General features: G+C 37.7%; 1 protein-coding gene across 1 annotated transcript; it reads left to right on the plus strand.

Annotated features, from left to right (window-relative positions):
• Nucleotides 1–1,374: 1,374 nt before the first annotated feature.
• Nucleotides 1,375–60,045, plus strand: LOC104689211 (mannose receptor C-type 1). Its single transcript, XM_010399247.4, has 30 exons — nt 1,375–1,937; nt 5,648–6,049; nt 7,909–8,082; nt 11,906–12,067; nt 15,126–15,239; nt 17,659–17,805; nt 22,201–22,383; nt 26,105–26,262; nt 29,966–30,076; nt 31,447–31,562; nt 32,932–33,080; nt 34,521–34,720; nt 35,294–35,418; nt 37,249–37,336; nt 38,256–38,400; nt 39,916–39,957; nt 40,077–40,240; nt 41,148–41,215; nt 42,196–42,296; nt 42,801–42,943; nt 43,634–43,748; nt 45,592–45,761; nt 47,817–47,919; nt 48,787–49,016; nt 50,094–50,259; nt 50,594–50,746; nt 51,607–51,723; nt 53,576–53,743; nt 56,284–56,343; nt 56,726–60,045. Exons 1-30 carry the CDS (start codon nt 1,877–1,879, stop codon nt 56,974–56,976), a joined length of 4,386 nt encoding a protein of 1,461 aa, XP_010397549.3. The 5' UTR covers nt 1,375–1,876; the 3' UTR covers nt 56,977–60,045.
• Nucleotides 60,046–61,684: the final 1,639 nt, after the last annotated feature.

Consider the following 61,684-nt stretch of genomic DNA (forward strand, 5'->3'; position numbering starts at 1 on the left):
TGTGGTTATACAGATGTTGAGAGAAATTATGAACCACTTCCTCTTTACTCCCCTTATGTAGCCCCCAAGAGGACCCAACACAGCTGAAGTGCCTGTCTGGAATCCTTTCCAGTATTTAAAGGAATTTCGTTGACTTCAAATGAGCTTGGTTTTCATCTCCATTGTTTCTTCTCCTCTTACAATAGTGTCAAAGTACCTTCATACTCTGCTCCGCCTCTTTCCATACTAATCTCATATTGGTGTTTCCCTGCATGTGCTGTACTTTTCCACCCAGAACTTCCATCAAGGAGGCTTTTGAAGATTTTTTAATACTTATCAGAGATTTCCAAGTGCATGACAGCACAGGGACAGCTGCTGCATGACAGTTCTTCATACACATGGTAGGTTTGTTGCTTTGCAGATTCATAGAATTATAGAATCTTAAAGTTGGAAAAGACTCTTAGATCATTGAGTCCAACCATTAATCCAGCACTTCCAAGCCTACCAATAAATCATGCCTCTAAGCACCACATCTCCACATCTTTAAATGCTTCCAGGGATGGTTATTCAACCATTTCCATGGGCAGCCTGTTGCAGTGCTTGACTACTCTTTCAGGAAAGAAATTTTTCCTAATATCCAGTCTAAACCTTCCCTGGTGCAACTTCAGACCACTTCCTCTTGTCCTGTCACTTGTCACCTGGGAGAAGAGATTGACCCCCACCTCACCACGACCTCCTTTCAGGGTGTTGTAGAGAGCAATAAGGTGCCCCCTGATCCTCATGTATGCCCCATCAAAATACCCAGTAAGTCCTAGATGTTCTAAAGGCCTCTCTATGTAAAACAACAGTAAGACTGATGTTTTCAATCCATTTGGGACTCTTCAGACTGTATATGGATAGTGATCTCGAAGAAATAATATGCTGCTCTCCACAAAAATCACATGGGGAAGGTCTTGTATCCAGCATAGCAAGAAGCTGTAATAACCTGAAGGCAGACTGTACTCTAAAAACACCTTTTCAGAAAGACCATTTAATTCCAGGCAGGTGCTTCATCTTGTGAAACCCAGCTAGCAGGCAAGGTTCTGTCTTACACTGATTCACGAGCAAGATTTGAGTCCTGTTAATAGCAGATAGAGCTATCACTGTCAGTAGAATATACAAACAAACAAATCGGCTGAAGTTCATTTATTGGAGCTCAGCAATGCCTCTTAGGGCATTAAGCTCCCTCGTCCTCTCGGGCTCCTCCTTGGCAGCCCCGAGCCCCGGCCGCGCCCCGCTCCCGGCGGAGCGACCTGCTCGCGCCTGGGGGAGGAGTGATGGGGACGGGGGCGCAACCCAGATCCCGGGTTCCCAAAAGTAGGTCTCTGCTCCTTCTGCAGTCCTTGCTCTGGGGAGCAACCTGCTCGTTCGAGCAGGGGTTTTCTCTGAGACTTGGGTTTCTTACCCCTCATCCTTCGCCTTTCCTTATCCTAGAAGGAAAGGAGAGGGATGTCCTCCTCCCTCGCAGCGGGTTTGGTTAATTTTCTTGGAAGACAAACCACTGACCCAGATGCAACGCTGACAGAGTCGCTTGGGGGATAAAAGAAAAAAACAAACACCACGCACAACGGCAACAACAAAAAAAGCAGCGCTCCTCTCAGCTATCACCGCTTTATCACCTGCACATGCCTGAAGGAGGCTCTTTCCTCCGCTACGGGAAAAAAAATCAGCTTAGGAAAGCAAAGTTTGAACAGCGAATTCCTGTTATTTCAAAACGCCCCATGTGACAGGATATTTCCTTATCATTTGGAGCGCAGAGTTTTCCCCTGATCCACCAGCCCTTCACAAGTGCGGAGGACCTGCCCGGCGGGACGCCCTCTCCTCTGAGCCGCGGGGCGCCACGGGCGGAGCCGCGGCCATGGCTCCCTCCCTGCTCCTGCTTCTCCTCGGGCTTCTCCCCCGGGTTTTTCCGCTGCTGGGTAAGTGCCCGCAGGGGCTGTGCGGGGTGAGGCGAGCCGAAAAATGAGGGATCACGGCAGGCACAGAGCCGAGTCTGACCTGGGGCTTACGGGGGGCGTGGGGAAAGAGCGCAGGTGAAGCCCAGGACCATTTTAACCCTCACTGCGGCGGGCGCGCTGATGGAGGCGGCTTCCCGCATCCAGAGGTGCCCGGTGGGCAAAGCTGCCCGGCAGGGCGGACTTTTGGGTACCCATGGCGCTGTGGGTGCCGAACAGGGCTGTCACTGGCGCTGCCTCAGTTTCCCCCACTGCTCTGCTAGGTCCCCGATTGATTTAATACCATCACCTAGCTTTCCCTCAGAGACCTGCTCACGCAGAGGTTTGCGGACGTGCCTGGTACTGGGGCTCTGCCTGCCCTCCTCTTTGATGGGCCCTGCTTTTGGCAGATGGCTTTCATGGGGGGATTTCAAGGTAGCTGAGGTGCTGGTATGGATAGAGGTGTGGAAATGGGGAAGTTGTGTTGCTCGGTGATACCTGGAGTTTGTACCCACTTGCTCTGAGACTTACCATGATTTCCAGCTCACAACTGTTTTTCAGTGAAAGTTTTTCACCTGACCTTCCTGAAAACCTCTCAGCATCCTCTGCTCTCTAGATTAAGATCTACTGATGCAAAACTTCACAACACTGCCTTGTAACCTTTCTTCATTTATGTAATTAGCAACAATAAGTTTAGGCTGACTGGTAAGCAAGAGTCTGTAGAGAAGACAGTCATCCTACCTGCTTGCTGCCTCCTTGCTCCCTCCTCTTTTGCTCCTGACTTTTGGGGTGCTCTTCTGGTGCTCTCCGTTAGTGTTTAACACTGGCAGCACTTCACTGGCTTCACGGGTTACTTCTTTATTTACACTCACATAATCTGTAATGGTTTGCAAGTGCTGCAGACTGTGGAGCCAGTTTGGCACACTGGAAATCTCTACTGTGGAAATGACACTGTCTGGTGAGATTCTGAAGTGCTTGGCACAATTCTTAAGATACAACTTGGGGCCAGAGATGGATAAGCAAATAGTCACAGAGTGGCGGGTAAAGAAAAATGAAAACCTGTGAGAAAAATTCTACTGGGATCTACTTGGGACGTTTGAGGGAAAAGATGCTGGATCTCCCTGAATGGCTGGTTGTGGTAATGGTGAAGTTGTTTCCCAAGCCTGGCATGTTCTTATGCATTTTAAAGAACTTCCTTCCAGCTGTAACTTTCAAAATATGAATTACTGTTAGAAATAGGCTTAATTCAAAGTACTAACACTGTGGTACTCATGAGCACACTGTGGTGGACCTTAAAGTGTTCCACCCACGGTTCATCTGTAGTGAAGAGCAGCACCTGTTACAGAGCTCTGTAACAAGTGTTGCTACAGAACAGTGAAACACAGCTAATGGTGATACGTGTAATTCTCAGCCCATTTTACAGATATGGCTCATCATGTTGGCAAGAGTGTTATCAAGTGTTTACAGAGAGGAGTTGGCAGGGCAGAGGAAGTGCTGCACAAATACCTGGCTTGTTTCTCCTAGACTATCTAAATACTCACATGGATACTGTTGTATGGGAATCCCCTTTCGGTGACCAAGAAAGCAGAACAAACAAATAAAACTGTAAACTGGAGCAATACAGGACTAAGTTACAAGTCTGCTCGATGGCCATGGACTAGAGAGGAGCAATACTGAGGGAAATGAAATCCTGCAATCACAGCCTCAGCCACACTTGCTCCAGCATCCTGCTACCTCCTGTTCTCCTGGTTTGGTGTTGACTTCTTTTCTATGCCTGCTTGGCTGTGTTGGCCTTTAGCTGCTTACATACGTACTACACCCTGCACTGGGAATGTGCAGTGGGGCCCTTGTATAAGCAGGTGTGTTGGGTGTACACACTTCTAAAGCTTTGTAAAAGGCACTGTCAGAATAGTAGAGAGCCTAAGTTTTGTCCCCCTCTCCATCCCCACTGGCCAGACCTCTTTGTTCAGATTTTTAATTTTGTTTCTGAAGTCGGAACTCTGCACCCTTTCATTGCTGGATGCAGCAATCCAGTATCTTAGGGATACCTTTTTCATGTGCATAGCATCTTCTCTTTAACACCACAAGAACCAGAAAATAAGCAATGTTATTTTAGGTCACAAATACAATTTTAGCAGTTTGAAAAATCTGGTAGTGTTTTCTACACATGTGAAATTGTCTGGCATCTCTTTTATCCAGAAGCTTTAAACACTATTTCAGGAAAAGAGGAGTTGCAAGCACTGCATATATCAGTTTACAATAACATTGTGCTAAATGCTAGTAGAAAAGCAGAATAAAAAGAAGTTGTCACCAGCAGTGATAATTATACATTTCCTTGTATTGTCTGTGAGTAAAACAGATTGGCAAAAGACAACAATTTCTGCCTCCAGTGCTCATCAGTTTTACATTACTTCCCAGTGAGTTGGAAGCCAAAGGACAAGAGAAGGAAGCTGAACTATAGATGAGATAAGTCTAGGTCAGCTCTTTTTCTGAGAGAGAGGTTATTTGTTCCCAGGTTGTTCTTCTGCAGAAAAGTATGATAATTTCCACATTAGAGACTCAGCAGAGAAGGGAAATTTTTCTGTGGTTAACCTGTTTTCCCCTTAAATATTTCTCCTTTATAGAATTTGTTTAGTTTGGTAATAATACACTAAAATAAATAGTGTTTTAATTAGCTTCAATCCCCAGAGTCAGATAAATTAATGTTTCTCCTTCCTAGCTCATAGCCCAGTTAAAATATAGTTTTAAAATGTTGTGCATCCCGTTACCTTATACGAAAGAACATGATTAAGTTACTGTGCTAAAATGCATCTCAGGTGGATCAGAGAGGAGAATTTTCAGTCTTTCAGCAAGATCAGCTCAGAAACATTACACTTCATAGCACATCCAAGTGTAAAAACACTAAAAACTTTTCAAGTGGCTACAATTTTGAAATCAACCTTGAATACGTAAAAATGCATGCTGAGAATCACTGTTTACTAAGAGGGAAAAATAACTTGGGAAGCTATGAAGAGCTTTGTATATTTTCATAAGTCATGAAGAGGCGTACCTTGTGATGGCAAATCCCACTGCTGTTAGTATTTCATTCATATTGAAGAGATGTAAGAAAAAGTCACCGATGACTGAAGTGAAAAATAAATATGCTCTACAAGTAGCTTGTGTATAAAGCTTAAAAACATATCCTTCCCCTCAGTTAATACTTTAAAGATTTTAACAGGGCTTTTGAGAGCAGAGCTCCCCACTGCAAGGAAATGGAGCCTGAAGCCCTTAGTGACTATTGTCATCTCCCCATGCCCGGGAGCCAGTGCTGCTGAACAGTTCAGTGTCAGGATCTGCTCTCTACGGTGTCCGTTCTCCCTCTTTTCAGTAACTCCCATGGGTGCAGCTTGGATTAATACCATGAGTGTGTTTTCTCTCTTCAGTTTAACCTGTGCTTTAAACCTAAAGGAGACACTAATCTACACCTCTGCTGCCTTGGGCTTTTGTGTATAGATGCTTTCACTGACACAAAATAGTTGAAGTGTCCTCACATCTGAACTAGTTGCATTGTAGAGCCACTTTAACAGGTGTACTCCACATCTTCTTTTGCTGAACAGATGATGAGATTTTAAGGGGAGGGTCCAGATTCATATTTCATTTAGATAGTAGGTAAGATTACTTCAACCCAAATGATTCCAGTGTTATTTTTCTTACAGATACTAGCATCTTCTTAATATATAATGAAGATCACAAACGCTGTGTACTGGCTCAAAGTTCTAATTCAGTGACTATGGCTCCTTGCATTCAAGAAAATGAGTCACAAAAATTCAGGTGGGTCTCAGATCACCAGCTTATGAGCATAGCATTCAAATTGTGCTTGGGAGTGCCTTCGAAGAAAGACTGGGTTCCGATCACTCTGTATCCTTGTGACAAGGCTAGTGAACTTCAGCGATGGGAATGCAGAAATGAGACTCTCTTTGCAATCCAAGGGGAAGATTTGTTTTTCAACTATGGAAACAAACAGGAAAGGAATATTATGCTGTACAAGGGATCTGGTTTATGGAGTAGGTGGAAAGTCTACGGAACCACAGACGATCTGTGTTCTCGAGGCTATGAAGGTAAAGTTCTGTAAATTCACTTCTGTATTTAAAACTCATTTTTATGTGTAGTTAATGAAAATATTTTTATGTGTAGGAGAATTTCCTTAATCTTATTAATGATCAGTGGGTGTGAATTCAGGTGAAATCAACAATACTCGATTGAGTGTGTGCTTTTTGTTTTTTGAGGGGTTAATTTAGTTTTTTGTCAAACTTGTCAAAGTGCTGATAGATGATTAACCATGCATGGTAGTGATTCATTTGGAGAGAATAGAAAATTCTATGGTTATTCAAAACATGTGTATAACTATTACACAACAGTTGATTATAGCTTTTACTATTTACTATGTGTGTACAGAAAGATGTAGTGTAAATGTATAGTCTGTTGGTTATATTTTTTTTCCTTTGGGTGCAAATATTAACTATCTGTAAGATATTAGTTAGCTCTTGATATATTCACTTCCAATATATGTCTTCCTAGGTGTTTGAAGGGAGCCTCAGAGTTGGTGCTAAAATGTTAGATAAAGAAATAAGATATTTTAAATAGTTAAATTTGAAAAAGTTGTGTATAATACATCTCTATATATATTCATGATGGGTATCTGGGAATACATTTGACTTCCCATTTAGTATTCTTTGATAAACAGAAATGGTCACAGAGGGAGGTATGGGTGCAGTTTCTGTGGTTTACACCTTGGCTGATTACAGTACTAGTCCTTGGCCAGAAGCCAGAATAGAAGAACCCTAGCAAAGCAAATTATGTGAAAGAAGGCAGGAGGGAGATGTAATAATGTCCTGCTATTTCCTCCTCCTCTGTTTTCTAGCAGCTCTGAGACAGTGACCATAGCATGTCACCTCTCCAAAAGTCCTTCTCAAGTACAATTCCCCCGTATGTCCTTCCGTCAATGCATGTACAGTACATGTGCACACACAAAAAGCTGCTTTAGCTGATGCCATGATGATTTTTTGCCTTTTCTGTATTCTTTGTGCTTTCTGCCTACATTCTTGGACTTGTTTGTTCTGCTAAGAGACTAAACATTCTAGAAGCTTCGTAGGTAGGGGTTAGTGTGCCCCAGACCCCAAGGTCCTCTCCAGAACACATTCTGTAAACTAAGATAGAACCATCCAGGGGAAGGTTCCTTGGGGAGGGGGGCTCACTTGAGCCTCTCATTGGGGAATCTTTGATAGATATGCTAATTAATAAAACCTATAATGTTATACCAGATCTTTTGGGGGGTGTGCATTGCGGTGTGCCTTGGGGTGCATTCGACCTGAACGTAGTGCACCTAAGGATCCTTAAAATAAATACCAAGGTAAAATCCCTTTTTCCCTTCTAACCGTGTTTGAGTCTTGATTTTAAGACCAATAAAAGGCATCATAGCCACTTTGTTAAGTTTCATTTAGTCGGGTTTCTGATAAAACAAGAATTATCTTTAGATACAAATATAAAATTTATTTGGGCATAATATATTGGAGTCACTCCATGGTATATATCTTTCAAGTTTACGTGTACATGTTCTTCCACGTCTAAAATGATCAGCAGTTGACTGAGTTATTGATGGAACACTCAACAGTTTTTTGTGCTTTAAAAAATTGCTTAATTGTGTGGATTTTGTACTTTTGATTGTTATGCATGGGAAATTTAGCACAGGAATGTACTTATTTTGGCTCAGTCAGTTGTGGTCACTTGTCTCCCTTAGCAACAAAAATTTGTCTCATTGTGAACAGGGATATTAGCTTAGACCTAGAGTAAGATGATCAATGTCCCATTTCTAGTACAGTTGCTACAGTTGCTTTTGTAATAGGATCATAAAGATGAACCCTTATATATCCCATGCTTATTAATGTTTGTACATTTTTGAATTGTTGTGTCTCCTTAGATACCTACACAGTGAAAGGAAATGACAATGGAGCCCCTTGTGTATTTCCTTTTAAGTTTGGTGGTAAATGGTATGCTGACTGCACAGATGCTGGCAGGTCAGATGGATGGTTCTGGTGTGGAACCACTTCCGACTATGATGTCGACAAGAAGTATGGATTTTGCCCAACAAAATGTAAGCTTTTTCCGTTCATGATTCTGCTGTGCTGTTACTCAGCTGCCTGAAAATATGTCCATAACATGCTTTACAGTTTGAAATGGTTCAGTTTCTGTCTCTGTTTAGCTGGCTTTCCACTTAAGAGCTACCTAAATATCCAAATATAGCACCCAGCATAAAAAACATTGCCCAGTTATTTCTGGGTGAAAGTACGTTAATCATGTGCCGGAATCTCTACCTACACCATTTACTTAAAGAGAAGGTAAATTCAATGCAAAGATGTTACATTAGCATAAATAGTACATGCAGAAGGCCAAAAAATAGAAACCTGGAAGCTAGAATACAGTTTAATTGAACATTAAAGTTACTTTGGAGAATGAGTTGCCTTCTAGACACAAAAGAGCTTTCATAAACTCTTTACTACATCCCAGTGTTTCCCAAATCTGTGTACTGTATTTTAGTTCTGTCTTTTAACTCAGTTAGAAGCATTTGTATTCTAAATTTCCTGGTTTGAGTATACTTGGAGTTTAAAATGCAGTATTATGAATATGCAGAGCTTTATTTAGAAATGTTGATCTTACGTTAAGTAAATGGGAGTCATTTATGCCTGCATGTATTTGAATTCTTCTAAATTTGAATGAATTTACTCTGGGCCTCTGTAAAATACGTACTTAACATTTGGTCTGCAAGCTGCTTCTTCTGTCATGCTGAGAAGGGTAGCACTTCTTCCTCCCTTCTTCTTTATTATTGTGTTTTTGTGTAAAGCTCCAGCTGGCTGCAATCAGAGCTAAGGAGAAAAATATGCCTTTCCTTTGATGTTAAGAAAAGTGTTTGGGTTGATCTTAACTGGTTTGATGACAAAATACTGATGTCCTTGCCTGATTTTCATGAATGTTGCATTCAGTATTTCAGACGAATAAAAACAGCACTTTTTTTTCTCCTATGCCAGTATCATTTTCAAGACAATAAAAACATGTTGGGAATGTCAATCCCATTAATAAAGCACAAGCAAAGTTGACTTAAGAATGCTCTCTGCCTAGTAGTATTTGAGTACAAAAAATAGGAGGCATCATTAAAATTTTGTTTAATTCTTCGGCATAATTCAAGGAAATCCATTCAGATGGCAGTGATTGTGTTTGGAAAAAGCTGCTTTATGCTGATTGCCTGCATGTTTCCTTCCTGATTCTTCAGTACTGGCTATAAAATATTCAAGTTTGGGTCATATATTTTCCATGGTGGAAGAAGTTTTAGTCATCCCTATGAAAAAAAAAGAGTGAGATATGAGAGAGTGATAAGTTAATAAACTTCAGCAACACCTTTAAAAATAGAATGTTTAAGTCTGTGTGTGTAAAAGTTTACTTACTAAGAATAAAGTGTTTGCTGTTTCTTAAACTGTCTGGGGGACCAAGAATGCCAGCATGAAAATATGTGATGCAAACTATTAAAGCTGCTCATACGGGGGCCAGGACCTTCAGTGAAATGGCTGTGGCTGACCCAGTCCCTTTTCATTGTGACCAAATCCACCTCAAGTGTTCTCCAAAATGAAGAGGGCATGAAACCATACTTGGAACAGTTATTATAATCAACAGAGGTGGAGAAATTTTATCAGTGGTGGCGCCATAATTGTGATTATGACCCTTTATTTGGTGATTTAGAAAGAGATGCTGACACAGTAACAGCAGAAGCTTAAATCTGAGGTTAAATCTTAAGCTTAAATCTCCTTTAGGAAAGGAGCTAAGAAGTGCTGCTGCTACAACAAACAATTTTTAGTAGCCTAGAAAATTCTGCTTCTTTATAGGTTACACCATGACTTTTTGAACTGTGTGCTGCACTTCAGAGAAGGTGCTGGGGAAGCAAACAGGTTGCACAGTGTACGACCATCAGGAGGGTGACTCAGTGTGTACCTATAGCTCTATTCCAGTGGGAAGAAGTCCATGGAGGCCTCTTTCTTGACAGATGAAAGAGCCATAGTTTTAACGAAGGATTCAGAAAGCCTTCTAAGCCATGCATAAAAATGCAGGTGACTAGAACAGAAACAAAAACTGCAGAGAATAAATGCATGGTGAATTCATCTGTGTAGGGATGGAGTTCAGATTTTTATTAATTTTCTACTTCTGTACTAAGGACAGTTGTGATTGAACATGAATTTAGCTTAGATACTAAAATATATTATTCCAGAAAAGTGATTCATCTTTTTCTTTCCCTGGGGAACTAAGCTTTAAACAACAGCATATAGATTTTCCAAGATCCTGCTCTGAAAAGACATGTGATCTCTTAAAACTCAAGTGTTGTAAAAGCAGATTTTCTGAGATTTAGAAATGAGTTTTATTTTTATGAAAGGCCAAAATTCCACCGGCGAGCACCATATGGAATTCAGCTATAAATTATGAGACTGGGGAACTGAGGTGGAAGGTTGGACGAATGCCCAAGACTTTTTACCTCTTCTTTGCAATAACTGCATGAGATTTATAAACCACTTACTATCAAGTCAGAGCCAATTTTCTTTATTGAATTATAGATTTTACTACTTTTGCAATATTCATTTTACCCCAGCCTTGTGCACAGGGATTTATGGTCTTTTAGAACATAGTATAGCAAAGAAGTTTTGATTCTGACAGTTACAAAATATTTTTGACAGAAATTGATTTGTGGATAAAGATAATCCGATGAAAGTCCCCATTTTTATTGAAATGTCATTATTTTACAGTAGGTTATATTTGATTTCTTTAAAAAAATAAAGATAATTTGAAAAGAAACACTTCCTATTACCTACAGATAATCAGATTTAATACAGGAAAAAGTGGAACTGTTAAGTGACCTCCTGATATTTTACAGGTACCATGCTTTGTCTTGAGTTTTGCTTATTGTACTGTTTCCCTCTGTTTGCACACTGAGGTTTTCTGAGCGCTCTGAATTCAAAAGAAACCTCTTTCTCTCAATTTTTTCCGAGATGACAACTTGACAAGCTGATAAAGGCTTCAGGAATTTCAGTTGTTTTCTCATTGCTGGCAGACATGCAGCGATTTCTGCTGTGTTCTGCTTTTGTCACGCAACTTTATTCCCTTTATGTGATATTTAGCTCAGTGTTGGGACGTCATGTAGGTTCCATTTTTGGCAGATCAAGATCACACTGTTTTCTGTTGCTTGTTGGTGGAGATACAATTGAGATGAGCCAGAAGAGACTGCAGCAGTGTAAAGAGTGTGGTACCTTCTGGGGTAACTTCTAGTGTTGGGTCCTTTTGGATGATGCTTTCACCAACATTGCCTAAAACTGCCAAGTTCAGGTATTTAGGGAGTTCAGTCAGGCTGTGTGGTGGAGGAGAAAGTCATGCTATGTCAGACACATGCTTAAGAAATCAGGAATTGCAGGGAAGTGTGATCTGGATGGTGATGATGTCAGCTTTTCATTCAGCACTTGGGTCTGATTACCACCACCACAGTAAGGTAATACATAGCCACTTTACATAGTAACCCAAATTAGTAAGAAAATTTGGGGTTTATCTCAGAAAAAAGGTCAACTTGATATACACCTTAGCTAGCATCACCCTGGAAGTTTTTAGTCTTTTTCTCCACATTCACAAATCAACTATTTTGGCATGTTTTTATCCACTCATTGTTTACCTTAAACAGAAGATTTGTTGTACCAGAGAAAACGGTGACCTTGTTTCATTCCCTGTCTGCTGCCCTGGATCTACTATTACATTAGAGAACCTCAGGATTCCTTTCAAGCCATTTGTCTATAGCAGTGTTCAGGCATTTTGTTGCTTTTGCTATGCAATTTTTTTTTCTATATTTTATCTGGTTTCATGATGAGTTACAGCATTTTCTTTTCTCTCTACAGTTACTGCTAATGATTTCTGGAACACAGATCCTTTTACAAATGTCCAGTACCAGATAAACTCTGAGACAGCTTTGAAATGGCATCAGGCAAGAAAAAGCTGTCAACAGCAGAGGGCAGAGTTATTAAGCATCACAGAATTACATGAACAAACATACCTGACAGGTAGGTTAATATTATCCATCATGTTTTTAAAAAAGCATATTATTGCAACAGTGACACTAATATGGCATGTTCCATCTTAAAGATTTATATTTGTTCAATTCTGGTAGTTAGTAAATTGAAATAGTTATATTGAATGATTCAGCTGCAAGTATAGGACAGATAATATTTATTTTATCGTGATTAAATATTGCCATAAGTTAAGAGTAACATAAAATATACAATTAAGTAGTGCAGGCAACAAAGAATGAATATTGGAATGCAGAAAAATGCAACGTAGTTTGTAAACTGAAGATGTAGATACCAAGATTGCATCCTTTTTGCACTCTTTTTGTAGTGTGTATTAGTCAGCAGTTTTGCCTATTTCACTAAAGCCATTGAATCTTCAGTATATCCTACAATATGAGAAGAAAAAGAACTAATAAACAAAATGACTCACAAATGGTCTCAGTTTCAATCTCCTTCAATGTTTTTGGAAGGAGTTTCCAAACTTCTCCTATGAGAAAATTCTTAAATTTGTACTTGAATATATTTACATTCTGCATTGAGAAAGTCCTCTTTATTACCTTCTCAGCCTGTGTACACACATGAAATAGTCCACTAATTCATCTATTAAGTAGATGAGAAAATATTTTGAATATGTTACATCAGCTGAATGATAAAATATTCTATGCTATAAGCTATATGTTGTACTCTCTAAATTCATAGAATCAGAGAATTAGAGAATAGTTTGGGTTGGAAGGAGCATTTAAAAAATCATCTAGTCCAACCTCTCTGCCATGGTATAGGTTATCATGGATTAGACTAGGTTGCTCAAAGTCCCATCAACCTTACCTTGAACACTTCAATGATGAGGATCAACAGTTTCTCGGGACAACCTGTTCCAGGGCCTCACCATCAACATTGTAAGAAATGTCTTCATTGTATCCAATCTAAATCTACCCTCTTTCATTTTTAAACTGTTGTCCCTTGTCCTGTCACTACAAGCCCTGGTAAAAAGGCTTCTCCAAATTTCTTAGAAGTCCTTTTTATTTATTGAAAAGCCATGACAAGGTCTCCCCAGAGCCTTCTCCTCTCCAGGCTGAGCAACCCCAGCTCTCTGAGCCATTCTTCACAAGAGGGATGTTCCAGCCCTCTGATGATTTTTCTTTCCTCCTCTGGACTTGATCTATGGCTTTCTTGTACTGGGGACCCCAGAGCTGAATGCAGAACTCCAAGTGGGTCTCACTAGAGCAGGGTTTTGAGGGTCAGAATCCCCTCCCTTGCCCTGCTGGCCACACTGCTTTGAATGCAGCCCAGGACATATTTGGCTTTCTGGGCTGCGAGTGCATGTGACTGGGTCATGTCCAGCTTTTCATTCATGAGCACCCCAAACTCCTTCTCTGCAGGGCTGCTCTCAATCCATTCATCCCCTAGTCCATATTGATACGGTGAATTTCCATGATCCAGGGGCACGACCTGGTGCTTGGCCTTGTTGGACTTCATGTGGCTGATACGGGCTTACTCCTCAAGCCTGTCAGAGGCCCTCTGGTTGCCATTGTTTCCCTCAAGTGAGTCAAACACACCATTCAGCTGAGTGTCATCTGTAGACTTGCTGAGGGTGCACCCAATCCCACTGTCTATGTGACTGACGTAGATGTTAAGAATACTGGTCTCAATATAGACCCTAGAGAAACGCCACTTGTTACTGGTTTCCATTTGGCTTCTAAGCCACTGACTGTAACTCTTTGGATGCAGACACCCAGCCAATTCCTTATCCATCTGGTAGTCTATCAATCAAATCCATATTTCTCCACTTAAGAGAAATGAGAAATGTATTTTTAATGCTATGAACAATTTGTTCTGTCTAGATTTCTGTTTTCAATTTTAAGATGTGGTCAAAACATAGGTTGTTTTTTTAATGACTGTGACAAAATTATTGTTGAAATTAGCGCTCAAGGGAGCAAACTGTCACTGACACAGAAGTTAGTTATCACTTGATGTGTTTTAATTGCAAACTAATAGATATGGTTGCTAAATGCATGTGAAGATCAGTTTTTCATTATACAACTGTACTGGCAGTACCAGGATTTCCTGTCAGGCTCAGTTCTCAGAACCTCAACGTGTTTGTCCAGAAGAAGTAATAGAACATGTTAACATGTTGGTGCAAAACCAGGTATGAGGGTCCAGTCCTTTCCAGTAGTTAACTACCTTTCCTTTTAACTTTGCCATGCTTCAAGTGCTGCCCATCCTTGTGGTGTCAAAGACAACTACAAATTGCAACATCTTGGCATGATGCCTTCAGTAGAAGCAGAAACAAATGTTACACATTGCACAATGATTGTCTGTGAACTATGCAGAAATGCGCTTAAATTTAAAAAATCAGTCATCCAGCTGTGATTCCTTATGCTAATGGCACAGATAGACAATTGATTAGTAGTGACTATGAATAATGTTCAGTAGGACCATATTTCTGATTGCTTTTCAGATCTAGAGGAATAAATTTGAATTGTTTTTTAGAAGCCTGACTTATCATTGGCTAAAGAACTGAAATCAGATCAGTCTGAAAAATGCACAAGTAATTCTGTTAAAAAGATGATGTTTGCAATGATTGAATTTTCGTGTATTTTGATAAATGAGAACAGGTTTTTTACACTGCGAAATTAACACTTGTTAATTTTATGGAAGAGAAAATACACACTGGAAAACTATATCTTTCATTTTAGAAAACTGATTTTTGGTTTCGTGACCTTTTCTGCAACTTTATCCATTTAATATTTTATAGTTCTGAAAAAAGAGTTTCATGTTTGTGATCAATGGTAGCAGAGTCATTTTGTTCCCTGTTGTAATAAAATTCTCCAAACCTAAAACTAAACTGACCAATGTAACTGTATGTAACTAACCAATGACCTGTTTTGCAGGTTTAGCTTAACCACCTTAACTAGAACATTAAAAATTGTTAAAACTTTTACTAGGAAAAAGGAGAAGGAGACTGCTCCACTAGAATTCAACCCTCAAGTCTTTAGGAGGTTCTTGCTCTTGCTGTGGGCTTCCAATATCTCTCTGTGTCTCTGTTACCTAGGTCTGACTCGCACACTGAGTTCAGCTCTCTGGTTTGGTCTTAACAGTTTGAATTTCAACAGTGGATGGCAATGGGTTGGTGGTGCTCCTCTTCGGTACTTAAACTGGGTTCCAGGTAAGGTTACATACATTGCTACTCAGTTCAGAAGGCAAAAATTTGGTCATTGTGTAACAGATATCTTTTCTGGCAGTCTATTCTCCTGCAATTATTGAGCTTGTTTTGATGTTGAAAGATTCTGATAGAGATTATAAACACTGTGAGTAATGGCCCTTATGCTAGGGATATACATGGGGCTTAATTTGTTATTCATAATGGAAAAGGTAGCCTCAAAATCCATAGGAAAGTTTTAAGTCATCTGTTGACACTTCATTTGCATATCTTCTTAGTTTATTTTATTTCTGAGTACAGAAGAAATCAGGTATTGTAGATGTCTTCATTTGTGAGATTAGACTGATCAGTGTTTTTTTGTGGGGGGTGGATTTGTTTGTCTGTTTTGTTTTTTAAAATTTTATTTTATTTTTCTTTTTCCTTTTTTTAAAATTCCTTTCCAATTTGTTTTTTGTTCAATTTTTTTTATTTGTTTAAAGAATAGATTTTCTTTTTCGTTTGGGATTAACCTACTTACAACAGTAACACGTATGAAACCAAACATTTGAGGCTAGTCTATTTTGATGGAAGCCCAGCTACTTGACAGCTGTAGCTGCAGTGTTGAGCTCTGGTACCATCATTAAAAAGCCTGTTTCTATGCCATCTGTGCACATGGTGACGGGCTGTATCTCTGGTTGACTATACAGAGTGCCTGTGTAAAGGTCTCTTTTCTCAGGATCCTTGCCTTGTTCCTTTGCACTGGCTATTCAGGAAGCTTTTGGAGACTGATTTAAAGTAGATGTCTGCAGTGTAAATGCTCTTTATCTTCACTGAGAATTTCAGATGTATTTAATGACCAGTAACCACACCTGCATGCTCCAGCGTATCACCCAGGGCCTCCCTTGTGTAGATAAGCCCAAAAGCATGTTTTAGGTGGACAAACTTCTTAAGTAGTAAACCCTGAAGAGTGAATTGAACTACTTTATGAACAGCTCTCCAGTGGAGTGAGCACACAGGCAAACAGATGAACTGCAAGTTGCTGTGAAGGTATTTATAGATCTGTCATCCGAGTGCACTGATGAGAATCTGGATGCAAGAAGGAGTGGGGGAAACACAGTTGTGAGATGGAGCCAAAGCAGCCAGAGGAGCTGTTCGTGGTTGTTAAAACTGCAGACAACTCTCAGTTGTACTGTAAAGAATTATATGGGTTTTGATCTAACAAAAATGGGCTCCATTTATCTTTAACTCATTATGTTCCTTAATTTCATTCAAAGGTACTCTTACTCTACTCTTATGTCCATATAACATATTTTATATTTGTGCTATCTCCTTCATGACTTTATGTTGGTCAGCCTACCTCTGTCTCATCTCCATTACACTGGATGTTCAAGAACTGGCTGCTTTTCTACTGGTACATTTGAAGGGAATTTGTGGAAACTTCGTATTTTTCCATTTCACTAGCCCTAAATAAATGACAGAAAAAAATTGGAACTGTTATCAATGTTTAAAAAAAATTATTTTGCTTAGAAATTTTTGAGTTCTAGCTGCCAACAGCTGAACTTCTTTGTGCATTAAAACAATTTAAGATTATATTTTTGAAGTTAGCATATCTATTTCTCCTATGGGAATAAGAGAGAACGTGACTGAAAATATAAGACTGTATTTAATCTAAAGTAATGAAATCATAATGATATAAGAAAATTTCAGTGAACAATCTTGGACACTAAAAATATTCTTTTGTTATGTTTATTCTGTGTAGTACCAATGCTTATATGTAATATAGTGACATATGGTCAGAAATTACAGAAAAAACATGCTAAGTTTAATAACAGTAGGTCAGATCTTGAGAAGTTCACCTGGTTTATTGCAGAAATTTCTTCTGTTCTATAGGTTCTATTTTTCTTCTAGGTGTTTTTGTTAGTGCTAATGCTAATCAACTATATCCAAGAATATCCAAATATCCTGATATCATCGTATTGTTTAGACAAATAGGCAAGAAGTTCACATCAGCAAAATAATTACTTATTATTTTTCTTACACCAAGTATGGAATTTGACTAGCTTACTGAACAGTTTTTTTACCTGAAGATTGTCCTCTGGAGCTTAGACATTCTCTGTTTAGAAGAGGAAAAATCCCAAAGAAAATAAACATATGCACTCTAATACCTTTCACCAAGACTTTGAACATGTAAAGAGGCTGTTAAACTATGAATTTGTGACTTGTGGCTTCTGTGGAAAAATTATCTCTTAAGGGACTGGACTTCCCCCTTCAGTCTAAAGGACTGTAGAGTACCACAGCTTTCAGTGTGGTAATGCATTTTATGGTTGAAGCATGGACCAGAAGAGAATGTGAGAGCTGGGAGGGTAACCACATGTTGTGCTTATACACTGTTGTTGTTGAGGTTTGTGGTGGTGGATTTTTGTTGTTTTTTTTTTTTTTTTTTTAGGCCATCCTTCTCCAGAACCTGGAAAAATCTGTGGTGCATTAAATCCTAGCAAAGGTGCTAAGTGGGAGAACTGGGAATGTGATAAGAAACTTGGCTATATTTGTAAACGAGGAAATGCTACTTCAGAATCTTTCATTATTCCTACAGGTAGGTTTGGTAATATACCCTCAACAAATCCTAAATGAGCAGTGATTTTTATCTTTAATTGGAATAGGTGTTATTGCACTTGGTAAAACCAAGCAAAGGACACTGCAGACTGTGGTTTGTCCAAGATTCCCTCTAAAAGTGAACAGTGTGTACTTCCTTTTTGCTCTGGCCTCCCTATTTCCTGTGTAATAATCTGTCTTCAATAGTCCTGAGTTCCAAATTGCAAAACTGTGTTCTCTTTTCCAAAACCAAGAAGAATTGTCAGATTCTGATTATAAAATAATAAAACATGAATTTAATGTTTTTAAAATGATGTAATTTTCTGAAGCCCCATGTACACAATTAAACGAATTCACTTCTTCTTCCTGTAATTTTTAGTACTTATGAGTCATTGCAAGTCAGTAGTGGGCTAGAGGAATTTCTAAAAATTATTTTGAATTAGATATTTTAATGTATTTATATGTCTATAAATATAGAAATATTTATATAGAAATATAGAAATACTTACTTGTATACATAAATAAGCATATACAATTCTTTATTATATTATTTAAATTAGATGTGTATAGATACTTTTTCAGAGGAAATGTGATTCTGGAACTTGCCTAATGTACATAAGACAGAACAGGGATAAGATTTTAGACCTGTTTCCTTATTATCTGTATATTATAAACACATTGTAACTTATTCCTTTGTTTCATCACTCCTTCTTTCTGTTCTTTCCAAGTCCCTTTCTTTATCCAGGACATACCTGTATCTCCTAAATCCACAAATATTATTTTGTGTAGCTTTAGAAGCAGAACACTAAGCTATTACTAGATTTCCAGTTCATTTATTAATATGCATCACTACTTGCGAAACAGATGTTTTGAAAAATCATTGTTTGATACTTGGCTTAAAAAACAGTTGGTGTTTTTAAATAATTTTTCTGCTTTTGTCAATATAGAATCAGTCCTGTTAAAAACACTTAAGACAGAGGATTCTGCCTCATTTGTTTTGCTTTATTGCTAAGAGAAAAAACCACAAGAATGAGCTGGTGTATCATTAATTAGACATTAAAATACATATTAATTAATGAATTTAATTAATTCCTCAGTGTTGAAATCAAGCACATTCATTGCCTTAGCTGAGAAAGACTTCAGTGCGTGTTTAAATCACTTCTTAATTTAAGATGTAAAGTTTCGTTAGTATTTTTATACCAGTGATACCCAAATAGTTCCATTTATATATGGGTTGTTTTAGATTATTCAACTAGCTGCTGCTCAGCTTTCAGGTTTCACACATCAGTTCTGAAACACTGATGCCTATAAATACAGTATCAGTTTAATACTGGCTGCTATATTATTTAGATTTAAATTCAGTTTTTTTGGGGTGGGGGAGTGTGTCTAATGGTCATTACTTTCTTTTGCATTTGGCTTTTGTTACTACCCCCCACCTCCACCCTCCAGTTTACCAGTAATTTGAAGGAAGAGACAGAAGTTTTCAATTAAACAGAAATTGCTGAGGAAACACTGTAACAGATAAACCAGCAATTGGCAGTGGTTCACTTCATAAAATATTTTCCAAAATGTCCCACGGGGGGAAGTAATAAAAGGAGTAAGCATGGAATCATGCAAGGTGTTAAGTGCCCTCAGCTTCTAAAGGTGTAAGGGAAAACTCGTGGCAGATCATGTTTTCCTGAGTTAAGAAATAAATTACTTGCAAATTCATACATGCATGTAGTTGTTCACCTGACATTAAACACAGAGACAAGCCTTCGAAATTTTAACCCTAGAAGTTATAATTTTGTCTAACAGGACAGTATGTGGGACAGAGGAACATTTTACAACAGAATTTAATCATGCTTGTGTTCAAAACAGTCGGGAAAGATCTTTACAGAATGTTTGTTTTCATTACAGATGGATTTTCACAAAGCAAACATCTGCAGGATTGTTTTGAGGTTTTGTTTCCTATTTCTTGTAACAAAGTATTTTTTCCAGCAGAGGGCCACATCATTTTATACATCAAAGTGATGTAGAGTCTCAGGGCTACAGAGAATTTGTTCTGTAACACAGCTAAGTAGATTAATAGAAATGTATTAATTTCAGCTTCAAAATGTTGAAAGGAAAGGCTGTCTGTCTACCTCCACCAAGTGATTGCCAACGCAGATTTCATCCCAAGCCAACAAAGTGCAGTGATCTTAAAGTACTCTTTCCAAATGTTCCTTTAAATATTCAGTTAGAGGAAATAAATTCTCTTACTGTTATTGCTGGGATGCTGTGTCTCTCTCCCTTATCAGACCACAGAGGATGGGTCTAAGAGAGAAATTTGCATGTCTGAATCATGAGACTGGCTTCAGCTAGTGCTTTCACCCTTTTAGACACCCAAGTCAACCACTGTGAGATTTTCAGACTTCAGAAAGTCAAGCTTATAAAAAAGTTAACTTTACAAGAGTACTTGCTCTCTATTTGAGGAATAACAATTCTACAGTTACAGGCCAATAAATTTATCAGCTTGACATTTGGAATAATATTCTTTACACGTTAATGCAATATCATCTTTTACCTTTTATTTGTGATAATTTGCATTGCTTTTTTTGTTTAAGTGAAATGATATCCAGGGAGTAGTAGTACTTGTTTCCATTAGGATGAAAAAGTAAACTGGATGGCTTTGAGTTGTCTAGTATTTTCTTTAAAAGTAGAATGGGGAAGCACAGGGTTCATTTTTGCTGAGTAGTTGAAATGAAGAACGAAGAGTTTCTTGTGCTAAGAAGTCCCGAGCAATGAAATTCAATAAGGCTTACACCAAGGAAACTAGACCATCAAATGCTTTTTTTGTTTTGTGGCCTGCAACAAGTTCCCTGGTGTTACTGGGTCTACAAGGAAAAGTTTTCCTGTCCTGCCATAGCTGCTTCAGTGTTCAGTGAGTAATATTGTCACAGTCTCCATCAGCTTGAAAAAGAGATGCTCATGGACTCACTGAGACATAAATACCTTTGTGACTCTCTCTGCAGCCCTGCCTGAACTGTTGATTTCTGTTCCATTCAGTGTTTGCAGTTTGCAGACGGGTATGTTGAGTGCTCTCTGATTTATGGCAAAGCACTGTAAAATGCATATGCTCGGAGCTGAGACCAGGTATAGGACAAATTAGGTGGCTGCCTGAAGCATCAGACAACTTCTACAAAAGCATTTTTCACCTCTGTGCTCTCCTGTTTCTCCCAACATCACCCCGTACATTCAGTTTGTTTTCCTGGGCTTCCTCCACTCTCTTTTTCAGTTCTTCCTCTCCTGTGGCAGAATTGAGAGGTCTCTGACCAAGTATTGAGCCCCTTGTCCTGGGGAAAAAAGGTTTAGTTTTATTTGAACTTTGTGAGAACATGCTAGTACTTTTCAGAGGCAGGCCTGAACCAGCAGAAGTGTGAGTTGTGGCACTATATATCTATTAATCATCAGTATGTTCCAGTTGAAACAGGATATGTGCCTGCAACATGGGCCTGACTGGTCATGAGTTTGGGTGCCTATTTAAACATTCCTACAGAATACATCCCACTGTTAAACAAAGACATTTCTTCTCCTTCTGACACACAGAAGTGGTTTTGCCAGCAGAATTTCTGAAAACCTGCTGTCCTTGTTCTACTCTATATATTGGTGTTTGCTAAACCCATCTGCTCATTATAAATAAAGAGCTGCAAGAATCCTAATTTGTTTCTTCAACAGCAATACTCTGTTTATTATATGTTCAGGTGGCACTCCTCCCAAGGCTGAATTGTTTGCTGTACAGCTTTGTGTTTGTTGGCAATATCCTGGTGCTGTTCTACTGAGCTTCTAAAAGCAAGTTTTAAGCATAAATCATTTACTTTGACAGCATAATTTTATCAGTTAAGCTTCTGAAAAGGATTCCTAAAAGCAGTAGTCTTATTTGGGTTCTCTTGGGATTATATATAATCAGTTATTTTTTTCCGTAGTCTAGCAGATGGGCTAATCCATAAAGTGCCTAAGTTTTGGGGAAAAATAGTTACTCTCATAAGTATGTATTGTGAAGTCAGATTCTTAACATATAACATGGGGATTAAAGAGAGGTGCTGACATCAGTGTAGAAAAATTATAAAGCACCACTCTGCAGACCTTACATTTTAGTATGTCAATATGCATGCATATAAAGGACAAAACTTAAAGTGTTTTATTGTCTTTTCGCAAGTTGCAAGCACTTGTTTGCACCTGAAGTGTTCTTAAAAACAATGTGGAAATTTCAACTTTCAATTATTCACACAGACTTTTATCCTTTATGTATTTTTCATCTCTGTTGTTCTTCGTGAAGAAAATACATGATTAATGTTTTTTTGAATATTTTCTGATGTGATGTTTAGTCTCTAGTAAAGAACAGTATTCTGAAACTTTGTGGCAATTTTTTTTTCAGAGGTGAACGTGCCTATTAGGTGTCCTGATCAATGGATATCATATGCTGGTCACTGTTACATAATTCATAGGGACCCCAAAATATGGAAAGATGCCTTAACATCTTGCAGAAAAGAGGATGGAGATCTGGCAAGCATCCATAATGTTGAAGAATACAGCTTTGTTATTTCTCAACTTGGGTACCGTGAGTATTTTTTCATAATAACGTATATATACACGTATATTTATTCTGAGTAAAGAAGGTATTTTGAATATGTCTTACCTGCTAATAAAATGAGGAGACTGTTTAAAAACAGTAATTTCCCTGATCACAGAGTGCGGAAGGAGTTAAATTTTAAATTAAAAAAATCAGAGGAAGAAAAAACACAGAATAGGAGCACAAAACCCAAACAGACTTTACTGCTGCAAAAAAGCTGTGGTCAATGATGCAAATTGCATTATGTCCAAACTCCAATTTCTTAGGGTCTGCTTCTGCCTCCTTTTATATAGGTTAAAACAATTTAAAACTTTCCCAGAAGATAAAAGGATTTTTCAATTGATCTGTAAAAATAAATGAAGAGAAGGAAAGTCTGCTAGTCCAAGACAGTTTGGGAAGATCTGTGTCCTATTATTGGCACTGCCATGTGCTTACATTTCAAGTCATGCTGCTTGTGTTTCTTCTGAAACAGAATCTATCTGTCCCAGTACATGGATTCAGATGTGCCCCATATCAAATACAGTACTTAGGTGCTTGGTTTCTGAGCTGTTGCAAGGCAAGTTAGTCTACAGATGGAAGATGTGTTCATTCAGAAAATGCAGCCATGCAGACTCTGAGGCAATTTCATGGTTGCTATTGCTTTACATGAACCTGCTTTTGCATGGAGGAACAGTTAACTGCTTTTTGATGGGAGAAGCATGTTCACACCTATGTGTGCTTCTTTGCAGTGGCTGATCCTATGTGCGCTTTCAGTGCCAGGTAAAGGTGAATTAGTTTATCCTTCACTGAAAGTGTAGCCATGTACTTTGAGCTGCAGCATAAAAGCAGTCTTGGAGTGGAAATCATAAAACAGCTGATATGTTTTATTTTTGTATCCTAGACACCTTCATGGCAACTTGCACTTCTCTTCACATTCCTGAAAGAGTGACTTGTTGCTCGTTCATGAACAACATGAAACTTTTACTCTTTCAAAAGGTATCCTTAGGAAAGGTGGAATCTCTTGATGAGACATTAGGACATTTGATAGAAGTTAGGTTCTAAAGGAAAGTAGTTCTATTTTCACCTTACATATGAGAAGTAGGTTATTTCATAGTTTAATACCTCTTCCAAAGACCTTTCCTGAACTGACTGTGCTGTTCTGTTTTTGTAAAAGTGAGTGTTTCTGAATAGCAAATAGTCCTGAAGGAAACCAGGCTTTTCACAAATGGTGAACTAGCTGCAACAGACTATTTTGAAAGCATTCTTTTCAGAGAAGTAATATAGGAACAACTAAAGAAACCTTTTACGAGAGTTTATGACTGTATCAGATTACCCTTGTTCACCACTGAGAGGAGAACACCATGTATTGCAGTGCCTAGAAAATCTTGTCTGCATCAGGACACTGCTGTACAGAAAGAACAAAAGTCTGTCTTTGTGCCAAACAATTCACAGTCCCATGATAAAACAAAGGAAGAAGGGGTACAATGAGATGAATATTGTCATGGTAGCTGAGCTTTTGTTGGCATCACCCACAAAGGAGAACTTTAGAGAGGAACATGAAGAATAAAGAAGTGCATTCTGGATGTTTACACGGAAGTCCAGCATGTGATATGGCACAAATGTGCATGACTGAGAATGGGAAGCTGCTTCACAAATTGCTGGAAAAAAACCCTCTTGGTATTTAATCATACATCTGTAGAGATGATTGCAAAAAAGTAACAGTTCTTCTACTGAAGAAAAAAATGTTATGTAGGAAGAGACTCCATAGATTTGTGTGGCTTATTTAGATGACTTTGATGTAGTTATTTTGTTAAAGAATTTTGTTTATTGTTTGTATTACCATGGTGTGAGCCCACTGCAGTAGAAGCTCTGGCCATGGATGATGCCTCTGCTGTGCAAAGTGCTCAGTAAACACAGAAAGAAAGATTTTAAGAAGTAACTAAACAAAAAATAAATTAGAGAGCATGGATGGTAGTGGGCAAGGAGGGAATGAGAGTACGATGGGCAGTAGAATTGGAACAGCTTTCAGTTGTGTTGGCAGAGGAGAGTTTAAACAAGGGTACTGAAATGTAATTTTGGGGGACTTCTGAACTTAAAGCACAGTCTGCAAGAAGGGGTAAAGGTGTGTGTTTGAAAAGGGAGCCTGAGAGCCTGGGAGTTTGAGCACTTCTTCATGGGGGAGAGGTGGTGAGTTATGAGGGCTGATCACACTTAGGTGTTATAAAGGCAGGAGACTTGAGGGAGGGAAGGAGAAAGGACAAAGAGGTGACTGTCTGTCATTCAAGTGTCATTCACCAGCTAGGAGGGTGATATTTGCAGTATCTTGGTTGGCCAGAATGGGAAGCCCCTAGTTCCTGAACTAGCAGATAGCAGAAATATCACAGAAGAGTTTTAGCTTATGGTGGAATCTAGGAAATGTGTTAATCAGAAAGAATTTCCTTGAGGACAATGACTTTTATCTTTTTTATAGGCAGTTCTGTTGCTAGGGATGGCAGAATCAGAAAAGAACCATTGAGAGACCTGCTGCTGAAACTGATGACTTTTTGTGGGGGCTCACAAAAAGCTGATATTTTTAATTTCCATGGGTGATTTCATTGTCAGGTTGACTGTGGTCAGTCTGGATAGAGTGTGTTAGAAGAAGACTTATGCAAGAATGCAAGAACTTTGACAGCTGAACAGGAAAAAAACTCTGAGCGTGATGATTAGAAATAAAAGGTTATAAGCAAAGGAAAAAACTGTTAAAAAATAGTCTCCTTATTGTTCATGAAAAATGTTAATAATGAGGAAAGTCTAGCAACCAAGTAGTTTTTCTTGGAAAGACAGCTATCCAAGGAATGGACTGGGCATGCAGTTGGTCAGCGTGAGTCATAGTGCTGTGGACAAAAGGAAGTACCTGCTGCCTATGGTATATACTGGATAACAGACTGGAAATAAATAACGAAATGATATCTTAAAAAATGCCAGTTGCACTGAACAAAGTCAAAATATCAGTTCTATCTATTCAGACTGATTATAAATGCCTAAATTTTCAATCCTCCTTATTCAAATAGTTTATTTAGAGGAAAAACCAAATATGAACATTACAGTGTTGTGTGTTAGAGTGGAGGAATTTAAACACATGCAAATGAACCTCTCAGAAACAAAGTGTGAAGTTTCTTGATCAGTCCTGCAGTTTTCTCTAGCCAAAAGCCAGCAGCTAACTCCTTTAACTGAAAAGTGAAAAAAATCCAACAACCATGTGTATTTCATTTTACTCTGAAATGAAATAAAATATAGGAACAACAGAATGGGAAAACTTGCAAGTACTCTGGTTATCAGCTCTAAAAGACATCACTGAGTGTCTGAGCATTAGAAAATAGGACACTTCTTTCTTCATTTTACTAAAACTAGGAGGAAAAGGGGAGGTAATACTTTATTTAGGTGTTTATTTGTATCTTGTTACAAGAGTTTTGAGTTGGAAAAAAAGATGAACCTAGTTGTGTTGCAATGTAATTTGGCAAAGGGAGTATTTTGGTTGTTTTCTATGATGAACACCCTTATTTTATTGCCACTTTGGTGGGTGGCCTTTGCTGATGACTGGAGTAGATATGTGATGGTCAGTCTGACCTCTGTGAAGCTGAGAGTCCTAATTTCCTGACTGCCTTTTAAACTTCCTGAGGATAAAATTTTTTCTTTTCCACGAAGACAAAAGTTCACATTATATGAAAGAACTGTTAATTGTATGTTTTAGAGCCATCTGATGAGCTGTGGATTGGGTTGAATGACCTCAAGGTTCAGATGTATTTTGAATGGAGCGATGGAACACCTGTCAGCTACACCAAGTGGCTTCGTGGAGAACCCACTCATGCAAACAACAGGCAAGAGGACTGTGTCGTTATGAAGGGAAAGGTAAAGTCACATAGCTATTGACTGAATTGTCTTATAATTTCATTTATCATTTGAACTTTTTCCTATGCAAGAGCAAATAACAAAAAATAGTTTAAAAAAATGGGTATGTTACTGCTTGAAGCAGCCTACTTTAAAGTCAGTAATAACTTTTTTGAGGAAAGATCTCTGTTTGAGGTTGCTAGAAAATTTCACTGAGAAGCAGACAAGTGGTAGCAACTGCCCCCCAGCATCCATATGTCAGGATTTCAGTTTGTGCACATGAACTTCTTTAAAGAATCTTATAATTACATCGGGAAGCATATGAACATGTAAGTGTTTTCTTCAGGAAACTAAAAAGACATTTTGGATGTGTTTGGCTTTTTTCTATTTTGACTGAATATGGTACTCACCTTAAAAAATTGCACTAGCAATTTTTATTGATGCTAGAGAGAAATACTCTCTTTAGAAGAAAACAGAAATCTTAGTTTTATTTTTCTAAGCAAAGTTCTAAATCTTGGATCTAGATGGTTTAATTGTTAGGCTTGTGTCTGCACTGCACGTGAAGAGCTGTGAGAAAAGTAGTAAAGTATTTAGCAGGGGCATTAGTGAAAGCCTTTCCTAAGTGACTGTACACCTACAGTTTAAAGGCTGCTTAGAAAGGGCTGTTCTTCTGGAATATATCAATGGTCAGTGACCTAGGAGTATTACAGGAAAAGAGATAGTACCTGGCATAAAAATCAGTCTGTGTTGATGTTGTATTTTTCCTTCTTGTGATAATTAAAACCAATGAACTTACCACCGCCTTTAGAGTTTGCCAATTATATCAGGAGGGACAAAAGCACGTACACATACCAAAGGTATTTTCTTATTTTGCAAAATTAAAACTTAATGGTTGAACTTTTGCTACACTTTTGGTTAGTGCACTTCTAAACTGAAGAGGAAAACTAAGGTTTTTTTCTCAATGTCCTGAACACTCTACTGAGCTCTACTTGGAGCACAAGCTTTCAGCCAGGCTCCAGTAGGTTTAGTTTTCTTGTTTGCTTCAGTGCAGTCATCAACAGCAACCATGGCCTATATGCATGCAGCTGGCTCATGTGTCACCATCATTCTGGTGCAGAAACACTCAAGTTTAAAGATTGAGAGCAGCAGGAGAGGGCTGAGCCAGCCCTGCATCAGGAAGAAGTAGCAGGGGACATAGAGGAGTCTCATTTATAGTTACAAAAATTATTAAAAATCTTCTCTGCTGTATTAGTGGGCATACTCTGGTGAGAGAAGTGTAAATGTATATTTCTTCCACGTTAGGCATGCCATGGTGCACATGGTAATTGAGCCAACCATCTTTTAAGGATGTGAGGATTTTTGTGCTCTGTTGTCTGTGCAGTGGCTATGCCAGTGCTGGTTGAGGTTGTAGTAGATGCTTTGCTTATCAGAGTTATAGGGTCAGACAGTGGAAAGAAGCTGAGCGCTCTGAGGTGGGAGTCAGTCATTCAAGGATGTAAATGGCACTTGCTTCAAGAACTTTTATACTGGTCAAAGCCAGAGAACTTGCTCGGGCATGGGAGAAGACATGGATAGAAAAATAGGAATAATTGTTAGTTATGCCCTCATTCTCACTTTGTATGGTCACTAAAATTTTGCAGTTCAGACCAAACTAGTGGGACACACGACCAGTTCATTTATAAGGAGACAAGAATAATTACAGATACATGCAGTGGCGTGTATGTGTTGAGGCAAATCTGTTGACAGAAGATGACCTCAGATTTTAAAAGGGATCCAACATCTGGTTGGGGATTAAAATGAAATTAATTCAATGATGAAGGTCTCAAAGCATTAAGATTTGGGCCCACTGGTCATGTGCTGTATGCCATGCTAAAACGGCAGCACTCAGTGCAGCCAGATAACCTATGACCATTGCTCAGAAGCAGTTTCCCATGGCAAGCTGGCATGCTTAATACTGTGGTCAACAACCACCTGAAAATACTCATTAAGGGTGCTGGTCCTTGACTTTAGGAAGGGAGGACTCTGTTCTCTGTTAGTCCAAGCCTTCTTTTCCTTCACCTAACACAGAGTCATTCACTACAGAAGGATCTTGAGGTCCTCCAGCACTGAATATGTATCAAAACCTCAGAGGCTCTTTTAATTCCAACAGCAACAGATAGATATAATTATGGCTGTAGCTACAAATAAATAAAAGTAGCAGCATGCTCTTCCTTTCTGCTCCTTTAGAAGAGCTGTCATCCTTTCACTTGTATCAGTGCCCAAAAGCAATACAGAAAGCATGATGTAGGTTTTGGCTGAAGAAATTCCGTGGAAGTTGTACCAGCTCAGCTCTTGGAATCAGCTGTCAGCTGACCAAGCAATGCATAACTATAGTTGATCTTCTAAGTTTGTTGACATTTACCTACCTAAGTACACTTATGTTTCCGTTGTTGATATTTTTGGGTTGATCAGTCCTTGGCTGAAGCCATCTGAATCCGTCAGTTATATTCATGGAACAAAGCCTGGCCCTGTCTGTAACACCACCTTCTTTCTCAAGGAAGTGTTTGGGTTTAGTTAATGAGAAAGCAAGAGAACAGAGATATATTTTCAAAAGGCAGCTCATAAGACATGGTAAGAAGTACCTAGAAATTACTGCATGAATTTCCCAGTGAAGACGCAGTTATGGAAAGGCAGCAAATGATCTTGCTGCAACTAGAGACACACAGCTTCAGAGTAGGTTTTCCTGTGTTGAAGAAGTCTGAAGGTCTTTCAAAGATGATTTCTTCCAGTCTGCAAAGGTCAGAGATTTGGGTGATTATTTGAAGGGCCTACCAACCTAATGAGAAAGACATGGTAGGGATGGTGTAACAGCCACCAGTGGACTTGCCTTGCAGTAAGCACAGGACAGACACAAGCACCAGGTGAACATACAAGGTTTTGTTGTTGCAGGCAGAAGTGTTGAACTTTGGGAGAGTTTTTGCTGGAAGCAAGGTTTGTTGAGTCTCTTGAGAGCTTGGGATACTGTGGCAGAAGTGTCTGACGATTATTTTACATTTGGGAGGGGGCAACAGGGAGAATAAAAAGAAGGAAAAAAAGAAGAAATTGCCATCAACTACTATGAAATTACAGTTATAAAGGTGGAGTCTTTAAGGCATAGGTGAGAGGCACACACATTTCCCTTCCTCTCCTAATACAGTTCATCTGTTCAGCCAAAATACATGTAAAATATTTAGGGAATGTAGTGTGATGTTCCTTGCTTTCAGTATGACTTCCACTGAATGTCATTGCTTCTTCTGAGAATCTGCAGTGTGAGGAATAAGAATATTAATTCTGACTTTGACAAAGAACTTCTTACATCTTCAAAATTTTGTATAAGTATTAACTAAGGAATGCAGTATTTTGGTGTTGTTTTTTTTCTGTTAGAGTTGTATTTCTGTGGGGAGAGATGATATCTCCCTTTCCTCCCACATGATTATTAAATCAGTAGTCTTTGTAAAGATGGTGTATTGCTGTCACCCTCAAGGGATTGCTTTTCAGAATGGTAGATAATCAAAGAAAGTGTAAGTCAATGGTAAATCAACTCCAGAAGAAGTGAGGTAGGAATGAGGTTGGAATTAAGTATTGAACTTAGATGAAGGTTTTGCTCCATTTAAGCCTAGCAAAAAGTTATTAAATACTTAGAAGTATAAACCAGTTTTTTTGAAGATTAAATCCCGATTGATTGAGTTTCTGTTTGTATGTTCAGGATGGATTTTGGGCAGACCATTCTTGTGAAAAGAAGATTGGCTACATCTGTAAAAGGAAACCTATGTCAGATGCTCCTCCTGAAGAAACAATTGACATGGGCTGCCAGAGAGTAAGTGAAGAAAAATCTGTCTGATCTGAGTAGGCTGCTAAGAATGATAAAAAAGAGAAACTGTCACCTAGGTGACAGAAAAAACAGGACAAATAGGTTCTGTGTCATCATAATCAGAAGAGTTTGCCTTCTCATTTCTATGGCAGATGGGGTAGGTGTTATATATGAGTAAATCTAATCTATGACTGTCATTTGGCTCTTGATACTCCCTTTCTTTTTCCAGAACTTAAACCAAATCTCAAACCTGTTACCCTGCAGCAGACCATTTATCCTTGATTGGCACTCAAGCTTCCCTAAAGAGTTTGCCTGTACCATCAGCTGCAATTCAGCTCTGGCTACAGTTTTCTACAAAATTGTTCATAGTAGGAAGGGTATCCCTGTCTAAACACTATTCTCAGGGCTTTGGTGTGGTCGCTGTCAGTGCTCTCTACTTTAAACAACTTACTACCAGTGGCCAAGTAAAATGCATCTATTGTGCTCCTTCTGAACTGCCAGAAGATCTACTGTTTACTTGCTTGCCTTCTAATGACATAACACCCAGTAATTACAAAAAACTACTGTAATTTATTATGTCATAGGAAATCTTATTGAGTATTTGTCTTCCTTGAAGAAATTTCCTTTTCTTCCAAGTCTGCTTTACACAATTTCAGAGAAAGTCTTTGGCGATTATTCCCAGTAATTGTAAAAGAGTACCTGGAATCCTAAAAAGTGTTCAACTGTTGGAGGAAATAAAGGGTTTCTCATGCTTATGGATGTTATCATAGCCTATACAACTAAGTGCATGCTTGTAGGAAAAAAGTCTTGCAAAAGTGAGAAATTAAAAACCATCAGAAGAAATTTTTTGTAAACTGTGGCTGGTCACAGCAAACTTCTCTGAGAGCATGTTCCTGAGTAAACAATATTTGAACGATAAAACTTCAGGAGAAAGTGTTATTGTTAGTTAAGGGTAAACAAACTTGTTTGAGGTGTCATTCCCTTTCTGAAAATTCAAGCTGAAATTTGCTTCTCAAGACCATCCTTGTGATTGCATGAATCCTATGTGCTAGTTGTAATCCTGTTCTGAGCACAAAAGATGCACAGAAAAGCCTCTCATCCCTTTGTGACTGGAATACATTGATCAAAAATTCAATAGATATGAAAAATTGTTTTATGAAACAAAATTGTAAAAAAATTTGATCCTGCCTGCTTCTGCCCTGACTTTCAGTTCCATTGTTCCTTTATCTAGTGGTTAGGTAACAGTGGTATAAATCAGTTTTCTGTTTTGTTGCTTCCCTTTCCCTTTCCCTTTCCCTTTCCCTTTCCCTTTCCCTTTCCCTTTCCCTTTCCCTTTCCCTTTCCCATATATTATCACTTCACATTTATTTTGACAGGGTTGGAAAAGACATGGTTTTTATTGTTACTTCATTGGAAATACATTTGTAACATTTTCTCAAGCAAATCAAACCTGTGGAAGGCATCAGGCATTTTTAGCAACTATTGAAGACAGGTATGTAAATGTCTACTTGTCTGAGGGGATCAAATGAGGATTGAACTTCTAGCAGCACCTGCATATCAAAATAGAGACTCTGATCTGGGCCAAAATTTAGCTTCTGAGGACAGCTATCTGTAGACACAGAACTTTTCACAGTTTTTACATGTATATTCAAATCCAGGAATCTGGTTTATACAGAAAGTAGGTCATGGCTGTGAAATCAGTATTGATATAGATGGTTATATAAAAGAAAAAGTAGAACTATATCTTCTACTTTCTTAATTGTAGTGGCTAACTTGAGTGAGGAATACAGAATCCAATTTTGAGTATTACATGAAGAGACATGGCTCTGAATTCCTTTCAAAAGGTAGTTCAAATGAGCAAGAGGATATAATTTTCAATCATCTGGTCTTAGAATTGAGGTACCTAAAAAAATTAAGTAAGAAATCAAAATGATGTGAAGTGCTTGGTACCTGAAAATCTGTCACAATTCAGCCAGGGTTCAGTGTGTGCTAAATTTCTGGAGAAGTGGTGCACATTACTGTATGTGAAATTGGAAAAAATAAATAATGATGTATGTGAAATTGGAAAAATAAAAGGTTTAAGAAAAAAATATTTTGCTTGCTGATGACTCAATGCTTTACACAATCTCTTATTTGTTGCTATATAATCAAAAGAGATATGTTATAATGTGAAAGCTCCAGCTGTCACGAATGGTATCTCTCTAAACATAGATAGCACTGCAGCTGCCACAAAAACGGTTTAACGTTAATATGGTCTTCAGGCTACACCTTGTTAAAGGCAGAATTTTTTTATTTGCTCTGATTTCTTAAGAACTGTTTGTTTAAACACCACAATGAACTATGTCAGGCTTTACCTCTATATAGGTTTGTTTGCTAAATATAACTTTTCTTGCTTAATCATTGGATCTAATTTACAGTGTTCCTTAGTTTGATAATTTAGTATCATACTACTTTAGCCTCTACTTTTTGTAACTTTCTTAGTAATGCCGAGATTCCTTTTACAGTTTTGGATTTGTCTGAAGCAAGAAGTAATAAAATACAAGAGTACTAGAAACTCACAAAATAAAGTGGTAAAAAACATAAGGCATGTCAGGTTTCTTCTTTGCCACCAATTTCCTGTCAGTCCATGATTATGCCACCTTATTCACTGGCCCTCTGAGAAGACAGTGAAATACTCTGGTATCAAAGCTTACAAAATATCTATTATTTAATGGTTTTGTTATATTCTTTGCTAAAGAAAATATATCCAAGCTATGCTTTCAAGAATGTATGGCAGTAATTCTGAGAAAATATCAAGCCTTTTACAACTTTTAAACATAAATTTAACACTATTAATTTAATGACTGATTTCTTTTGAACAGATATGAACAAGCCTATCTGACTAGCCTGGTTGGGCTGAGAACAGAAAGATACTTTTGGATTGGACTTTCAGATGTAGAAGAAAAGGGAACGTTCAAGTGGACTAATGGTGAATCTGTCTTATTTACACACTGGAATTCTGAAATGCCTGGTAGGTATGACTCTGCGCTGCTTAATGAGTCCAGGGCCCAAAAAAAGTTGCTCACTGCTTGAAGTTTTATCCTTAGCCCTCTCTTGATGACATAATGGCCAATGGCTTTCAAATACATCTGGCTGCTTTCCCCAAGAATCCAGCGTGGTTGCTAAGTTCCTGCTTAGTGCTGAAATGAGTTTTTAGTATGAGTTTGGGAAGAAACTTTTAATTGAGATCAAGTTTCTGATTTGAAACTGTTCTGGGGAAGTCTGTGTCTGTACTACTCTGGAGGAGCAATCTCTGCAGGTGTAGTGCACCCTCCTTGTGAGTCCTGCGTGTTCAGCCATGTCTTGTACCATGCTTGCTCACTGCATGTTCTGAGTGTGTGGGATCACAGCACACATGAAGCATCTCTGCATCCTAGAGAAAATGGGGTTGTAAGGTAAGACCAGAGGGCCAAAATATAGGAATGGAAGGTCATTTAATCTCTGACATGATCACATCAGAAAGGGGGTGGTTGTTGGTGTTCAAAGTTCTGGTATGTTGCGTATGCCATTCAGGAGGTCCTCTGATTCAGTTTAATTTCAGTGCCTAATTGCTGATTTGAGTGTGTCAGGTGAAGTGATAAGGCTACATAGACCACAGTAAAAGCCAATAGTAGGCTTCTATATACCTAGTTAGTTTTCGAAAACTGTAAGTCAAATTAGAAAATTTTGAGAAACTCATTCTAACAACATCTTCAGTTTTAGGGGATAATTTGTTGGATCTAAGGTTATGATCTAGCTAGAGTCAGCCACCGCAGATGATCTGGTGTGAAGCATAATTCAGTGTCTCAGAGTGGATGAACTAGAGATTTTTTTGCCTTTCTTTTTTCTTCATAAATTAGAATAATAGAATCACAGAATGTTTTGTGTTGAAAAAATATTTAAAGATCACCTAGTCCCACCCCCTGCCACGGACACCTTCCGCTAGACCAGGTTGCTCAAATCTAGTCCAACCTGACATTGAGAACTTTCATGAATGAGGCATCTAAAACTTCTCCAGGCAACTTGTTCCAGTTACTCACCACCTTCATAATAAAAAAATTCATTCCTTATGCCCAATCTGAATCTACCTTCTTTCATTTTAAAATGGTTATCCCTTGTTCTGTCACTATAAGCTCTGGTAAAAAGTCTTTCTTCATCTTATAAGAGCTCTTCAGATATTGAGTAGTCATTGTAATGTTTCCCTAGAGTCCTCTTCTCCAGGCTGAACAACCTGACTCCCTAAGCCTCTCTTCATAAGAGAAGTGTTCCAGCCTTCTGATGATTTTCGTGGTCCTCCTGGGGACCTGCTCTAACATTAGAAACATTTTTGACTCTGTAAAAAGACTTTATTTCTGCCAGGATAGAATATGAAGTTTTCTAAATTCTTATAACACCCTGAATGGCATTTTTGTGCATTCCTGTTTACAATCAGGAAGAAAGCCAGGCTGTGTTGCCATGAGAACTGGAATAGCAGGTGGATTATGGGATGTAATAAAATGTGAAGAAAAGGCAAAATTCCTATGCAAAGTGTGGGCAGAAGGAGTGACACTTCCACCTGTTCCTACAACAACTCCTATGCCCCAGTGTCCAGAAGGTTGGGACTCAAGCAATCATATTAGCTTCTGTTTCAAAGTAAGTATATTGATCATTTCTGCATTAAGGTAGTTTCTATTTGCTTCACATACATGCAATTAGGTCAGTTTGCCAGAGCAAGGTTGCAGGTTTGATCCCTTTATGGGCCATCCAGTTAAGAGTTGGACTTGATGGTTCTTGTGGGTCTCTTACAATTCAGAATATTCTGTGATCCCAATAAAAATTGGCATATGAATATCCTATTGTTTCATAATCTTGTTTCCGGATTCTATGTAGAAGTCTTCCTTTCTACTGAAATGCTCATGGTTTTTTTATGCTGTTAAAGACGAAACTTCAGGTTTGACCTTCTTGATTTCCGGTTCTGTTAATCTTCTTTTCTGGTTGTTGCCTTGCAGTAGACACTCCTATCAGCAATGCAGTGTGCTAACTTGTCTTAAAGACACTCGTTCCAAGCCTATGTTTCACAGAGGTGAACACTCCTATGCCCTGTACTCAAAGTTTCTGTAATCCCCACAGAATATAATTGTAAATTATTGCTTTTGGGTAGCTAATATTTCTTGATCTTGTGGACTTTATGGTCTGTTTTGTCTGATGGCAGAATGCTCTCTTTAGCCTTTTTCAAGAGCAGAGCACAAGAAAACATGGCTGGAATCGCAGGCGTTTTGTCGATCCATAGGAGGAGACCTGGCCTCCATTAATGGCAAAGACGAGCAGTACGTGATCTGGCGTTCCATTGCGTGAGTACCCTCAGGGTGGGCAGCAGGTCACTTTAATTAGCCTCCTTGTCTTTCTGAAATGTTTCTTCTTAGGTGTATGTGTTTACTTCTGTATAAGCCAATCTGCATTCAATATCTGTGTCTGTGTCAAACACACAGCAAAGGAGTGGAGCTGATGAAATAGCAGGAGTTGTATGACTAGCAGCAATAACCTCAAAAGGTAGTGCTGAAATGACATTGGCAAGATATCTACTTAAGGCAGAGTTTATCATCTGAAGTAAAGCTATTTAATGTGGTGTTGTGGATATTATAAAATTACTACAGATGCCAGTTTTTTTCAAATAAGTAAGTGGACAAAGATGGTAACAGTTGTAATAAATCTGGATAATATGTTGATTTTTTTGTCACTTTTATGAACTAATCAAAAAGAAGAGGTAACTTCAGATTAATTCTTTTCTTACTTAAGGAGTGGAAATAAGGTTAGTTGTAGGAGAAAGTTTCACGAAGGATGTCTGGACTTCAGGCGGCTCTCTTGAAAGCTGTTTATTGCATAGGCGAAGTTACAGCATTTCAGGGAGTGGGTATCCAGAGCCAGCCCTACAGCTGCCAGCTCCAGCTGTAGGCATACCTGAAGCCACCTTCTGTTCAAGTTACAAAGCATTAGATACTTTTCTTTGCAGAGTATCTTAACACATAACAACCAATAAGCACCATACACAATACCTTTACATTTGCCTATAGCCTATCATAGCTACTACCATCACCATATTATAGTCATTATTATCCAATCACAAGAGTAAGTAAGTTACAATTTAAGCTTACAGTGGAAAATGCTTAGACCTTTCTTCTCCTTGCTACATCGACATTTCTTGTTTGCCTGCCATATCTCTCTTTTTGGTAAAGACGTGTTTCCTATTGACTTATGCTCTTCTTGAGACTTATTTACTTGGTGAAAAACATGTCTTTGTTTGTAGTCACATACCTTTGTCCTACTCTTAAAAACCTCCTTCCAACTCATCTCCAACCTTTGCCTTCTCAGTTACTCAGCGATCACTGTTTCAGCAAAACATCTTTTATTCTATATCAAAACTTGCTTTTATTTCTACCTCATCCCCAGCTTCTACATTCACAGACCTTTCTGCCAAGCCTACATACCTTACCAAACTTTCATCCTCCCCAACAGTTAGTAAGTCCCTGAACTGCGAAAAACAGCTGTGGGATTTTTTAATAAGATGAAATATTCTTAGAAAGCTAACACTTGCAATATGACCAGAATAAACCAGGCTCAAGGATCTTGTACATCCCTGGCTAACCAAGAAGCAAGACTGAAACATCATGGCCCTGCAAAATGCTATGACCGTACTAGAATTCCAGCTGTGTACTTCCAGTAAGGAAGAAGTCTCAGATGCTTCATTGCCACAAATTGAATACATTCAGATAAGTCAGTAGTGTGTCTGCTTGCAGACAAGGATTAGTTGAAAGTGATATTTTAAAAATGTGATTCAACTGCAGAAAGTAACTCTCTATTTGGAAACCGTAAGTGCCTTTACAGAGAAAATGAAGAGTTGAGAAATGGAGCAGCAGTAGTTAGTAAACCCTTATACAAAGCTATTAAGCCACCTTATGTATAGGAGTTGTATCTGGTAATTTTCTTGATCTATATTTCAATCTGAGTTAATGCATAATAACAGCTAGAAGCAGTTGCATTTTAATTTATTTCCGCCTTGGTTGTTATTGTTTTTAGCAGCGTTAAGGACTATCCTTAGAGAACTCTCTTAACTGTAGTAAACGATAGATTGTTAAAAATGTTGCAATGCCCTTATTAGTATTGGGACTTTCTTTTTGTTTTAGAAACAATGGCTATTACCACCAGAATTTCTGGATGGGTTTATATTACTTGAATCCTGACGATGGCTTTGCTTGGAGTGATGGGTCTCCAGTGAGTAATTTAATTTTCCACAGCTGTTATTTTGCATTCCCTGCGCTTCTCGAGTATGTGTAGTGTATGTGTTTCTGTGTAATTTTATGCTTAATCATAACCCTCTGTATCCTGCTCTCTTTAGGAAAGCTAATGAACAGCAATTTCATGGCTTGATTTTTTTGGCTAAAACATACTGAATTTCAATGAGAAGATACACACTGAATCAACAAGGAAATGAAATACATGTAGAATAAAAAGATGTTATAAATGCAAGGATTTTTTAGATAAAAGAGTCCTTCTTTAGTATTTCTTTTCTTTGCTCATTATCTACAATGGCTTACATTACATGGAAATGAAGGCATTTTTTTAATGCCAGTTTGCCTTATTGCACTTAAAACTAAGGTATAAAACTGTTAAAAAAAAAAAAAGTTATTTTGGAAATGTAGTTGTACTTGATGCAAAGTTGGTCAAGATATATTGATGACAATTTACAGTACAGAAACCTGAAACTGGATTTTATATAGGAAAATTAGAATAGCAGTAAAACTCTTCTGAGAAAAATGCCAACATTTTTACTGTATCTGAATAATATCCTATTTTACTCATACTGTAAATTTAATTAATTTAATATCAAGATGTAGTATGCCCCAACATTGTTATTAAATGTATTTTACAGAATTTAGGTCCCATTAAAAATGTTGATATTCTTCCAAGTGTGAACAAAAGCAACTGTTACCTAAACTGCAATCCATTTGAAATCTGAAAAAAAGTTTGAAATGTCAGCATTTGCGCAGGGGGATTCTGGTTTCCTCCTATCTAAGTTTTTAAACTGACAGTAGGAACAAGTTGTAGGTCTGTGCTTTGATGCTGTCTCCTCCCTCTCTCCCTTATTTTATTTCCATATAACAGAATCTTCACAAAACTTCTTCTGTCATAGGTGAGGTATGAAAACTGGGGTTTTGGAGAGCCAAATAATTATCAAGGAGTTGAACTTTGTACAGAGATCAGTGGTGATTCCAGCATGCGTTGGAATGACAGGCACTGTGATTATATGTATGGATGGATTTGCCAAATAAGAAAAGGTATTGCTTACACCTGTGTATTAGTGTAATAAGAAGATATTCTCAGTTGATTTCTACCTTAACTTTAAGAAATAAAAAATTTCCAAAACTCTTTAAAAGAATAGTTCTCTGTGGACTGTGAAACATCATGGTGGTATAAGGATTTCCATGTCTTTGAGGTATTTAAAGGTGCCGAGCCTTTAGTGCCTTGCTGGGACCTCTCGCTGTTCTCTCTATGATTTCAAAAAGGGTAATATGATACTTGATAAATTGGGAATGTTACTTTGAATATTCATGTTCACATTTTACTTTTCATTTAGAAAATTCATGCCTTCTCCAACAAATCCTATCATGGATTTTTTTTCTGAGTTGACTCTTAAGTTATTAGAAAATAGTTTGCAAATCAGTTCACCTACTCGATTTTTTTATGTGTGAAAAATCCCTCCTTCACTTGCCTCAGGTGCTGTTTTGTCTGCTAAGAATGTGTAGTTTCAAAATGGAGCCTGTTTTTGAGATACTTTATTTCAATAATCACGTTGGTTACTCATTAAATTCTCGTGAGATATGTGTTTGGACGCTTTTTATTTACTGAAGACATCAAGACAATATTTATAATTTGGGGAACACTTGAGTTCCACTAGCAGGGCATCTATCTAAATTTGAGCTTTTTAGAAAGTGCACATTTAAGTGTTTTACTGCATTCTTACAGTGGGACAGGGAGGAGCAAACTAAAGATGCTGCATTAGATTATTGACAATAAATGTCAGCTCTGCCTTATATTGGTAAAAGAATTTCTTAGGCATAGATTTTCTTAATAAATGTCATTATTTGTGAGATTATATTTCAGCACAAAAGTAATTGGTAAGCCTTAACTGATAGAGTTTTCCTGTATAATAAATAGCTTTCCTGAGATACTAATGATGACATCAAAGATCCCATCTCCATGGTGCCATAGCAAAAAACCCAGGGGAATTTTTTAGTCTAAAGTTTTTCCTTTCATAAAGGACCAGTTAATTTCTTGAGATCTTTTCCTGTGGGATTTTATCTGGGGAAATCTGTAAGATCAAGGCAGAAATTACTCTCAACCAGAAAAAGATGGAAAGAACGTCACTCTATTAGATGATAACCCAGCCTGCATTCCTGCTGCCTCTGATTTAAGCCAGAATTCGAGTGTTTGTGACCAGGGGAAAAGAAAGAGAGGGAGATCCGGGACAACTGTCTTAACAGAGTTCATGCTTTGGGACATTAGGTTTACTGCTTTTAATGAATAATAAAAAAAAATTGCTTAATTCAGGTAAATTTTTAATACTTTGCACATAAGGAATAACCTCAGGGAACATGACTGTGTACTTAAAATTGAATAGTATACCAAAAATAAGAGATTTAGGCTATTTAGTTCCTTCTACATTTTGGTGTTAAATCCATTGCTAAGCTAGAAGTCAATGTCAGTATTAAAACATGCCTATCAGTCACAGAAAGTATTTTCTCTTCAGGCAGAAAGCATGCAATCATAATAAACATTTTTTTTTCTCACAGGGGCAAGTGTGAAGCCTGAACCAACAGAATCTCCTGCACCCAGTAGGTGTTACTGCTATTGCTCTTTGTGTGTGTGTGTTCAAAAGCACTGTTAAAATTTTTTTGAGGAGGATGTCTTATACCTCAGGAGCAGTATAGTTAGCTTGGCAATTATCTTACAGAATACAAGACTACTGAGGATGGATGGATTATACATGAAGACAAACAATACTATTTCAGCACTGAGACTGCTCCTATGGAGGAGGGTCGTGAGTTCTGCAAAAAGAACTTTGGAGACCTTTCCGTCATTGAGAGTGAAAGTGAAAGAAAGTTCCTCTGGCAATATGTAAGAAAAATCATTAATACTGTGGAATAAACCACAAGTGAGCATGGGCACAAATCCTTTTCACCATGGTGTTCTCCCTACAAATTTTGATAGTGAAATGTCGGTTACACTAAGCCAGATTAGTATGAAGAACAAACTAATGCTAACTTTTAAGGGATCTGTGGCTTCATTTTAGCAAAAGGTATTGCACTAGTGAGCTATGATTGTGTAGGTTATCTTAAGTAGAGAATCAAACCAGCAACTGACTTGCATGCAACACTCAGAACCTTGACTTTAGATCTTGTCCATTTATCTGGGCTACAGTCTACCTAGCTGTCTCTTTTTGGTCCTCAGGTTTGCTCCTTTGCCTCCTTCTTGTTGTGAGAATATAATTATGAAGAGAGTACAAACTGGAACATGGATTATGCCATGAGAAAGAGCTTTGAAATCTTGTTTCATATATTGTTGGAGTTGTTTGCTTTTTATGCTGCCTGAGGCCAACTGATTTTTAATCAGGAATGTGCTTAAAAGTTGTATTTGAATTACATAGAACATTTCCTGAGCTGGCTGAAGAGTGACAGTGAGAGGACACAAGGGCGCATATCAATTTATATCCAAAATGTAGGAAGGGGCCTGTCTTTGCAAGAAATTTATCAGATAAAGTCCACTGCAGATACTGTAATAGGTGCTGATTTCAGTGGCTTTCAAGTAAAATGTGGGAAGTGTTGATATGGTGACCACGCCTTTGGCCAGTGGTGAAGTTTGACTGTGGACTGTCAGTTTTGAGCTGCTTTAACTTAAATGTTGTAGCTAGAGAATATATCCAGTTCATATCCTCCCTCAGTTAGGGGTATATTACTCATCAGTAAGATGATAGATTTATATGACCATAGAGGACATTTGTAGAATTTTAATTTTTGCATTCTAGATATTGAAAAATGGCAAAAAGGATGCATATTTCATTGGTTTACAACTAAGTATTGACCAACGTACAAGGTAGGTGCTACCCAATTTTGAGTCTTAATTTAAAAATGATTGTATTCTCAAGAGGTTTAATTCCATCTTAATTTAGCTCTAGATTATTCAGAAGAAATGCTGCATGTTTCCTAAATAGAATTCACCCAAAGATGACTGAAAAATTGCACTGCAGATAATGTATTTTGAATTTTTATCCAGGAATTCTAGTTTCCTTTATTGTATGGTTTATATTGAAAATATAAATAGACATCCAAACTACAAATATAAGACTTCTAGTAGGTAAAAATGTTTTTTCCCTGTCCTTAACTGTTGAGAACAGACTCTAATAAAGGAACAAATGAAACCTATTTTCCTTTTCTAGAACAAAGATAGCTGTTGCACTGTGAGGACCAGCAGGTTTCCTGCAGGCCTTTCTGAATTTCGTTATACAGCACCATATTGATTTTGACCTGTGGTGTTCATTCAGGCTTGGATTCAGTTCCATCTGTGTTTGAAGTGCCTGGATAGATGCCTAGTAGTTCTCAGTTCTCCTTACAGTCCACAGTGACAATGAGGGACCTCCAGAGGATAATTAGGATGTTGGGTGGGCCAGGTCACTCTCTGAAAATGAAGTGGTTTTGCCTTTCTGGTTTTGTAGGGACCCTAAGATGAATATACTTTTAAGTATGTTGTGCATGTGCCTGAAAGATGAACCTGGGCACCTCTGTCACTTGCAGACCACTAGAAAGATGTGTCCTAATAATTTGCCTGGTTATGATTTTGTTCCACATTGCCTAATCTACACGGATGTTCAACTTTTTCAATGTTTGTATTTTACCTTGTATGTCTTTGTGCAGAGAGTGGGTTTAGTGCAACTAGTAAAGAGGCAATTTGGTTAAAAAACCTTGTACACTTTACTATGAACAGTTATATTAAGCATATTGCAAAGTTACTTTTTTAACATGGAAGAAATTCTGTTTTATGTTAAAGAAGCATTTTGTTGGATTGTTTTTCTTAAGATGGATGGATGGCACTCCAGTGAATTATTTGGCATGGGCACCACATGAACCTAACTTTGCAAATAATGATGAAAACTGTGTAGTTATGTATAAGAATTTAGGTGAGTTTTGTATGTTTCTTGCATGAATTTCATTATTTGTGTGTTTGCATCACAACATTTTTTTTCTTCTGAGAGGCACCCTTTCCCCCTCTTTTTTTTAATCTTTTGCAAAAAGTTATTGAAGTAGACCATAGTATTACTTACAGGTTTTAATAATTTTGTACCCTTGTGCTTACCTTAACATGCAGAAGCTCTGATAGAGGTCTGTGGCTAGAGGTCTTTGGTTGTGATTGCTGGCTTATATTTTTTATTAAAATTGAGCTGATGTGTTGCTATGAAATTTCTAGTACCTGGTTCTACAAGGCTTTTAACATTCTGTAATTATTGTGTATATAAAGTGACATATTTTTCCCTAGACACTGATATTGAATGAAAACAAACTGAGGGACACCTTTGATCTTATCTTTCAACTAAAAGCACTTTATGACAGCATGAGTGAAACTGATTTCCATTAACCCACTTGAGATGTGGTGTCATACAGTTCCCCGTTTATCTTACATCCAGGATTTTGGAATGATATAAACTGTGGCTATCCAAATCCCTACATATGTGAAAGGCACAACAGTTCCATTAATTCAACTGTTCCTCCAACAACATTATCAACTCCAAGAGGATGTCGTCCAGCTTGGCTTTCTTTTCGTAACAAGGTACCATAACAAATACAGTGCACGCTGGATGTTTGGCAAAGCATTAAATAGAAAACAAGGGAATTATTAATCATACTGTTCCTTATTAAAACAAAATATTATTATTTTTATGCAGAGAGCTATGACACATGCATGCTTTTCTTTGTTTGCCCACCCACTGTTTTGCAGGAAAAGTGCTTTTTTGATGATTCTAATGAGGCATATTCAGTAGCAGTTGCAGAAAGACATTCTCTAGTCAGCTCTTCAAATCTTTTCATACACATTTAGTCAGAATTCCTGAAGATGCCTTGATCTTGGTGGTTTTTAACCAAACCATAATGCTTTTCCTGACTATACTCTGTCTTCCTTAACTTTACTAACATGGTATGCTTTGTAGAGTAAAATTAATAATCAGACTAAGATCAGTCATGCGTAACTTATCACTGTTAGCTCTCTATAAAAAATCAGGATTTGCTTATTTTCTAGGGATTTCAGATCATGTCTAATTGTTGAGAAAAACACTTTATTGAGACTTATAATTTTATATAGAACCAGGACCAACATAAAAAGCTCATTTAAATTTGAATGTATTTTTTCAGATAAATGCATTTTTTTACTGCCTTTTCTCCATCCTGCTCTGTTTAAGCAGTGCTTATCAATTGAAGGATATTGGAGTAAAGATAATATATAGAGAATTTGTTCATATTTTAGTGTTACAAAATATTTGGATCTACAGAAGACGAACGTGTTACTTGGCATGCTGCACGGACAGCTTGCATGAATTTAGGAGGAAACCTGGCCTCGATCCCTAATGAACAAGTGCAAGGTACTGTGCACAGTTTTGTAGCAACTAGAAGAGATGACATTTAATCCTTACAGGCTGGCTGGGGTTTTTGTCTAAATATGAACAGATTTGAATAACAATTGCATATCTGATTTTTATTCCAAAACATATAATTTTTAGAAATTTGCAATGAGGTCTTCACTTGAATCTACCAAATTTTAGTGTTGGCTCAGATATATATATGTGTATATTGTCCTGGCAGCCAAAGTACTGTTTTTTCCTGTTTGCACATGACGCCAGCTGGACCCTGCAATTTCCATTCTAAACAATGTGGTTTCACTAGGTGGCATTAACTTGCTGCATGGCTTTCCTATTAAATCAGGCAGAACACCTTTAGGATGAGAACTTGCCTGTGGGCATCTTGAAACAGGTTTGAGTGCTCATATACATACCCAGAGCTCACGTTTTCAGTAGAAGAGCTTATTGTAATGAACCTAAGAGCTGCATCCCTGTCTTAGGGAGATGAGCAGGGGAAAGTTACCTCATGCTTGAATAAACAAGGCACACGTTCAAACTAAAAACGGGGAAGACCGTGATAGATGTTAATAACACCCTTTTTTTAGACATACTGTTTCATCCTTCATGTGAATGTGATGAAAAACAGATGCTGCCCAACACATACTGTCTGTGAACTCAAGAGAGCACATTGAAAACTCAACCATTGTAAAACAATTCATTGAAGTCTGAGCAATTAAATAGTTTGAATTTAAACTGCTGTTAAGAACTTAGTACTAATTGTGTTTTCCACTTGTGAAGAGCTGAAGAATCAAACTTGCATTTGTCAAACAGTTATATTCTTATCCTACATAATTTCTGCAGTACAGATTTCAGCTGGTTAGCTCATGCACAGGACTTGAATTCTAGGTAAAAGAGAAATGAGCAACGAAGCTATTAGCACAAAATTATCATCATTGGAGGAAGTGCAGGCATAAAGGCTTGAGTTCCTGTTGCAGTTTCTGGCAGAACAGAAATGCTAATGTTTGGCAAAGAAATACACGCGTTTCATTCCTGGAGGAGTAAATTGCATGTATTTAAAAATGCTAAGGGAAAGTGAATGATTAACAGAGCAGGCAGAAATTAATCTATTCTTTTCAGAGGAAAAAAATTTGTAACAATGACTGCAGAGCATGGCAAAACCCCATGATATGTTCATTTTATTACAGCATTTGATGTATAATGGATTAGTGGACTGATGAATATCAGCTGACCTAGCCTGCTCTATTTGTATGACACATCAGCACTCACCTGGACACTTGGTTTGCTTGTTTTTAATAGCTCTGTTAAGACTCATTTGAAGCACATTGCTTGTGCATTCTGCTCTGTGCCAAGGCAGTGCAGGCTATTGCCCAGCTTCCCAGGGAGGGAAAAAACACCCTCATGGTTCTAGAATAGCACTGCTTGTGCAGATACACAAATGGCAGGAGCTCAGTGCTGCTGTTTTGTCACTGGGGAGCAACCACACTTGTGGGATTATCAAAAATGTATGTGATCCCCATGGCTGTTTATGGCTCATTGCTGAACTAGGATTCAAAAGTGTCTTGAGACATTATAAAAAACATTTCTGTCACATTTTTGGGGTTCATCCCTGTGGCAGGTTAGATACTTAGGTGAAGTATTTTGCCCAAAGCCACAGTTATATATCTGGTTCCCTGTTCATCAAACTCAACATTCATCTCCTTTTCATCTTACCTGCTTGTGGTGCCAGCAGTGGAGTGTTCTGTATTTCAGAAAAGGTATTTAATATCACCAGTCTCAGTGAGGCCAAATATTTTAAATATCCTACATTAAAATTATTCCTCTTTTTCTTTGCATTTTTTTATTCTAGCTTTCCTCACCTTCCATTTAAAAGATTTTGTTACTGATACATGGATTGGATTAAATGATATAAATCATGAAATGAGGTTCCTCTGGACAGATGGAACAGGGGTTTACTTTACAAACTGGGCCAAAGGCTTCCCATCAGGACATATGGATTTATATGCATACAGTGGCCAGGTAAATAGCAATCACAAATTGTTCACTGAAATTTGATTTTATAGAATCATAGAATCATTTAGTTTGGAAAAGGCTTCTAAGATACTTTAGTTCAACCCTTAATACAGCACTGCCAAGGCCACCACTAAACCATGTCCCTGAGTGCCTCATACACATCTTTTAAACACCTTGAGGCATGGTGACTCAACCACTTTTCCCTGGGCAGCCTGTTCCAATGCCTGAAAACTCTTTGGGTGATGAAATTTTTCCTAATATCCAATGCAAAGTTGTGTCAGTTTCTTGTCACAACTTCAGGCCATTTCCTCTTGTTCTATCACTTGTTATACTGGGGAGAAGAGATCGACACCCACTTTGCTTAAGACTGGATTCATGCATTTGTGGTGATTTTAGGCATGTTGCTGCTTGACTCACTACTTTCTACTTTTATACATGTCGAATATAAATCCAGGTAGAGAGAATGGTTTTGAGCCCTTGTGCAGTTGCTGTATCAGCTGGTGACAGGATCTGTGGAGTGCTCATACAAAGACTTGTCTCAGTTTTCAGTTCTCTGTGTTCATGAAGGCTACACAGCTTCTGTGTTCAGCCTGTGTTCTCTCATGGGCTGTGTAAAGAGGGCAGTAGTTTTCCTGCCCATGGCATTTGCCCCAAAGCACAGAATGAGGACATCCTCCTAGTCCTCTGTCGACAGTTGTGCCGGAACTTGGCAGGTTCCTCAGTTGGCATGTAGTTTGCAAGGGGGTATTTACAAACATTCCCCTTAAACTGGTGCCTTACATAGAAGCAAATACACAAATTCTGCCAGTCACAGTTGCAGAGAGGATGGGAGTCTATAAAAAGACACCCGTTCAATTTTTACAAGGGAAAAAAATACCAAAACCACCAAAAATCTCTTTCTCTATCTCTCTGTCAAACAAAATGATCTGATAGGTCACAGAGTTCCTTTCTTTCTGATCGTGTGTGTGTAGATAGTTCTGTACTCTGGAACTACAGCACTTTATAGTGCTAACTCTATTTCTCTTGAATGAGGTTTTTAATGTAGAAATTTTATTTCTATATATAATGTCCTTTTCCCTGCTTTTGAAAGTAACACCTGTGAGGTCCTTATCTCTAAAGGAGGAAGAAAATTAGGAAGAATTTGGAGTTCAAAAGAAAAATATTTTAAAATGCTACTTCTGAAAGAAATAATATATGACTGTCTCTTTTTATGTAAAGTAATAGGATTTTTATGAAGTCTTATGTGAAAACTTATAAAGTCCTTCTTTTATAAATTTCAGATTTATTTTTAAGTTTACTTGATCTTAGCAAAAAATGTTGTCATAGGTAGTACAAATTAGTATGCAGCTGTTTAGTTTGACAGATTTAAATCCCAATGCTTTTCACTCACAAATGAAGTATTTATCTGTACATCTTCTCATGGACAGAAAAAAAAAGCAACTAAGTAAATAGAATAAATAAATATGGATGTTTCATTGCACAAAGCCACTTGTAACCCTGCAGGCTTTTGCACTGGTAACTGCTTATTTTATATGTGCTAACCTGAGTTCTAGCTATTGTGTCCGTGTGAGAGAAGTTGAAATGTCATAGCAAGGGTGCTACTGACAGATCAGTGCCTTTGGGCAGGAGCTGTTCTATTTTGCTCTGTGTACTATTACAGCTTGAAACAATTGTTGCATTGCACATTAAGGGTCCCGTTTTATTTCTGGGGCAAAGTTAACCAGTCTTTTCTACAATTATTGGTCTAATTTCTCTTTATATTGTCTGTGACTCCTTCTCTCCATGCTGTATGCCTGAGCATTAGGAATACTATAATTTCTCTGGTCTGCTTACTCACCCCAGTGTAGTGCAATAAAAGGTATTTAAGAGATTTGTAAAGTGTAAGTGGAATAGAACTTCCACATCACTTGTGGAACTTAAAGCTTGTGTTCCTAAATGTTACAAAGATATGAGAGTAAAATTAATGCATTACTTGTGTCTGAAGATGTGAAAGGGGGACAAAAGTTTTGTATTTGCTTTTTCTAGCTATTTTTAACTGATGTTGTATCTCTTTGCCTCGAGGCTGATTGTGTTGTTATGAGAAACAAACCTGTTAAGGAAGCAGGGAAGTGGGCTGATCAGAGTTGTGATAACAGCAGAGGATATATATGCCAAATTAATGCAGGTACTTCTCTTTTTATTTAAAACACAGTCAAACCTGTTTTTTTCCAGGAATTGCTTAAATACGTGGATTTAAACATCCTTTTGCTTCCAATAAAGATAAATGCACAAATTGTTCTTCAGGCAGGAACAAAAGGGTCAAAAGTGTCAGAAGTCCAGTTAGTCACTGCTGTCACTTGACCCTTCCCAGCAAATGCTGTGTTGCTATCTTCCTGAGCTGGAATTTGTATCTGCATCTTTGTGTCTAGTATGACCCTCGATATGACATTTGTTCCATGGTTTTTTAATTTTCTGAGCACACTGGCTTTCAAAACCTGTTATGGAAAATACTGGTTTGTACATGTAGCATGAACTGTCTGGAGTGAGACTGTAACTCATCTGCACTGAACTTGAGCAAAATCGCCTCCAAAAAAGAGTCTAAAATATTGAAATCTATCATCTGTTTAAGTACATGAATAATTTTTAAGGACTGCTCTGTTGTGAACATTTTATTTCTTGGGAAGAAAAAAATCCTTGGAAAACCACATAGTTTCTGCAAACCATTTCATTTGATGAAAAAATATTATGAAAAAAATTATGACCTAATCCTAAGTAATTTCAGTAATACTGTTCTTGATGATTATATAGAATGCTCCTTTACTCTTTGTCAGAAGTTGCTTTAAGCAGCTCTTTTCCTTTCTACAGCTTTGTAATTAAATTTTACTACTGATGCTGGCTCAAAGCATAGTGCATATAACCCATGCTGACTATAAATCAGGGAATACGAAATAAAGAAGGAAGACCTTTGTTTAATTCTATTTGCAATCACAGTGAAATCATACTCACCTTTTGAACAAGCATATGGGTCTTTTTTTCATCCTTTATTTTACAGATGCTGAATTTCTGCCTTCTACAACTTCATCCCCATCGAACATAATCCGTTATGGTAACAGTAGTTATTTGTTCATCCATAGCAAAATGACATGGGAGGATGCACAGAAAAACTGCAAACAAAATCAATTTGACCTTTCCAGTGTCTTAGACCCCTACAGTCATTCATTCCTGTGGCTGAAGATATTAAAGTATGGGGTTCCAGTGTGGATCGGTCTTAACAGTAATGTGGTAAGAACATTAAACTAATTGAACATGATGCTGCTTCTCTCATGGACAAATCAGGAACTGCAGTCTTATTATCTCTCTTTATTTTAGCTTATTTGTTTATATCTTGGACCTAAATACTTTTTTGTGCTGTCAGAGGAATCCATCCTCTTCTGTTAATCTGATTAAATTGTATATATTGCACATGCTTTTCACACTTTTTCTATGATATTCCACTCTGTGCACTTTCAAATAAGACAATTTAGGCCAGCATCTTGGAATATGTCTATATATATATATCTCAGGTATAAATGTGATATATATGTGATATAAAATCCTCATATTTTAGAATTTAGAGAAGAAAGCATTTATTCTAAATAACAATACCTAATTTTGAGAAATATAATAATGTGCTATTACTATAAATATTTAAACATTGTTGAGGATAGTTAAGAAAATAATTAATTAGTTTACCTAGTTTAATTTTTTTGTCTCCCCTTTCCCAGTTGTTTGGTATTTTAATACTTTCTGCATATTTATATACAATTTTTGTTCCTCTTGGCACAGACAGTTGTCCCACACTCACTCCATATGGCTGAGCAAATGAAAAAACCCCGAATATAGGAACATAACACACCACTTCCTAAAAGTCAAAAGAACTCTCTAACATTAATCACCAGGATGAATCACTGAGTTAACCAGCTTTGGTGGGAAATGATTATGGTTTTAAATACATTTCAAGCTAAAATAATCTATGTGTCTTGAAACTCCTGCGGAAATGGCTAGTGCAAAAATTAGCCATCCGAATTTCACTCCTACAAATTATTTTAAATGAAATTGTTATCAGTGCCACATTAAAGGTATTGTTAAGTTAAAAATTAACTCAATGTCACTTTGCATTTCCTTTTGCTGAAAAGTACTTGTTGCACTACTGTATTTCTCAATAAATAGCCGTTTGTCACAACAAAAACTTCAAAGTTTGAACCATTTGTATTTGTTATTGGTTTCTAAGAAAGGCTCCAATCCTTTTAGCACAAAATACTACATAGTCAGAGTAGATAGATAGAGTTAATCATTCCAGTTGATGTGTTTTTTCCTTAGACCAATGGGCATTATGAATGGATTGATAACTGGAGAATGAAGTACACTAAATGGGCTGAAGGGGAGCCAAAGCAGAAAATAGGCTGTGTCTATCTTGACATTACTGGAGTCTGGAAGACAGGATTCTGCAATGAAAGTTACTTCTCTGTTTGCAAAAAATCTGATGGTAAGAACTTCAATCTGACCATTTCAATTGCAACCAATGTCTCTTTGGAGATGCTGGGTTTTATTTCAAGAGCTAAATAGATGAAATCATTAGAAGTTACATAGGTTGAATTGTACTTTAAAATTAGGGCAAACAAATAGTAAAAAAGGGCTAGTGTGACTGTGAATAATCATTTTATATCCGTAATGTTAGATAAATTTTGCATAGCTTAGACTCCCATTACGTGCTGTTTATTCTGCTATTGAATAAACTTGCAATATCAAAAACCTCAAAAATCAAAAGGCAATGAATGTCAGGGAGTAGTCACATGGTTTTTTTAACTATGTTTAATCAGTTCAAGCTCCCACCGAGCCCCCTCAGCTTCCAGGAAAGTGCCCTGAATCAGAAGGACACAGATCTTGGATCCCTTTCCGAGGTCATTGCTACTACATTGAATCCTCATCTTCAAGAAACTGGGCCCAGGCCTCTTTAGAATGTCTTCGACTAGGTGAGTATCCTACTTTATGAGCACATATTCCTGACTTGTTTTCCTAACGGTAGAAAGCTGAACATGTGTTATGTGTTTTTGTGATTTCAAGGATGGTTCAAGTGTTGGACAAGACAATTGCATCCAATTATTGCCTTAATTTGGGAGGAAATGGAAAACAGCTCTGTACCAATGGCACACACTGTGTCTCGTGTATGGGACCAGGCATGAGAGGAGCTGTGTGGCCTGGAGTGAAGATCATAAAAGTGGAAAACTTGTACTTTGACCCTGATAGGGCATAAACAGCTTCATCCACAGCAGTCACTAAAGCTTATTTTAATGGAATTTATATCTTTTGTATTTTTGATCTAATTTCCCCCTTGATTATAGGAATTTTATGCCACTGGAGTGAAAGTTACAGCTCTTTAGTCTGGATAATATATGAGTAAACTAGGGCTGTTGAGCAGTTTCATTCTCTCAACTTCCTTCTTTGGGAAAGGGATGAAGATTGATTATGCTGGGCTTCATATGTCTGTAGCATTGTTGTCTATAGCATTGGTGGCAATGGTGTCTGGTCTCCCATTAGATTATGCAGAGATCTCATTAACTCTGCCAGTGGAACTGATTATAGCTTTATCTTCCCTGGAAGTACATACTGACGTGGTCAGGTGAATTGCACCCTAGGCCTTCACTGATAGTAAACCTGCCATTGAAACCCATGGCAAATATAGGCACCTGGTACTGGGTGAGAAGACTCCCTCTCTTTTCTGGCACTCCTGAGAGGTTCCTGGGCTCTCATGAACGAGTTTGTTGACAGGACAATGAGGATGCTTTCCACTGTGAAACATTTCTAAGAGATTTTTTTTCCCTGTGTCTTCCAGGTGCCACTTTGGTCTCGGTTGAAGACCCAGCTGAAGCCAGCTTTCTGACCTACAACCTTGAACCACTTGAAGGGAAAACATCAACATTTTGGACAGGAATGTACAGAAATGTTGATGGTACTTTCTTTACTTTGAACGTCTTTTTCCTTAGTGAATAATTACTGCAAGTTGTTTTACATGAGTGTTGAAAATTTCACATTATACTTCTGCAATATGTATGTAATGAAATTAGAAAATTTACTGTATTATCGTCATAGGGGAAGCTGGTAAATTGCAATCAATAAATAACCAATAATACATAACAGAAAGACCAGGCACAGAAACTTCACCTTATAGGAAGAAAAGTAATTCACAACAAAGTAAGGTACAAAGGTGCATATAGCAGAATACAGAGAAGACTGTGTCTGGAGTCGAGCCAAAGACAAATGGTTCTTCTCAAATGTGAGTAGGCCAAGGATCCATGTGTCTTTCGCTGAGATGCTTCAATTTTTGAGCTGGAGAATAATGTGGCTAACATCACCTTTAGTCTTTGGAATCACCATCCTGGAATGACCAGTCTCTCGTTTTAGTTACAGCTGGCCCTCAGAAGAGCTTCAGTTGAAGATTGTGTCTTTGGAATTGTGTATCACAGTTTTTCTATTTTCTGCCTCACTTTAAGGAAGATAAAGCAAGACATAATAGGCAATAGAATGTTTTAATTAAATCTTAAATTTGGTAACTATTTCTTTTTCATTAATACAGTCAGTATTTAATTAGATAGATCTATTTTTACGACAGACTTTAAAGTTCAGTCTTTTATTGTTCAGGTAAAAAGTCCTGGTATAACTGTCAGTGGCAGGGTTGCAAAATAGTTCAGGTGACTTGAGGTGGGGCTTTGAGTTTTGGAGGATTTTTTTTACAACTGCCTACCCAAGCACTTGAATGATAGACTTTTTAGGGAGAAGAAAACTTTTCAATTACATTGCTTGAATCTTAATCAGGAATAGTGAAAATTTTTAGTGAAGGAAAGAATTTGAGAGTAGTGATTGATATGCATGACACATAAAGGAAAGCTGAGGTTTACTCATGGTCAATTGACACAAAAAATGTTTTTTGAAGTGTTTCTAGAGCAGCTCTTCTTTATAGCTCTAGACAATGATTATAGCGATTTCAGCATAACTGCATAACTAAATTTCATACCTTTATGTGTGTATCTAAATCATATTCAGATGTCATGTCCTCACACAAAGGGTGTCAGGAATTATAAAAAAAAAACCCAAAACAAATGCAAAATATGTAGAATCTTATAAGAAACCAAAATACAACTTTCTTGCTGAGTCTAAGAATTTGCTTGAGTACAACTTATAGTCACAAGGGGCACACTTATTCTAAATAAATAGCCCTATTAAAAGAAAGAAAGAAAAAAGGAACAGGAAGGAAGAAGCAGAAAGTCCCAAGCATAGCTGAACAACAATGATCACAAGATTTTGGAAGGAAAAAGAAAAATTGTCTGTGTAAAGCTTGTTGAAAGGAGCAGAAACTGGAAAACAAATGGAATAAAATTTGGCTTAAAAAGACTTCAGTGTGGGCTTTGGAAAGAGTAACACCAAACCTTCCTACAAATTACTGAAATCAGGGCATTCTAGTGAAGTTGTTATATTTTAACATAATTTCTTTCTATAAACAGAATAAATAATTGACACTGCACCATTGCTATAACTTGTGGGAGATTCTTCTTGGAACTGTCTTGCCTTTGCAACACCATGAGCCAGATTCATTTGCCGTTTTCCAAAAATGGAAGATCACTGTATCATTTACATAAAAACTTAGGGGTAACAAGTTGTGGCAGAAGTAAATAGTTTGATGGTGTGTCTCCAAAAGTGGTGACAAATAAATTTCTCACAAAGGCAATAAATATGGAGCATGTAAAGGTGTCAATATGTAAATTAATACTATCTTTTTTTTTCATATTTGATGTTTTTTCAACTAGGAGATTGGCTGTGGCTAGACAACACTGCAGTGAATTTTGTCAACTGGAATGCCGGAGAACCTTCTGCTCAACTAAATGAGCACTGCGTTGAAATGTATGCAAACTCTGGGTATTGGAATAATATCTATTGCTCTTCCTACAAAGGATATATTTGTAAAAAGCCAAAAAGTAAGTGCTGCATTTATGAATTAGTTTTATGTATGGAGTATGCTCTTTGTGTGATAGTATTAGTTGGTGCCTGTTACACACAATGCATTTTAGCTGGGGGTTCTGAGTTTTTATAAATGCCAAAGGATGCACACACACTTCCTTGCCAACAAAGAGATAGAATGACTCTTACCAGAAAGTAGGAGTTCTGGACAGTGCTCAAGTCTCTTAAGAATTGCTTTTAAAAGACTGTGTTCATATCTTGACCGTACCTAGTGTACACACTTAACAAGTTTGCGTGTTTTCTATTGATAATTGTTGAGCAATCACAATGTAAGGACCATGTCTTGCATACACAAATTTGTCTCATCTATATGCAAATATATTCCTTAGGGTACCCCCTCTGCTCTGCCTGTGGAGTAGCTGTTGTTTATTTCCCTCTGCCAGTCTCATGTGCACGTTTTCTGAGTATGACGTAGCGGTTCTATGAATTGAGTATTTATGAAGTGTGAATTATTTAACAGCTTGGGATCTTTTGTCTCTGCGTCCTCCTGTTGTGAAAAGATGGATGAACTAAAAGGAAAGCAAATAGCATAGTTTGAATGTGTTAAACTGAAGGTGTCCTGACACAACTGAATGTGCAAATTTGTCAGTAAGGACATCTAGTGCATATGTATTCCTAAAAGTCATCATAATAATTTCTTTCAGCATGTGTTGCGATACCAAAGTCTCTTATTTATGCTTCCTAAGAAGGTAAAAATGCATGTAGTAGCTGCAATATACCCACTTCCTCTACAATACTGGAAATGAGAGAAATTCTGCTATCCTTTCTGTAAATTTGTTCTCATGCAAAATTATTCTTACTTATTCAAATGCTTGTAATGATGAGTGTATCTTTTACAGGAAATACTGCAAAATCTCAGTATAACCACCCTTTCAGAGTTTATTCATCTATCTTTTTGCATTGTCATCAACAAAAATTCATAGGCGTGGGTACCAAGTGTTAAAATAAATGGCCACTGTTCCTTTTTGACCATTCAATTCAACTATTTGTGCTGCTACTGGCATTCACTTGTTTTGATGCTGAGCCATTGCAAAGAGCTGAAGCAGATGAAAACTAGTTACTTTTTTCTAGGATTAGCTTCAGCCAGTCTGGTCTCCTGATCTAGAATGTCATGGATTCAGCCTAATTCCAGTGTCAATGCAAGGATTATATAGACACTCACCCCAAAACAGGACACAATCTAGTCCTACTTTGTCATAGAAATGCAGATTTTCTTGGCATAGTTTTTCAGAACTGTGACTATTCTCCACGTGCAGAATTTAAACAAACTATTAAATAGCTATAGACTAATGGAGCGTTAGAAGCGTGGTTTAACTGAGTTGCACTGGCTATTGATGGTTATGTTTCCTGTTTTCTGAAGACACTGAAACACAAAAATGTGACTGAAGTCTTCCCATAGAATAGATGCTGTTTACTGTTCCATTTATTGAGGTAATTTTTACCACAGTAATAGGAGAGCTCTGTAGCAGGTCTATTCCATAAAGTATCTACCTTCGTAAGTGAGGAGGTGCTCAGCCTGGAGAAGAGAAGGTTCTAGGGAGGCCTTAGAGCACCTTTCAGAACCTAAAGAGGGCTCACGAGACAGCTGGAGAGGGACTTCTTATGAGGGCCTGTAGTGACAATCCAAGGATGGAAATTCACAACCTCCCTGGGCAGCCTGTGCCAGTGCCCAGTCACCCTCACAGTGAGGAAGTGTTCCCTGATGTTCAGAGGGAACCTCCTGTGTGGCACAGTGGTGTCCACTGGCTCTGTTCTGTCACTGGGCAGCACTGTGGAAAAGATATAAGTGGGGACTGGTAAAAATAATTTAAATTTCTGAGCTCACCTTTTTCGGAATGAAACATGATGCATTGATTCAAGATTTAGTTATAAACCAATGATTTTATGTCCACATGGCAAAATAAAGACCTTAATCTTAAATGATGGCCCATTTACCCAGCAGGCCAGATTTCATGGTCCAGATGTTAAAATTTAAATGAGCTACAAACTTTCTAGTTTGGATGTGATACCTGCTAGGACACTTTGAAGTTCATGAGTGATTTCAAGTGTCAATGCAGATAAGCCATCAAAGTCTCTTGGCAGCCAAATTTAGTACATGTGCTATGTTTGTATAACAAGTACTGCAAGAAATTTTAATTATATTGAGGATTATGTTTGACCATGTCTATCCTCAAGATGCTGTATAGATTTTCTTGTGGTTTCACTCTGATGTCTGGATCAGTCTCCATGGAGCCTTTTGATATTTTTTCTTTTCTGCTAGTTTATGTAAATAACTGCGTGTGAGACCAGAAAAACTAGACCATTGTGCTATGCCTTAAGTGTATATAATTTTGAATGAACAAAACCCAAGTGTTTTAAGTATTTAGTGGTTTGTGTTACCATATATTTATCTGAACATGATTTTCAGTATGTTCCAAATATAGAAATAGATAATAAACAATGTAGAAATAAATAAAGTAATAATACAAAAACACAATTTTTTTTCAATGTTTTCAAGTTCCAGAAACTGAAATGCCACCAGTATCTGAAATGCCACCAGCTGAAATACCTACAATGGGTAAGAATATTGTCTTTCAAGTAGAAAAAACTAGTACAACATAAGATCATAAACCAAAAAATTCTATTCTGTATTACGTCTCTTAAATTTTCTGATATACCCAAGCACTGTACCTGTTTCCTAGGATGATACTGTTTCCTAATAGTGTACAATATACTCCATTTGGTATCCAAATGCAGATCTAAAAAAAAAAAATTTGTGATATAGGATGCAAAGTTAGGATTTAAAACCAAGTTATTTTATGTTGCTACCTTTGTCTCTTGTTACTTTGAAACAAATGAACCACTTTTCCTTTAAAGATCATGCATTCTGAAGAACTTGTTTCCAGTAATCAGATAAAGATTATGTGGCATTCTCTTGATTTCTTCCTATTTGTTTTCAGCAATGACGAAAGATGAGAAGGCTTCTACCCTGAACCACAGCAAAACAGGAGTTGTAGTTATTGTTGTTGTCATCATCCTAGTTGGAAGTGGCCTTGCAGGCTATCTCTTCTACGAAAGAAGAAAGAGTTGCTTGCCAACAAATGACAGCTTTGAGAATAATTTGTATTTCAATGGTGATGCAGTTCCTGGAATTAGTGACACAAAGGATCTTGTGACCAACATAGAACGGAATGAACATGCAACACTGTAATGTAACAAAAGGAAATGTAATGTAATATGTAATATAAAATGTAATGTAATAAAATAAAATGTGCCTTGTTTTATTAAAATTATGCAGCTAGAATTAAGCCAAAGGTATTTTCTCATGTGCAATTACTGTAATAGCCTGTTTCTGTGTGTGTGTACTGTCAAGCACTGCAGATACTTTACTTTGTAGCCATTATATAAGGTGTAAGATTTCAGATCTCAGGATGTGATGATCACACTGGTGAATGTGCATCTTAAGAAAAGTGATAATGTTGACTAAATATTAAATGGAACAATAGAAATGTATACAATAAAGAAAGTAAAATATAGATAAATGTACTTGAGGAACACACAAAAGATTTGAAGTTTCTGCATCAGATTTATTTCAAACCATGCTATTGAACAGATACGCAAAGCTATTCAGTAAACATCTTCTAATTCTACCATCTTTCAAGTATTCCCATGGACTTAACTACAAGCATACTTACTAGATGATAAGTCTGTATTTGGGCGCATCCACTTTGAACCATGTGGGGAAAAAGAACTTTATTTCAGTTCCCACAGCTTCATACAACACAGAAAATCAAGAATGTCGTTCTTGTAGTTTGTGTATTCTAGGATTTAATCAGGTAAAGTCTGGAGGCAGGCCTCTGGAGTGGAAAAATGTGGTTTGTATTAGCTGCCAGTTTTGGCTGGCCACAAGTGGGTTTGTTGGTGAGAGGTGATGAAAGTCGTGGCAAAACTTCCTTCTTATCAGGACAACAGTTACTGAGGAGAGGGAGGAAAGTTGCCTGTGCATGTTCTCTAGGTCTCTAGGAGCAGAAGGTTTCTGGATAGCTGTTATGGTGATCACATGTTGGTACTGCTCTTCACAGATTCTCAATAAGTAGCATAGTTTTGTGGGGTGTGTGCTGCAAGTCAAGAACAATTTAGCTTTATCAATGTAATAGTTACTACTGATTTTATTTACTTTCTAAAATGGTTAAATCAGCTACTATTTATGGACATCTTAGATTCCCCAAGGAGTTTATATTCCTAATTTTTGTAGATCCTGTAAAATGTAAATCATGCATGATTCCTCACTTGCATACAAAGGTTTGCAAGGTTTGAATTGATTTTGTGGTTTCAGATTTTGCTCTGTGAAATAAATGATAACTATCTTTGATAAAAAGTATCTTTTTAAAATAGGTTTTCATCTTAAAGTCTCATCTATATAAGACACTGTAACATGAAAAAGGAGATGATACCTGTGAGAGAATATTACCATCAAATGTTGTGGTCAAGTATTATATTAACCATATTTTCCTGAATCTGTCCCAGGGTGATCTGCTTAAAGACAAAACAAGAATGTGAGCTGAGGGATTTAGTAAAAATCTTAAATTACAGACATATGTAGGTAAAATGGGATTTGTCCAGGAGCTCCTTTTCTCTGGCTCTGCTTGCTTTCTCCCAGTTATTGCCTTGCTCTGTTCCTACTGCTAGATCCATTTTTAATGCACAGTTTTTTAAGCATGTTTTTTCAAGGGCCAGTACTTCTAATGATTTTTTTATGCCATCTGATGTGGCTCATGACAGAAAACTCTTGACTGACTGATTGATGAGGCTAAGGGTCATGTTGTGTCAGTTATGTGGAGAAGTGGTGCCAGGTAGAAATTTATGTGAAAGGGACATTGAAAAGCTAAGAGAGCCTGACCGGAATCCCAGCCTCATTGTGCTGGCTGTTGAGCAAACAACAGACAGGCGTAGACTCTACCTAAAAGAAGATCAGTCCTGTTCTGGGGCCCTGCACAATCTTAAAATGGTATCTGTGCACTGAGTCTTTCTTTCAGATAATCTGTATTCCCATGCACATATGCAAAGGTATGATTGCAAAGAAGATAAAAATAGAGGGGATGGCTCATTTCTGGTTCTTTGCCATACTCATCAAGTACATCACTGAAAAGTGTCAAGGAGGGAATCCTGCTAATGGAGCCTGGATATCTGAGCTCATTCATCCCTTTATTCTTCCTGAAATCCATCATCATCTCTGAATTGAAGAGAATTAAAAATGCTATGCTAGTTGATAGCTGGCAGTAGATGTAGTTGCTTCTGTGAAATGCTGTGTCAGTTCTGCTCTACTGTCCAAACAGGTACAGAAAAAATAGAGAAGGTCCTGAATCGGAAGCCCTGCTCTGAAGACAGAGCTATTTAGCCTGCTCATTTTAGAAAGAGTGAGTGAAAAAGACTTGAAAGATTTTCAGAAGAGGAGAAAATTTAAACTGCATGGTTTACAGTCCCTCCTATTTCAATACAATGGAATTGAAGAAAATTTCCCATTAAAAAGATTAATATGGAAACAGTAGCGGTTATAGCACAGGAAATCATTACCGTTCCATGTCGTAAGCAGAAGATGGGCACTGATACTTTATACAGAAACTCTAACCAGTTTTTGAATAGAAGGTGGAGAAACAAACAAGCTTGAACACTTTAAACTATATCTAATTAATACAGGATAAAATGGAAGGCTTTTACCTAGGAACAGAGATAGGTAAAATACGCTTCCCTATTTGACTGGAAAAAATAAATGTGTTTTATTGGAAATGATTCATGTTCATATGGACACACTATAATTTTATATTTTCTATATTCTGATCCTTCACTAAATCTTTCAACCATTTTCTACTACTGACTGCTATTCATACTGGGGTTTGTCAGGTGCCTTAGAACCAAACTATTGCTCTTGTGATCTCTTACTTTGTCTCCCAAGCAGATGACACTACTTAAGGGAGATCTCAGGCTGTATTTTACATACATATATACATGTATATACACATTCACAGAAGTATTGGGTTCTTGCTTTTCTGAAATATACTTGCTGTAAAAACAAGGAAAATAATTCCTTGAAAAACAAGATGATGAATAGTATGAACAAATGAATATGAATAGAAAAATAAAATTTTAAACTGATCTCTAATAGTTCATATCTATAATCCTCTGATACTGACTAGATTTCTTGTATTTCATCAGGAGGTTTAGAAAAAAGAAAGAAAAAATCATTGATTATGTAGCATGAAAATAAAAAAATGGAAAGGTTGTTCACTCTTTTTTTTTTTTTTTTAAGGCTAGAATGTTTCTGCTGAGGTTTAGAGTATGTATTTTTGAAAGAAATAAATGTTTATAGTTTGGAAACTGTGATTGTGCTATGTGTGGGGATTCCGGATTGAAATCTTATATCAAGTTATGGCAGGCTAAATGATCACAAAATTGCTTCTATATTTTAATACAAGTTTTTTTTTGAAAATGAATTATTTAGATTCTGTAGGAAAGCATCCAGTTGAACCTGGATGGGCTCACCCATGCATTTCTGTGGGCATCTGAGGAATGAGTTGATGGCAGTATTCAATAGCATGTGAAGTTTTGTCTCTTCACATTGCAATGTTTCTTGATTCCCTTGTGTTTAATTCTCATTTCCCCTTTTCTCTGAAAAAGTTCGGACTTCAGAAGAAAGGTGGTGAATGTGCACACTGTGAGTGTAACTTCCTGCCCGGGAGCAGAGATTGCCAAAGGAACAACGCTGACTCAACACAAACCCCAGCAGCTTTTGTTCCTCGCCACTTTTAAAATGCCAGGCAGTGCCTTGCCAAATGGCAGATCCTGGAGCACATCTTTGCAATCCTCTGGTTTTCTTTCCACTTTGTGGGCTCTGATGCAATCTGCTCAAAGACATAAACACTTAGGTAAAGCTGACTGTAGTATGTTTTACTCTTTTTCAGCCTCTCTCAACAGATTATCAGTACCAGTCCTTCACCAACCACTGATCTTTGTTCAGAGCAGAACCAGTTTATTTTTCTCTGTTGTAATTGTTGCCTCCTGGTAGATTTGGATATTCTGAGATGTTTTATACAGCAGAACCACAAGAAACATTTCTCTTGCTCCTGAGCAAGGAAGGAAGGAAAGTTGGAAAACTGAGGTTTCATATTCAAGCACACCAGTGTTGGGGAGTGCCAGAATGCTTGACTACAGACTCAGGGCAGCCATCCTTACATATGGATCATAACTTACTGAGTAATTGCATTCTGCTGCTTTGTGGAGCAGCCCTCATTTCTTCCACTTTCCTCATGTCTCAGTATCCTTTTCAGGCTCCCTTCTGTGCATGGCTTTGCTCTAGCTGTGTCTGCTGGCCTTCAGGTCCCACTGTTCTCCCTCACTGTTGTGGCTTAGTTCTACTCTAATTCCCTGTATACCTTTTTAGACCCAGTGGGTTGTTCATCTGTATCTGAGACAGAGTAATAGAAGCAAAATTCCACATCTTCATGTGAGTGCCCAGGGTTTTCAGTAACTGAAACAGCAGCAATTTTGCTGCACATGCAATATTGGGGAAGGTACCCCACACCAGCTTTTCCTGGTGGTTTCAGAAATGAAAATTTTCAAAGACCATAAGCAAAAACTGTCACAAAGCTTCCGCAGGAGTCCCTTTTCTCTTCCCTGACTTTTAAGTTTTTTGAGCTCTTTAAACTCTCATGGAGAAAGGTTTATCAAAGTAAACATCAGAATTTTGTCCGAATGCTGTAGGCTGTACCCTTTACAGGTTGCAAACTTTCACAGACTAGTGGGATGAAAAATGGGGCAGTACTCCTCATCAGTTCAGTTTTCCTCACTAGCAATAATTGAAAATCCAGTATTTTCCAGTTACAGGTTCTCTTCTTCCTAGAATTGTGTGGTTTCTTTCCCAA

The sequence above is a fragment of the Corvus cornix genome, chromosome 2, assembly GCF_000738735.6.
Source record: "Corvus cornix cornix isolate S_Up_H32 chromosome 2, ASM73873v5, whole genome shotgun sequence".
Classification (NCBI taxonomy): domain Eukaryota; kingdom Metazoa; phylum Chordata; class Aves; order Passeriformes; family Corvidae; genus Corvus; species Corvus cornix.

What these genes read in the sequence shown, in the direction of transcription:
- LOC104689211 (XM_010399247.4), top strand. Translation starts at nt 1,877, where the DNA reads ATGGCTCCCTCCCTGCTCCTGCTTCTCCTCGGGCTTCTCCCCCGGGTT. An exon ending in GTGATCTGGCGTTCCATTGC is followed by an intron (nt 35,419 to 37,248) that starts GTGAGTACCCTC and finishes TTTTTGTTTTAG; the next exon opens with AAACAATGGCTATTACCACC. An exon ending in AGCTGAAATACCTACAATGG is followed by an intron (nt 56,344 to 56,725) that starts GTAAGAATATTG and finishes ATTTGTTTTCAG; the next exon opens with CAATGACGAAAGATGAGAAG.